The 60,570-nt window shown below is 40.4% G+C and overlaps 1 protein-coding gene across 1 annotated transcript; it reads left to right on the top strand.

The window, feature by feature from the left end:
* Window positions 1-6,798: 6,798 nt before the first annotated feature.
* On the top strand, window positions 6,799-57,637 carry SREBF2 (sterol regulatory element binding transcription factor 2). Its single transcript, XM_063426360.1, has 19 exons — window positions 6,799-7,029; window positions 28,107-28,493; window positions 29,292-29,497; window positions 30,408-30,554; window positions 35,450-35,671; window positions 41,887-42,001; window positions 42,320-42,501; window positions 43,303-43,495; window positions 44,832-45,016; window positions 45,574-45,835; window positions 46,931-47,100; window positions 47,687-47,858; window positions 52,313-52,421; window positions 52,508-52,620; window positions 52,704-52,827; window positions 53,134-53,299; window positions 53,920-54,105; window positions 54,189-54,300; window positions 55,012-57,637. Exons 1-19 carry the CDS (start codon window positions 6,948-6,950, stop codon window positions 55,230-55,232), a joined length of 3,354 nt encoding a protein of 1,117 aa, XP_063282430.1. The 5' UTR covers window positions 6,799-6,947; the 3' UTR covers window positions 55,233-57,637.
* The last annotated feature ends 2,933 nt before the right edge of the window (window positions 57,638-60,570 follow it).

Raw genomic sequence — 60,570 nt, 5'->3', positions numbered from 1 at the left:
GCCTTGTTATGTATGACTGTGTGCAGGGCCAGCCTCAGGGGTGTGCGAGCTGTGCGGCCTCACAGGGCACCATGGAGCAGGGAGCGCCGTGTGGCCGACACAGCTCACACATGGCCGGCCGGGATTTAATTTTAAAAATAAAAAAGGCGGTGGGGCGGAGCTAAAAGTGCCGGATAACTGTTGCAGGGGAAGCAGAAGGAGTCCTTGCTTCCCCAACAAACCGTCTCCAGGAGCTGCACTGCCTCCACAATGAACAGAGGTAACTATGTGTGATTGTCAGTGTGACTGTGTGTGTGTGTATGACTGTCTGCCTCTGTGTGTGTGTGTGAGACTGTCTGCCTGTGTGTGTATGACTGTCTGCCTGTGTGTGTGTGTATGACTGTCTGCCTGTGTGTGTGTCTGTGTGTGTGTGTGTCTGTGTTTGACTGTCTGCCTGTATGCCTTGTTTTGTTTCTCTGTGTAACTATATGTCTGTATATGTATGTCCCTGTATGCCTTGTTCTGTATGTCACCATATGCCTGCATCTTTATGTCTGTATGGCTGTATGTCTATGTTTGTATATCTCTGTATGACTGTGTCTTTATTTCTCAATATGACAGTGTCTGCATGTCTCTGTGTGTGTCTGTATGATGGTGTGTTTGTATGACAATGTGCCTGTATGGATAGATAGTATGACTGTGTTTGTTTGATTGTGTGCCTGGATAGACACACAAGGGGGTTGGAAGAGACATACAAAAGGGTGTAAGACACACTAGAGGGGAATACAATACACTAAAGTGGGTAATAAATTCAAAAGGGGGATTACAAAGCACCGTTGAAAATACATTGTGGGGAGGGTGAGCAGCATAACGCATCTTTGCCTGTGTACCGAAAAATCCTCATACAAGCCCTGGCTGGAAGAGCAGTAATAACTGGAGTCCTATCTGACTCCTTTCTTATAGCAAATATAACACTTTCTCTGGGTGACTTTATACCAGAGGGGATTTGGGGAAGGCAGGAAGGCAAATGTTTGCCACAGAGTCTTTGGACATCATCTTTTTCCAAAGAGGGAGGATTGGGGGACAGGGTAAATGAAATATCAGACAAAGGTTTCAATATAAAATCAAGAAATAGATATGGCTTCCCTATTGCTGCTTTTCTATGCAGCACATAGGAACTGAAAATTGCAATTTATCTTACATAGAATAGGTCTTGTATCAGGACCTACTTTTTGTAGTTCACCAAGTCTACACCCTCCATATACTTGCTGTAGTCTACAATGCACTTTGGTTTTATATCTGTGAACTGAAGGAGCCTGAGAGCTGTATGGGGGTGGGGAGGGGCTAAGTGTGTGTGTGTGTGTGTATTATTATGTACCTGTGTATGTGCCTGAGAGTGTCTGTGTCTCTGGCATTGTGTACCTGTATATGTGGTTAAGCATCTTTGAGTGTGAATGTGTGTCTCTGTCGGTGTTCATGTGTTTGCACATGGACACAAACACTGATCTTCCTGCCAGTGTGAGGGAAACCTGAGTCGAGCCGGAGTTCTCTGAGCCAAGGCCCTAGACATCCGCCTTGGTTGCCTAATGGATAATTCGGCTCTGATCAGAATGTGCCTCTAAAGGCAATGTCTATTTGTTTAATAAATTACTGAATCACACTCTTTTAGCAGATTTCTAAATGCAGAAATGTGAAGACACACAATTTCTATCAGTGCTTCCAAATACCCAACAGAGAATCAAACTTGATGATCTCAGCCAATCCAACGCTTTCCCATAGAAAAGCATTGGGTGGCTATTAGGATGTGCTACAAAACGCTGCTCCAATCAGCATCTCCTCATGAATCAATCCATCTCCGTGGGGATCGTTTAGCGCTGCACATTGAGATAAAAAGTATCTCTAGTGGCTGTCTGAGTTACTGCCACTAGACGTGTTCCTAGGCACCAATATAAACACTACCTTTTCTCTGAAAAGGCAGGATTTACATTAAAATTCAACATTAAGTAGTAGTGGTTCTGGTGACTATAGTATTCATTTAATGTATACTCCATAAGTGGGTCTGAGATTATTATGGAAGGTTCAGACTCAGAAGAGGAGGGAGTAAGAAAAAGAGTGGGGAGTAAGAAGAAGAAGAGTGGGGAGTAAGAAGAAGAAGGGGTAAGAAGAGGGGGGGTAAGAAAGAGGGGAGATAAGAAAAAGAGGGGAGTAAGAAGAAGGGGGGAGTAAGAAAAAGAGTGGGGAGTAAGAAGAAGAAGGGGGTAAGAAGAAGAGGGGGGTAAGAAGAAGAAGGGGGAGTAAGAAGAAGAGGTGGAAGTAAGAAGAAGAGGGGGAGTAATAAGAAGAAGGGGAAGTAAGAAGAAGAAGGGGGAGTAAGAAGAAGGGGGTAAGAAGAAGAAGAAGGGGGTGTAAAAAGAAGAAGGGGGATCAATAAGAAGAAGGGGGGAGTAAGAAGAAGGGGGGAGCAATAAGAAGAAGGGGGGGAGTAATAAGAAGAAGGGGGTAAGAAGAACAGGTGGGGGAGTAAGAAGAACAAGGGGGGAGTAAGAAGAACACAGTGAGAAGGGGGGTAAGAAGAACACAGGGGGGTGAGAACACAAAGAGGGAGGAGTGAGAAGAACACAGGGAGGGGGATGAGAAGAGCACAGGAAGTGTGGGTGAGTGTGAGAAGAGACCGCTAGGGGAGGGTGGGAAGAGGAGAGACCACTAAGGGGCAGGGGAGAGCTCTAAGGGACAGAAGGGACAGCTCTATAGGACAGGGGCAAGACAGGGAGCTCTTTCACACTACGCACACACACACACAATGCATCCCTACATACACAGAAACACACAATGCATCCCTATACATACACAGAAACACAACATGCTTCCCTTACACACAGAGAAACACACAATGCATCCATTACACACACACACAATGCAACCCTTAAACACAAAGACAATGCATCCTTTGCACACATACACAGAAACAGACAATGCAAATCCTTACACACACATGCAAACACACACACTGCTTTTCTTACATACACACAGAAACACAATGCATCTCTTACACTCAACGGGTCTACTGGTGACCCACAGGAGGAGGGGAGTGCACTGATTGCACTGCACTCTCCTCCTGCCCAGACCCGTCTTTACTGCAGTGCAAGTGCCCTCTGCCCCTAATTTACAGTGGCTCACACTCACAACAAGCAGTGCCTGGAGCCCTTTGCAGAGACTGGAACAAAGAGGTTCTGCGGCAGCTGGCCGTCCTGCAAGCATTACATTAAACAGCTGTTCCCCATGCAGCCACAGGTGGCGCTCTGCTGGGAGAATGTGATTACTCTTCACTTCCTCCCAGCCTACAGAGCAGCGCAGGGAGAGAGAGTGGATTACAATAAATCCTCTAAGCAAACCTTTATAAATTTGGGGGGGATCAGCTCTGTTTCCACAATTTATTGGTGTTTACTGATATCTGTATTAATATTGAGGGCTGTCTAAGTAGTAATGTCAGCAAGGCCAGCTGTTGGGGTGTGCACGCTGTGCGGTCATGCAGGGTGCCATGACAACAGAGGCACCCGGTGCATCTCTTACACTCAACGGGTCTACTGGTGACCCACAGGAGGAGGGGAGTGCACTGATTGCACTGCACTCTCCTCCTGCCCAGACCCGTCTTTACTGCAGTGCAAGTGCCCTCTGCCCCTAATTTACAGTGGCTCACACTCACAACAAGCAGTGCCTGGAGCCCTTTGCAGAGACTGGAACAAAGAGGTTCTGCGGCAGCTGGCCGTCCTGCAAGCATTACATTAAACAGCTGTTCCCCATGCAGCCACAGGTGGCGCTCTGCTGGGAGAATGTGATTACTCTTCACTTCCTCCCAGCCTACAGAGCAGCGCAGGGAGAGAGAGAGGATTACAATAAATCCTCTAAGCAAACCTTTATAAATTTGGGGGGGATCAGCTCTGTTTCCACAATTTATTGGTGTTTACTGATATCTGTATTAATATTGAGGGCTGTCTAAGTAGTAATGTCAGCAAGGCCAGCTGTTGGGGTGTGCACGCTGTGCGGTCATGCAGGGTGCCATGACAACAGAGGCACCCGGTGGCCAACACAGCTCACAAGTTGGGTACACCAGCATATTTAAACTAAACGATTCGCTGGTGGTCCACTGGTGCGCATCAGCAGTAGGTGCAGTCAGATTATATCCTCTCCCTCGTGGTTCCGGCGCTCAGTTAGTGAGTCAGAGCACAGGCTCAGAGATTCTCAGCCTGCGCTCTGACAACATTGAAAGTCAGAGCCGTGAAGGAGCGGGTATGGCAAAGAGCTACTGATTAGCATAACATCAATATCCGTTATAAAACCAGGAAAAGGTGGGCATGGATGGTGAACTGATTTGGTGGCGCAATGGGCCACTTGACTGGTTTTGCCCCCCCAGGCCTAAGGCTGCCAGCCCTCCCCTGCCTGTGGTAACTTGCACCAAGACATTAGAAGCAGATCCTTTATGTCCTGCAGGTTGTGAGGTAGGACCTCCATGCATTGGATTTGTTGTTCCAGGATATCTCACAGATGCTCAATCTTTTTTATTTTCAGTAGTATAATAGTGAGGGTGCACAATAAGGAAGAAAATGTAAGGATAAAAATAAAGCACACTGAGATAAGAGAGTAAATTATAAAAGTGACGAATAAATAAAAATGATATCCAAATTTATAACCAGAGTACAATAGTTCCTTAAAAACAGATATAAATGATGAAATATAAATCCCAATGCGTATGGTATAATGGAGTAAAATATAAAGATGTTCCCAGTATATTTAAAAAATTCAGTCCAATATAGAGCAGAAAGCTCTCTTTAAGCAGAAAGCCTTGAATAATTATCTGTTCACTTATAAAGATGACTCACAAAAAAGGAGAGGGTGAGAGAAATCTTTTTTTCCCGCATTAATGAATAAAAAACACATTTGTTAACGTCATAAAAAAGAAGGGAAATCTAATAAAAAAAAAAAAAAGTTAAAAATAAAGGATGAATAAAATGTACCCTCACAAATGTAGAACTGCAGAAGGCATAAGTTTTGGGATTCTATGCCTCTGATGAATGTGTTGGAGATAGCTGGGCACATACAGTTCCAGCCACTTGGTCTCCGTTTTTTTATAAACGTTTGGTAATCCAAAGTTGGGTGAGTTGGAAGCCCCTTCAATGTCTGTCTGCTCAGCTGTTCCTTGTGAGGGTTTTCCGAATGACTGTCAAATGCGTTTCGCCTTTGCCGGTGTGGGCTTTATCAATGGCTTTGCTGCAGAGTGTGGCAGCTTGCAACATCTTGCACTGCTCTGCCAACCTGCCTTCTTCCCATAGTGCATCCTGCTACCATCTCTTCCCCAATTAAACAACACATACACACCTGGTCATCCACTGTATCTAAATGAAAGCGTGATTCATCAGACCAAGCAACCTTCATCCATTGCCCCCTGGTCCAGTTCTGAAGCTCATGTCCCCATTGGAAGCGCTTTCAGAGGTGGACAGCAGTCATAATGGGCAGTCTGACAGGTCTGCGACTAAGCAGCCCCAACAACAGCAAACTGGGATGCACTGTGTGTTCTGACACCTTGCTATCATATCCAGCATGTTTTCGTTTTCCCACTTTTCCTACTTCCAACACATGAGATTCAAGAACTCACTGCTCATTTATTGCCTAATATTTCCCACTACCTGAAAGGTGCCGCTGTAACGGTATAATCAATGTTACTCACTACACCCGTCAGTGGTTCTAATGCTGTGGCTGATCAGTCTACATACCTTTTAAAAACGTACATTTAGTGACTATGTTTTTTTCTTGCACAGAAGCAGTAAAGAATATAGACATTATTGGTTTTCAATCAGGTGTATGGCTGAGTGATTCTGTTATATACCAAAGGTAGGGATGAGTTTTTCTCATTTAGTTTTGCATAAACTTCATTTAAAAAACATTTAAACCTTACGCAGGTCTAAAAATGTTGTAAAAAAATAAATAAATGACAAACCCCCCCTTCACTTCCCTGTCAACATACACTTTCAGGACTACAGGACTAAGATCTAATAATGATAGTCAGTGTATAGTGCGTACACAAATTGCTATTACAGGTCACATACATGCAGCGGGGTTTATTCAATAAACACTGAATTGCAGGCAATTGAAATATACATTTCTAAATTTAAGTACAAATATCGAAGTATTCGAAGTATTCTCTAACTACGCGGCAGTCACAGTTTGGCTATTTTAGTCTGAATGTTGCAGTTCAATTCACTTTAATTCAGAGTTTCATTAGATTAGATCAGCAGTCAGCTAATACATTTCACAGAATTGTACATTTTGTCAAAGCATTTGGACTTTATTTCCTAATAACCAGCCAGACTGGACTAGTGCAGCTATCAGCCATTTGCTGGTCTGCCACCTCTCATGTTCTATTACACATTATGGTCATGGAACTGTGAGGTAGCCTGGCAATGAAAGAGTCAAACGGTGATATTGGCACAGCTGTCAATCAGCAGGTAGTTGGGCGTGGTCAGGGATGTGCTACAGGGGCAGATCCTCGAATGCAAATATGCATCCCCTGATCAGTGACGTACGATCACCCCACAGCATGCCAAGCGCTCCCATTGGCTTGCTGAGTCTGGTCTCATGGACAACAAAACATATAGCACGCGCTTGTACAAGAGGAGTGGGCGTTGCCCCTACCCCACGCTGGGGCGTCACGAGGCGGGTTTCGTCAGACTGGGGGAACAGGGAGAGTTGCGTGGCAACCCTCGCTTTCGCTCCAGCGCGAGCCTATTGGCGCCTCTCATGGCTGAGGCCGTGGAACGCAAGTGGTTGACGTCACTGCAGGTTGGTGGGAGGTGCCGGCAAACATGGCGTCTTTTTCTCTGGTGACAGGAGTGAAGGTGTAGGGAGTGACAGGAGCTCGGAGCAGGCGTCAGCTCCCCCGGGGAGCCTGCGGACAGTACCGTGTCGGTTGGCGTATGGAGACGGCGCAGCTGAACATGGAAAACATGGAGACCTTGAATGAGCTGGGCGACGAGCTCACACTGAACGATATTGACGGTAAGCGAGCTGTGATGATACATAGCGATACGGGATCCGCGAGCTGTAATGATACATAGCGATCCGCGAGCTGTAATGATACATAGCGATCCGCGAGCTGTAATGATACATAGCGATCCGCGAGCTGTAATGATACATAGCGATCCGCGAGCTGTAATGATACATAGCGATCCGCGAGCTGTAATGATACATAGCGATCCGGGATCCGCTCGGTAAGCGAGCTGTAATGATACATAACTAAATTCCAATTATAGTTTAATTGAGGATTCCTGCCCCTCCCACCCATCTTCACTAAACATTTTGTATTTTATTAAACTGTGGGGTTTAGTGACTAACCCATGCACTGCCTGGCTGTGATATTTTATGTCACTTGAGTGTGTTGAATAAGTTGTCCCAGTGAGCAAGTATGTTCCCACTGATTGAAGTGGTTATAGTGCCTGGAGGTTGCGGGTGCCAGGCCCACCATCTCTGCAAAACAAATTGTTTAGCAGAGTTGTTCGGTCTGCAGCAGCCTGTTGCCGCCTGGCCCTGAATTTAGAATTGATCTGTGACAGAACTTTGCTCCACCATTTCATAGAATTGGGGAAGCTGCGCTTGATGACTATCATTGTCTCCTACATCTGCTGTGGCGTGAAGCAGAGCATGGCTGATTGCTCTCAACCACTGAGTCAAGCCAATCATGGCTTTGGTGGGGGAGGTCGCTCCTGCATCATATTTATTTATAAAATATTTTACCAGGAAAGATACATTGAGATTTCTCTCGTTTTCAAGTATGTCCTGGGGCCACAAACATCATGTATGTAATAGGGGAATACATCTAAAAAAAATAAAACTGGTCCAAACATATTGTGGTTTAGCTGTGTGACACTTTTGCATATAATACTCCAACTCTTTGGAGTTCAAAATAGTACATGTAACAAATTATTTGTTGCCGCCAAATGTGGATATTAAAACCCCTTTCAGCTGATGGAATGGATGAACTGTAACTTCCTTTCACAAGTTGACCAGCCAGGAGCCAGTATAGGAAAAGAAGGCACACACATACGGTGCAGATTAAAGTATTTAAATGTATTCAGTTACATGGGAGATTGTAAAACTGCATATCTGAAATTATAGACAATTACCACGGTATATCCAACGCGTTTCATCCATAGAGTTCTTCAGGGATATTTCAAACTGTAACTACAAACAATAACCCCCCCCCCCCCCCCCATTTTGTCTCTTTTAAATCCCCTCTAATGTGCTCCTTAAACATTCTATTGGTTCCTCCAATCTCCAGGTGCCTCCAGTGCGGTTTTCTCCCTCATCATGTGACAGACGCAGTGGCATTTTCCTCTGTCCTAGTTCACGTGATCAGAACTTCGCCATTTTGCGTTCCATATTCTCTTCTTTGTGTTCATGTGAGCTGTAGTGACTATGGTGCTTGGAGTGTTTGTTTGAAATAGGTTTAGTCTGCTCAGTTTCCAATGCTAGCATCTTTAATTTAGGCTTGGTTATTTAGCATTATTAATTCTGTGCAAAAATAAAAACCCTAAAACAGAAGATTGCAACTCATGTTTGCTTCCCTTTCTATTGTATGCCCCCCTCAAGTCCTTGTGTATTTGGAAATTTACTTATTTTCAGTGACTTTACATATTGCTGGGAGTAGTACATTTTTTAAAACTTATTTATTTTGGCTTTTTAAATATATATATATTTTTTTATTCTTATTCCTTTTACTGACAGATGCAATTGTGGGAGTATCCCGTAAATAATTAGCTGTACATTTTTAGGAAAAAAGTACCATTCTATTATGCTGGTCACTAAACATTGTTTTGTAACGTGACCAGATTACTTATCTTATTTAAATAATACACTTTCATTTACTTGTTGTGGTAATGTAATCTCTGTATTTTTTTAATTTTTTTTTATTGCCTTGTAATGCATCTAAAACACTTCCTAAATGTACCAGTAATTTCTAATCCTACTACAAATCGAACCTTAATAAATATGATTAAACAGGATATTTTCTCCATATTGATTATAGTCTCAGCTTGGTTATTGTGGACAACATTTTGCTATCCAGTTTTGTTTTTCTGTTCTCGTCATTAGAGTTTTGTAAATAATGCTTTAGAGAATTGACTACTTATTCTTAACTAAAGTTCTTTCTAACATTAATGGCAGAAATGGCCAGTATTGTTTTAGGAAATGTACAGTGGAATTGCATGTTAGAAACTCGTGTAATTCTCATGCGGAATCTCCAGTTGAAGCCCATTTTGCCTTGTTTGGCTGCCAGTATTTGTAGGGAGAAGATGGTGGTGCTATGAAGAGCACTGCTTTCTATGGCTTTAGTATGCATCAAATCTTAAATTAGCTCTTGTTGTCCTTTTGTTGCTGTGTGTTTTAGCTTAAAAATGTAAACCCACAAGTAACATTTGAGTGAACTTCCTTTTTCCTCTTTATTTTACTGTTTACACTTCTATTTCCTTAATTATTATAATTTTCATTAGTGTCATCACCACAGCATTAAAGAATGGTGAACTGTTTTCTTTCCATCTTTGCTATGAAGTTGATTCCACCGTTACTGAAATATTTGCAAAACACCAAATGACTCTTAACATCCTCACATAGTTGTATAAGTGATCTCTCGCACTGGTAGAAATCTTCCTAGCAATGTTCTGTTATTAAAATTACTAACGTGTTGTGCTATGTTTAGTAGAATATTCATGTGTTTATTATGTTTCTAAAGAAAATTATTCAGATTCCATTATCAGACATCTGTATGGGAGTTAAAATCGCTTGCTGCCGCTTGTGGCTTATTTAAAATACTTCATTCTTCAGAAGTGCATAGGATTTCTGGAATCAGCACCTCACAGTTCCTCCTATAATGAAAGACAAGATCTGATGCTCTAAAATGTTTGTAGAGCTGTTCTTTCAGTGACTACCATAGGTGTCCAGGCAATGTTTCAGTTTGACAACAACCTGAAAGGGAGGAAATATTGACAGGTCGTGGTGGTGCCTGAATACCTTGTCCATAATTTTAAATATAATGTATCTCCTCTTTTATTTCAATTAACTGAGCCTTTTATATTGACATTGCAGTTGGACAATAAGGCAAGTATGCCCTGTATGTTAGATTCTTAGTTTTCTGCCCCTTCTCACATTGACAAATCTTAATTTTAATTTTTTTCTCAACACTGATAATGTTATGCAATTCCCCTGTACGTCAGTGAGATAGAAAGATAAAGGATTAAGTAATCTCCCTAAACTCATTGCACTTAAATTGCGAATGTTCTGTGATTGATGTGAAAAGCTTTAGAATTAAGGTAGCCAACAATGGGGTGGGTGTGGAGGTGGGGCTGGGAGGGTTACAAAATATTATGTAATATTTTTGTTTTATATTGCCCCATTCTATACCACCTTTTTATTTTATTTTTTGTAAATCTTTCTTTTATTATGGCATATGGGGTACAGAAGAGAAAGAGGAGGCATTGTGGGATAACATGAGTTAATAATATCAAGATAGTGTGCAATGCACCTCAAAGAAAGATTGCCATGATTTTTGTTTTTTGTGAAACAAACATGTAAACAGATTGGTACAAGCTTGGTTGAGAAGCAAGAGTAATAAAGTTCGGCTTCATATACAAGTCTGGTGGTCATAGTTAAACAAGATATTTTGTTTTATATAGACAAAGGAACAACATAGTAATACAGGCTTGGTAGTATTTGTGGGTCTTAGGAACACACAGAGGATTATTAAGGCTCAACTGAGCTGGTATAGTGGGCAGAGTTGTCCATGCTAAAACATTCTGTGTGAGAGTGACCCTGATTGCAATTACTGGGCAGTTTTGGTTCTCAGGATTGGGTACACTAAATACTGTCGTGTTCAGGCATAGCCTTTTTACAATGCACAATTTTTGTTTTAAGTGACTCCTGAAAGATACAATGCACATTCAGTAAAGATATAGATCAAAGATAAGAGCTGCTAAGATTTAAACAGTTAAAGAATCAATTCCTGTAAGTTATCTAGGATTGTCTGTTGTTTCAGCCACCGGGGCAACGGTACTCTGGACTGCACTAGTGGTTACTCATAGGGCTGGCCGGTTCTACTATTATAGGTATGAGCAAGTGAATAAACAATAATAACGTTGTGCAGACAATGCGAAAACATAAACTTGTAACAGCATCGCATCTTGCTTTTAGAGTACTAAGCTAGTATGCTATGTCAGGTGCTAGTGAGATGTGCACCGGGATCACGGTCTGGTTCAAGATGTTATAAGTAAAAAATGTTGTTTTATGACCATGTAAGACATTAACAAAGCTCTGTAGGCTAACGTCGGCCTGCGGGCACCTGGAAGTGGTATATGTAGGTCCAATATGGGTATATGTAACGTTTGAAAATGGGAAAGTGGGTCAATGCAGGTTATGACTGGTCTGTGGGAGCCTAATAATGTTGCACACACTCCAGATAAGCCCATATTAGTGGGATGGCGGGGGCATGGTTGTTTCACGCCATTCTGACTTGGTGCGATATGACAGCGGTAATGTGAAGCATGGCTGGCAATGTAAGTCCAAAAGGTTGGTCAGTCGAGAGGTTTAGCCTGGGGGCCAGATTGCTTTGCGGGGTCATGTAAAGTGGCGGGGTGACTGCTGTTATGATTGACGCCCCACGTGGGCACGGGCTTTTTCGCTATGCCCTCCTAGTCGGAGCAAGTGAGGTATGGGCCTTTCGCTGAGCATTATGGGCATATAAGTAAAGCTATATATACATGTAGTTCAGAGAGTTTAATGGGCGTGAGTTTAGAACTTAATTATGTACTAAGAAATAATTAACGTCTAGTGTAGTCAGCTAGATGGCACCAGATAGTTGCCTTAAGTGCGATGCGTGGAGCCCCAGCAAGTAGGTGTAAAAGCCGATGACCTAATAACTACACAATATGACCACTGCTAGTACTGTACCGGCAGTGCATGGTTCTATTAGTCGTCCCCAGTAAGAAATGCAATTGAATAAGGCCTTAAGTGCTACAGTGGGCGCATGCATCAATTAAAAGGCGTTGTCCAGCACAGAACACCCACAGAACACCTTTCAAATTATATAAATTTTAACATGTAGCACAAAAAAAAAAAAAAAAAGTAAAATATGTACGTGTCCTTTGTGTCGAAGGAAAAATAATAAGTTCAAGGGCTCTTGTGGGCCTCGAGAGTTCTCTTCCGTGTGGCAATAGCATAATCCCCTTGAGACTAGGCAATCTCACGCAAGACTGTGTAGTGGACCCATGGCCCGGTCTGGCGGGTTTCCCTGCGCTTCTATGTCGTGACTGCTGAGCATGCATCCGGCGTGGAGTTTCGAGGGATGAATGGTGCAATTCTGTCCGGGTCCCATGTGTGGGTGCGGTTGGGGGAGCTGTTGTTGTTGTCCCCGGTAGTCTCTTCATTCGGAGGCAGCAGGTCGTGAGGTAGATCCAGGAGCCGGAGGAGGGTCGGGGCTTCACTGATGTCTTGAATGCTGTGAGTGGTTGTTCCTCGTTGGACCGTCAATGTCCTGGGTGCCCGCCAGCGGTAATCGATTTTGTGGGTGCGTAGGATGGAGGTAAGTGGCCGTAACGACCTACGCCAGGCCAGGGTGCCATTGGACAGGTCTGGGTAAAGTGTGAGGTCCATATTGTCCAGGCAGAGGGGGGCCTTGCCCCGGAGGGCTGATAAAATCGCTGCCTTATGACCGCTGTCGCGTAGTATCAGGATGACATCTCTCGTCGCATTAGTTGGGGCATTTGCCGGTTTTGGGACTCTGAAGGCCCGCTCCGGGGCGATTGTTTGCTGCTGACCACGAGGTAAGATTGCCTGTATCATGCGCTGCATCAGAGAAGGCAGTTCGGCCTCTGCAACTTCCTCCCGGACCCCTCTGACTTTAATATTAGCGGCCCACCTGGCGTCTTCGAGTGCCGCAAGGCGATGTTCGAATTGCCTGTCTTGCTGTTCCAGGGTATGTACTGCGTGTTGCAGTGCGGCAGCCTCTTGGGCCTGAGATTGTGAGGAGCTCTCTAGTTTGGAGATGCGGCCTGTCAGGCCTGACAGATCGGTGCGGAGCGCTGTAATGTCCTCATGGAAGCTCTGCTTCAGGTCCGCCAGTAACGTCTTCATGACCGCCAGCGTGAGCGGTTCTGTGTCTTTCTCCTTGTCGCCTCGCTGAGCCCTTTGAGATGGGTTAGGAGGCTGTAATAGACCTCTCACTTCCTCGTCGGACAAGTCGTCAGAGAAGTCTGAGCACCCGCCGTGCTGGGCCGCCATGATGGAGTCTGAGGCTCCGCGTGTCTGCCTCCATAAGTCTCCAATAGTAAGTCCCGATGTGGGCTTGTGAGTCATCACTTTTTTCCCCTTTCTTCCCATTAATGTTTAGGATGGGTGCTTGTCGGTTGGGATGTGAGGGGAGGGAATATTTCACGCTTTTTCTCGTGTTGGACTCGGAGCCCTCTTGATGTGTGTCTGTTCGCTGCTGCAGTCAACCGGAAGTCACCACCTTTTATTTTAACCCCTTAAGGACACAGTTTCAGAAGCCAGACTTACCCTTAACAATAGAAGCAATTTGTAATTTTTTGCTATCTTGTGTTCAAACGCAACTTGAATCTCTCTCATTTAGTGTACCAACACACATACTGTGGTGTGTTGTTTTTTTATATATTTTTTATTTTTTTCTCTCCTCCTCCAGTTTTGGCAATAAGGTGTGTGTATAATTTGTCCAGCTTAGGAAAAGTATTTACAAATTTAATTTGTGCCTTAATTTACAGAGTACAAGTAACTTGTACCGATTCTGCTGCCCAGACGGAGGGGTAAACCTTTTTTCCCACCTACTGCTTATCTGCTTTTACTGGACTTGTACAGTGGTCAAGACAATATTTGAACCACTTTATATGCAAGATTTATTTTTATTTTTTTTGTATAGAGTTTGAAAGGAGGTGGAAAGTTGAACTCTGACGGTTTCCAAGTTGGCATTTTTTTTTTGCCTAAAAATTGCAATTCTTTAAAAAAAAATAAAAAATATATATATGTATATTTTGTGGTAATTTTGAACTGGGTTTCGTTGAGACACTAGTTATAATACCAATGGACTATCTATCTAGGTATCTGATGCTTTCTATTTACTGTGAGATATGTTCCCCTGCTCAGAGTTCTTTTATTCTAGGCATGACCATTTTTAATGTTTCCCACTCAAAAACTTTAAAATTTAACATCCTAAAAGTTCATGCTTGACAGAAAGGAAAAGCAGTCTGATTTGGGCAGTGCTACCGAGTACAGAATTTACTTTATAACCTGCAAGTGTTCCTGTTTTAGAGGAACTGTGTCTATTTTGGGCCCTAATCCTCCGTCCCTCTTTTTTCAAGGAGCTTCAAATTGTTGGTGTGTCTGAGTGTATACCAGAGCTCCACAGCAATAATACTCACAGTAATGTGTCTTTAAAGTACACTAAATGCATTTAGACATAAGTCTGTGTAAATAAGATACATTGTTCTTAACTAAATTTTAGTTGTGTAAATTCTTAGATGTACGGTAGTTCCCGACTTTACGAACTAATTGGTTCCGAAGCCTAGTTCATAAAGTGAGAACTAATTTCCCATAGACACAATGTAATAAACACGGGTTCCGTTCCTGACCGTCACATTTTACCATTGAAAACCCAAATTATTAAGTACAAATACAACATGAAAGCATAACAAATGTATGTTGTAGGAATTTTAAAGGCATGCATACCATATTGAAATCTTCTTTAAATTATTATCAATCCTCATAATATTCAATGAAGAGACATGCTGCACTTGTTGAATGGGGATCTTAAGCCCTCCTACTTATTCATTTTCTTCATTATCAGCTTCCCCCTCTCCTTTAGCACTTTTTCTGTTACTCCTTTTTATTTTTACAGCTCTCCAACTTTCTTCCTTCTCCCTTTTTTCAGGGATTTCAGCCCTCCTCCTGCTCCTTACTATTGCTGCCTGCCAAAACATGGCACAATGGCAAACACACATACACAGAGAAGCTGTCAGACACACACAGACAAACCAAGTCAAATCTATATTCCATAGCACACAGTGCAATAATATTACAGGATCTGTGATGTATGCCCATGAAAGCACAAAAAGAATACAGTACAATCTAAATTTGGTTTTTAGACTTCCCTTTATCGTCAGGAACAGTGTTCCTGATCCTCATCTCTCTTCTTGTCTACTCCTGACCACAAAATCTTTTTCTCTTCTTTTTTGTGCTCCAAAGCACTCTCCTCTGTCCTGATCCATGGACCACTGACACAAAATGGTAGTGAAACAAAATTACTGCATATCTAAAAAAGAGTTTATAAAGTGTATATTCATGCCTCTGGCCACACCCCACTCACTCCTCTAAAATTGAACTGTCCATCTTTCTCCATTTGAAATGTTGGAATATATGATAGTCAAGGAATGACTCTTCATGGGTATTAATGCGGCTGAAGGAGAAATATTTTTTTTTTATTAATTTGGAGGTGAACCAGACATTATTTAAGAGAACACTCCAAACACCTGAAGCACTTTAGTTTGCCGACGGGCTTTATTTGTGAAGAATGTGGTCATTTTATAAAAAGTGCAAATTTCAATAGAAATGGACAGTTATTCATAATTGAACCTTCTTACAACCCCCTGGCTGTCAACCAGAGAACCTGCCCTTTTACTCCCTGGTTTATTTAGCTCAGTGGAGCTAAACCCATGGGCAGGCAATTGCCCAGAGTACCTGCCTTGCAAAGACTTCTTTGAGCTGCATTGGGAAGTCTGTAGTTGCACAGCCACAGAAATTCTGGGATGTCTTAGAAGGGGAAGGCGTGCAAAGTAAAATTTCAACAGTCAGTTATGAGTATTTTATAAAAACTATCTTTATGAAAAACTTATTTTGCAGGGGGGTGGGGTGGTGACAGGGCAACTTTAATAAGTAGAACCACTCACCTGGCCTAAAGCCCTGACTAGGTTCTATGTAACACCCTTTTTAAGGTGCCCCAACACACCAACAAACTTAATAGGTGTAGCAAAAAATATTGATGTAAAATAACAAACCCTTTAACCCCTTAAGACCGCAGGACGTTCTATGCCGTCCTTATTTTGGTGGCTCTAAACGCCGCAGGACGGCATAGAACGTCCTGCAATCTTTTGTACCCACGCCGGCGATCGCGGTATGGGGGACTTACCTGGGAGCCCAGGGAGTCCCCCTTTGTCCTCTTCGGCCCCCAGGGCCATGTGATCGCGAGGACCCCGCGATCACATGGACGGCATAGCCGTCCATGTCAATGCCAGCAGGGGGAATGCCTGTAATGACAGGTTCTCCCCCTGCTGCCTGGAAATATAATAAAATAAGTTAAAACAGTGTAAAAATAAGACTTGTATATACTTAGATCATATATATATATTTATTATATATATGATCTAAGTGTGTGTGTGTGTGTGTGTATATATACACGTGTATTTTAATATTAATATATATATATATCTATATATCTATATCTCTCAAAATACACGTACAATGATATGGATTAAATATATATATATAATTTTCATATATATATATATATATATATATATATATATAACAAAAAATAAATATATAAATGTTACAAAATAAAATTAAAAAATAATAAAAAATAAATAGATAAAAAAATATATAAACATGCGTCATTTCGTTCTAACTGTATTTTAAAATGAATATATATTGATATCAAAATACATGTAGAACGAAATAAAAAATAAATAAATATATATATATATATATATATATATATTTCTACGTATATATTTATGTAATCATTTTACATAATTAGGTCATTTTATTAATTACAATTTGCAGGACCTGCCTGACAACCCAGGCGGAAAGTTCAGGAAATGTAATTTTCTAGCACTATATTTAACCCTGTAACTTTCCAAGACACCATAAAACCTGTACATGGGGGGGGGGGGGGTACTGTTTTACTCGGAAGACTTCGCTGAACCCAAATATTAGTGTTTCAAAACCGTAAAATATATTACAACAACGATATCGTCAGTGACAGTGAAATTGTTTGCATTTTTTTCTGTCATATGGTGGCAGTAACCCCTGGGTTTTGCTCCTCCCTGTGGACAAGACTTTAACAAGCTATTTTAAAAGGATCCTCCCCCTTTAGGTATAAATACTGAGCCCGCAAAACCTACCCCAGTCTTCTTTCTTGTCCCGATAGGGATGGACAGGACTTTCGTTTGTCTGGTGAGGCACACGGGTTGTTGTCTGGGGGATCCGGTCCGAGAGCTGCCCGGGTGGTAAGCTGAGTGGCCCATGCTCCGTTGTCTTGCCGTTACGGAGTGAACAGAGGCTGTTGAATTTATGCCGAGAAGGTTTCCGGCAAATTGCTTCCGGGAGGCGGAGCTCGCTCTGAGCAAGCACAGCGGTGGAACGCACGCCCTGGTGGTGTTTGCGTTCCACCTAAGCTTCCGGGTGCGCAAAGACGCATGCGCAAATGGAAGCTTAAAGATATACACACCAAAAAAATAAAATAAAAAAAAAAAACCGCGAAATTTGAATTTAAAAGCTGTGCTGGTACCCACTGACAGCATGGATGCAGGTCAGAAGTGGTACGCCGTGTCACCTGCCCCCCCACACGGCTCAGAGGTATTTTGAGGTAAGATTGATAAAGAGATCTTTACTTTGAAATACTTTCTGAAGAAGAGTCTATATTCTAAAGAGCCTCCACTTATTTTTTTACAGATATGTCTAGTCCACCTGAGATGGATAAGGAAAAGCTAACCCCCACGCCTAGAAAGGCTACGGTGAAGTCCAAACATATTGTTTGCAGCGAATGTGCAACTCCTCTCCCAGACGGGTCTAGGAAGAAAATATGCAGTCAGTGTACTGCAAACTCTTTGGAAAGAGAAAAGCAAAAAGATATGCAAAAAGATATCCTGGTTCCAGGAGAATTTGTCACAGACCTTGGACACGATTAAAGAATCTAAAAGGGTAGAAGCCCCCATTCAACAAAAGATTAATAAAAGAAAGAGAATTTCTTCATCTGAATCATCTTCGGGAGAATGTTCTTCTTCTTTGGAATCCGTAGATTCAACTTCCTCTTCAAGTGAACCAGTGGGGTTTCCCTCTGAGGCAATCCGTAAATTTATTAAAGAAGTAAATCTGACAATTCTACCTCAGGGATCAGAAAATCCAAAGAAAGGCTTTTCTGTGCAACAGAGCCTACTTGAATTTGTATTTAGGGAATGGAAAAACCCGGAAAAACGTGCCTTTATTTCCAGACACTTCAAGGATGTCTTCAGGCTGGCTAGCGACGTTATGTGGGAAGATCTCCCAAAGGTTGATGTTCAGGTGGCACAGATTGCCAAGAGAACCACTATCCCTATAGGAGAAACTGCAGCATTAAAGAATCCTATGGATAAAAGAGCCGAAACCTCGTGTAGGCGGGCTTATCAAACAGCTGGTTTCCAATGCAAAGCCTTACTGGCAGGAGCAGCAGTGGCCAGAGCAAATGAAGTGTGGCTAAATTTAGTACAGGAAAATTTATCGTCTGGTCATATTGATGATCTAAGTCACATGTTTCAGAACATGCATTTGGCGAATAAATTCCTTTTGGATAATGTCGACTGAGGTGCTGAAATTGGCCTCCAGGATCATGGGTTTGTCTTCTGTGGCAAGACGTGCCCTATGGTTGAGGTCTTGGTCGGCGGATACAGCGTCTAAGGCAGTCCTTTGTGAACTTCCTTTGGAAAAATCAAAATTATTCGGTGCTCCCTTAGAGGAAATCATAAGACAGATGTCTGAAACCAAGAAGCTTCCGCAAGATAGAAAATCCTCCTGGAGACCGGGGTACAGAAACTACCAATCTAAGGGTAGGAGATCCTTTCAAGAGAGACCACATTTTTTTCAAAGAAAGGATAAAAGCCGGAAATTTGAAAGTAATGAGGTCAAAAGATCCTTCAGAGGGGGCGTGGCCGGCAACACAAGAGAGCGGACGCGTGTCTTAGGAGCTCCGGACCCGAACAGACAGAAACCTTAAAAAATTCCCTGTCCGGAACCCAAACAGCACACACAGGCCAGAACCCCCACCAGAGACAAATATGGGGCGCAAAAACAAACGTTTTCGCCCTCCAGAGGCTCAAAAACAGCCTGATATCAGGCTATCATTCGAGAGGCCAGCGGCTGCGGCCCAAACCAAGATGGCGCCCGCAGCAAACTGTGCGGAAGATGACTCGGAGGCATCCCAAGAAGAAAGGGAGCAGCTCACATCCCCAGAGTCGGAAGACCGCACTTCAGAAGTGGAGTCTGAGGATGATTCTGCTCCAGTCACTAAGGGAGACATGAAGGACCTAATACAAGAGATACGCAGGGTCTGGAAGGCAGACCTCAAAGAGGCTCAAACTGAAATAGGGGAACTCAGGCACAAAATCGTGGAAGTACAACAGAAAGACTGCACCCGTGAAAAGCAAATAACAACCACTCAGAGACAAGTGGAGGACCTGGCACAGCAAGTCAGAGACCTCTCACGATCAGTGACCACCTTAGAGACGAGACACAGAAGGAGGAACATACGGGTAAGAGGGGTGCCAGAAGGTGTTGGGGAGGAGGCCCTGCTCCCATATATACGTGGGGTAGTAGCTTCACTCCTCGCCAGAAACGACACCAAGGACCTGATAACCACAGCCTTCAGGATCCGAAAAGCCGCGACCGCCCCCTCCCAAGCACCAAGAGATGTTATAGCCACCACCAGGGACATCGCGGTGAGAACCGCCATCATGTCTAGGTCTAGAATCCTTGGAACGGTCACCTATGAAGGCGGAGCAGTGTCCATATATGGAGACTTACCATTTGGAGTGTTGGCAGCAAAAAGACACCTAGCCCCCACTGCAAGGCAACTGAGAGACGCCATGATCCGGTACCGTTGGGGAGACGATGGATCACTGATAGTACCACGGGGACCCGAGACTTTCATACTAACCCCAGCAGATGATCCAAGAGTCTTCTTGCAGCAGCTGAACCTCGGAGCTGCCAACTCGAAAGAGTCGGGACCTACCCGTATGCCAAAGGACACAGGGACACGAACTACTCCACATCCATGACAGAGACGACCTGGACAGATAGGCCCTGTACACACTTGGTCTCTCTGACGCTAAAGAGAGACCTCACTTACACAGGTTAGATAGCTGCCTAGCCACCTGATCATAGGCGACGGCAACACCTAATCCCTAACAGCACTAATATGCAAGAATAGGACACACAGACACACTAGTGACACACAAGATGGCAATCTAACTGACACATTCAGGCCACCATGTGACTACAAACCCCCGACAGCAAGCAACGACCGCAGTCCCCCCACAGAGACTGATAAGTACAAAACTTACTAATATTGTATTTGCTATGCTATAATAAGAACCATTGTAAGATGTCTGTTGACAACATACCAGTTATCATACTAAGAACCAGTTGTATAATGTGGAAATATTTCTAATAAAATATAAATTTAAAAAAAAAAAAAAAAAAAAAAAAAAAAAGATCCTTCAGAGACAAAGGGAGACGTTTTTGACGCCAGAGGTGTGGGAGGACGGCTCCAATATTTTTTTCCGGTGTGGGAACAGACCACAGAGGATCCCTGGGTTCTAAGGATTATCCGAAAGGGACACAGGATTATTTTTCTGGAAAAACCAAGGTCAAGGTTTCTACTATCGACTTACCAGTCTGCAAAAAAATCTCGAGCTCTAGATTATCAGTCCAGGCTGCTTCTACACAAAGGGGTTATAGAAAGAGTTCCAAAAGAACAGGAATTTCGGGGAGACTATTTCTGGTTCCAAAACCGGACAACTCGTTTCGGCCCATTCTGGATTTGAAGAAGATAAATCAGTTTATCCCCTATCACAGATTCCGTATGGAATCAATCGCATCAATTTTTCCTCTATTACAAAAAGGCGACGTTATGGTAAAGAGAGACTTAAAGGATGCGTATCTTCATGTTCCGATAGCCAGCGCTTCAAGGAAATATTTAAGATTTGCAATAAGAAGAAGAAGTCACATCCTTCATTTCCAGTTCAGGGCCCTGCCTTTTGGTCTGTCGTCCGCTCCAAGAATCTTTACAAAGATCCTGTCTCCTCTAACTGCTCATTTGAGGGAAAGGGGTATTTCAATTATCCCATATTTAGACGACTGGCTTTTAGTGGCACATACCGAGAATCAACTACACGAGGATCTGCAGGTCACTATAAGGTTTCTTCAGGACCATGGCTGGATCTTGAATCTAAAGAAATCAGTTTGCATTCCAACAAAAGTTATAGAGTTTCTCGGCTTCGAGATCAATTCAGACTCCATGTCAATATTCCTTCCCAAACGAAAGAGAAAAAAGATCCGAAAAACGATTTCCAACCTCCAAAGGATGAAAACTTGTTCCTTCAGAGAGGCCATGAGTGTGTTAGGTCTTCTTACGGCCACCTTCCCGGCGGTCAAATGGGCAAGATCAAAGGTCAGACCCTTACAGTGGAACATCCTGACTTCCTGGTCAAAGAAGGAGGAAGATCTGGACGAAATATTCCTGCTGTCCCCTCAGGTGAAGACGCAACTAGATTGGTGGAAAACCTCAGAGTGCCTTTTAAAAGGTTTATCCTTTCTACCACAGGTCTGGCTAATAGTCACCACAGACGCTTCAAACTCAGGTTGGGGAGCCCACTTAGGCTCCACCATGTTCCAAGGAAAATGGTCTTCCAGGGAAGCAAAGGAATCTACAAATTTCAAAGAATTATTGGCGGTTCTGTATGCTCTTCATCACCTCAGACCTTGGCTACTTCAAAGAGCGGTCAAGATACAGTCAGACAATCGCACGGTAGTCTCTTATATCAATCGACAGGGAGGAACCAGAGCAAGAAGGCTTTACAGTCTTTGCACAGAAGTTATGGAATGGGCGCAGAGAAATCTAGAAGACATCGCAGCGGTTTACATAAGAGGCAGCGACAATGTAATAGCCGACGATTTGAGCAGAGGGAAGTGGGACCAAAAGGAATGGTCTCTAAACCCAGACGTATTCAGTATCTTGACTGGAAAATTTGGTGTCCCAGAAGTAGATTTGATGGCAAGAGAATCAAACAAGAAGGTTTCCCACTTCGCCTCCCTATTCAGAACGGATCAACCCAATTGGATAGACGCTCTATCGATGGGGTGGGATTTTCCGCTGGCTTACATCTTCCCACCTCTGCCCCTGATCCCAAAGGTCCTCCTCAAGATACGTACGGACAAGGCGAGGATATTGGCGATAATCCCTTATTGGCCAAACAGAGTCTGGTTTGCGGCCCTAAAGAAGATGACTATCGACTATTGGGAGCTTCCCATTTCAGTTCATCTCATTGTGAACAGGAACCTACCCTTGAAAGTACTGGAAATGTTCAGGTTGACTGCTTGGCTACTGCAAGGCTGATCCTTCGAAACAAGGGCTTGCAAGATGAGAGAATAACAGTCTTACTCCACGCAACTAGACGATAGACTTCTAGGATATACTTCAGAATTTGGTCCAAATTTCTTCACTGGGGTAGGGATCACCGGGTCTCGATATTACAACCGTCTATAGATAACATTCTTCAGTTTTTGCAAGACGGCTTTGACGCAGGCCTAGGAGTCTCAACTCTCAAGGTTCAAATCTCAGCCTTGAATTTTTTTCTTATTAAGGATTTGGCAGCCAATGTTTTCGTCAGAAGATTTTTTAGGTCCATCAGCCTCAAGAGACCTCCTAAACGATCGGTGTTTCCGACGTGGGACTTGTCCCTAGTCCTTCAGGCCCTTAGTACTAACCCGTTTGAACCTTTGGAGGAAGTTCCTTTGAAAATTTTATCTCTCAAGGTATTGTTTTTGGTAGCCATCACGTCAGCCAAAAGAGTGGGAGAACTTCACGCCCTATCCTCCTCAGATGAATTCACCATTTTTCATGAGGACAAAGTGGTTCTTTACCCGAGACCATCTTTTCTTCCAAAGGTTTTATCTTCAAAAAATGTTAATCAACCTATTATTTTACCTTCCTTTTTTAGTGCTCCCTCATCCCTTCAAGAGCACAGATGGCAAAAGTTGGACGTCAGAAGAGCGTTATGTATATATTTAAACAGAACAAAGGAATTCAGAGTTTCGGATCACCTGTTTGTTAATTTTCAGGGTCACCTAAAGGGCAAGGTGGCTTCCCGTGGGACCTTGTCTCGTTGGCTTATTCAGGCTATCGATTTGGCATATTCTTCCTCGGGTCTTCAGTCTCCTGCTACAATCAAGGCCCATTCTACTCGAGCCATGGCTACCTCATGGGCAGAAAGAGCACTTGCATCTCCAGAAGTCATTTGCAAGGCGGCATGCTGGTCGTCCTTCAACACATTTATCAAGCACTACCGGCTAGACATATTCTCTGCCTCTGAAGCTGCTTTTGGGCGTAAGGTGTTACAAGCCGTCGTGGCATAGGTCCCGCCCAGAGGGATTCTTGCTATATCCCAGAGGTTACTGCCACCATATGACAGAAAAAACAGAAATTTTTACTTACCGTAAATTCTTTTTTTCTTAATATGGTGGCAGTATTATTACCCTCCCTCTTTATTAAAGAAATTTTTGCATTGGATGTTTGCTTGGTCTGGTTTCTTTACTTGTTACGTACTGGGGTAGGTTTTGCGGGCTCAGTATTTATACCTAAAAGGGGAGGATCCTTTTAAAATAGCTTGTTAAAGTCTTGTCCACAGGGAGGAGCAAAACCCAGAGGTTACTGCCACCATATTAAGAAAAAAAGAATTTACGGTAAGTAAAAATTTCTGTTTTCACACACAAATGGCACTTACACTGACGATATAATTGTTGTGATACGTTTTACTGTTTTGAAACACTAATATGTGTTCAGCGAAGTCTCCTGAGTATAACAGTACCCCTCATGTACAGGTTTTATGGTGTTTTCAAAAGTTACAGAGTCAAATATAAGGTTTGCGTTTCAGTTTTTTCACATTAAAATTCACCAGGTTGCCTTTGAGACCGTATGGTAGCCCAGGAATGAAAATTATCCCCATGATGGCATACCATTTGCAATAGTAGACAACCCAGGGTATTGCAAATAGGGTATGTTCAGTTTTTTTTTTTAGTAGCCACTTAGTCACAAACACTGGCCAAAATTTGCGTTCAAATTAGTTTTTTGCATTTTCAAATATTAACACTAACTTTGGCCAGTGTTTGTGACCAAGTGGCTACTTAAAAAGACTGGGCATACCCCATTTGCAATACCTTGGTTTGTCTACTTTTGCAAATAGTATGCCATCATGGGGGTAATTCTTATTCCTGGGCTACCATATGGTCTCAAAGGCAACGTAACCAATCTGGCGAATTTCAATGTGAAAAAACTGGAATATGTAACATGCTATATTTGACCCTGTAACTTCCCAAAACACCATAAAACCTGTACATAGGGGGTACTGTTTTACACGTGAGACATCGCTGAATACAAATTTGTGTATTGTATTGCAGTAAAAGCAAACAGTATTTTGACATTCACAGTTAAAATGTCACGTAGAACTAAAACAATTAAAAAAATTCTTATTTTCTCCCTTTTTTTTTTTTATACTTTTTTTCATAAATTATGTTCCATACCTAAAGATTTGATGTTAAACGAAAGCCCTGTTTCCCCTGAATAAAATGATATATAATAAGTGTGGGTGCATTTAATATGAAAGACGTGAATTACGGTTGGACAGACATATAGCGCAAATGCCAGGTTTTGTTTACGTGTTTTTTTGGATCACAACTTGTACATTTGGCTGCGGTCTTAAGGGGTTAAAAAGGTCAGGAAAGCTAAATACATATCTGGTGACGTAAAGTGATGGTTATAAGTACAGTGTTTATTGTAAATATTTTTATAACCTCTATTCATCTGTTGGAGACTACTCTTAAACCTATAACCCTAGAAGGGGGCACCTTGAAGTGTGTTGCATAGGACCTGCCCACAGTTTTTGACCATGTTAGTGGTTCCACTTATTAGGATTTCAGACACAATTTATGTTGTCACTTTTTTTTTTCTATTTTATGTAGATACACATTTTGTCACTGTGTAAAAGAAAATTTAAGGGGGACAGTATTTTTATTTCTATTTCTATTTGATCCACTGTTTATAGGGTGGGTTACTCCTGACTTTAAATGTAATAAAAAAAAAAAATACGGAAACTTTCTTTTTTTTTTTTTTTTTTTTGAAGGCTTTACTTATAAATTTCGTGAGAAGTCCGTAAATACAAATCTTTGCCAATCGATAGCTTGTACTGATTGCCAGATTTTGAGAATTTCAGTGATTGACTGTTTATAGGTCAAATATAAGTGCATCGTCAAGCTTAGCATTTGTAAGCGTTATTATTAAGGGAACGTAAATATACTGCAAAATGTAAAGAGCACAAAATTATAGAATAGCTATCTAGATGCATTTTTAATTTTTTTTTTTTTTTTTTTTTTTTAAGCCTTTGAAATTTTGCAATTTGCTTTTGAACTCCTTAAAGGGAAACTATAGCTTACCCCTTTGTCAAGCCCCCCCCCCCCCTGTGGTGCAGGAGGGGTTAATAAATTCTATCACTTGCCTGGGTCCAGTGCTGATGTCCCTCGGTGCTGACTCTGCTCCGGCCACGCTTCTCCCCTGCCGATGTCTGCCGGCTGGGGAGACCTAATATGCATGCTTGGCACTGGCCACGCTCGCATTAGGATCTTCCCATAGGAAAACCTTATTTAATGCTTTCCTATGTGGCTTTTGGTGACGCTGGAAGTTCTCATGTATATCGTTTAGATCAGTGTTTCCCAACCCAGTCCTCAAGGCACACCTACCAGTCCAGGATTTAAGGATTACCCAGTTTTGTCTAAGGTGTTTTTAGAAAAAAAAGAAAAAACACCTTAGACAAAACTGGGTAATCCTTAAATCCTGGACTGGTAGGTGTGCCTTGAGGACTGGGTTGGGAAACACTGGTTTAGATGACCACTAGAGGAGGAGTTAATCCTAGTGGGTAATTATTGCAGTTTATAAAATATGCAATAATTACATGCTTAGGGTTAAGGGTGATGGGAGTTTTCACCCAGACCACGTCAATGAGCTGAAGTGGTCTGGGTGCCTACAGTGTCCCCTTTAACTAAACTTTTATTTTCCCTTGTCCAGTAAAATCTAATCATCTCGGCCGCCATCAAGTATTAGCCCTTGTTAAGTAAATCACCAAAGTGGCTCTGATCACTGTTTTCCCCGTAAATTCCCCCCTTACTCCCATAACTGAAATAAATGTGTGTGTATAAATCTCATATTGCTAACAGAGAGGAGTATTAAAAAAAAAAAAAAAAAACTACTGTTCTTGCAAACCATCTTGTCATTTATGCCCTTTGAAAGAATATATATATATATATATATATATATATATATATATATATATATATATATATATATATATAACATTTTTTTCTTTCTTTATTCTTAATCAAAATAGTATAGAGGCATTGTTCAGTAAAAAGTTAGAACAGTGCACAATACAAGACACGGAGCAACATGCTGACATAATAGCCAATCACTAGTAGGGATTAGGTATTTTATACTTAAGATAAGGGTTATAACGTGTAGTTTTGCTAAAACAAAGACTAAGCTTTCTACCTCTAAGGTGTGATTGTCATTGAAAGTGGAGTTACGTGTGGAAGTATAGGCTATGCGCCTCTTGAAAAATTGATAGCATATGTATAAACTGTAGAAGCTGTGCAAGAGGCAGCAGGCACAAATAAATGAACTCCAGCTGGATCCAATTTAGTCAACTGTGGGAATGGGGCTGGTAGCAATGATCCCTCAGAGGCAGTGGATAGCCCAATCTTCTGTAGGTATTGCTGAGGCCTCTAGTACTTTCAAAGTCCCAGACTCACGGGGGATCAGAAGACCTCTTGTTGCACCCCACGTATAAGGTATCTTGTGTTTTGTCATTTCCACAATGAGCGGTCTCAGGGAACTGTGCTAGTCCAGTGTTGCTCTGGATAAATCTGGAAAGAATACTAACTTATGTTCGTCAAAGCTGAATGGTCATTTTAGTGTGGGTTGCGGTCATGAATATCTGCTTGTCCGGTCCGTTTTGGAAGTAGATTATCAAATCTCTCTGCATTCCGCAGCCATCTAAGACCATTCATTTGGTGGAAAATAACTGTGCAGCAGCCTTATCAAGCAAGGTATTTTGGCTATGGCTATAGTGTCGGGAAGGCCACGGCTTGGTTGCATCTCAGCGCAGTAAGCTCCTGCATTATTCCAGTGTGACGCAACTGAGGCGACCTCCATGTCGTGCAGGCTTACCGACACTCCGCTTATTTCTTTCTTGAGCAGAGATGTCACCCACGATGTTGCAGCGTAGGTCGTCCAAAAGAGTCCTCAAGGTACCCTTTGGCAGCTTGCACTTGCTTTCATGTCCTTAGGTTGTGTCTCCAGTTCCCCTATATCAGCCAGAGGTTTTTTTTTTTTTCAATGGACCACCGGTACGGCCCATCCGACAGTGGCGCCATGACAGGCCTCAATGAACAATATCGGCGGCTTATCAGTCTTATATTTCTTATTTTTATGCCCCATGGTATAGGGAAGCGATCTCATGCCAAGTGAGAAGTTTCTTGTTCAAATAGGGGGAAAAAATAAATTATATCCCTGGTTAGCACAGAGCTCCTACAGGACGCATCTAGTCCATAAGGCAGCTAGAAAGAATATTGTTGAACTGCCTCACTACTGATATTTGTCCTGGGATTTCTGAATGCTGAAATCACTATTGGAAAAGCGGAAAAAATAAATATATATTATTCATTCACTTGTGGCAATGACACAGGCACCCAACACACCGGTCCCCCCAAAAAAGTGTGCTGATGAAAAACTTCAAGCACCATGACCACTTCAAATCACTGATTTGGTCAAAGTGCTGGCAGTAACCCTTTCTTAAAAATGTTTTAACAAAACAAAACAAAAAACAAACTTGCTGTAAAGTGCATAGTTATTTTCAATTGTTCTACCTGTTTATTATAATGAAACTTTTTTTTTTTTTAAAACTTTAACATTTGAAAGTTCTTATGGATTTCTCATTTTATTTTAGAAATGCTTCAGTTTGTCAATAACCAAGTTGGAGAGTTTCCTGAACTTTTTGAGGAACAGTTGTGTCCGACCTTCCCAGGTGGTGGTAGTGGTGTAGCAATGGACACTTCTGTCACCAAATCTTACAATCCAGTACAGCAGCAGCCCTACCAAATCTCAATACCTCAGACACAGGCAATAACCATCAAAGCACCTATACAGTCTGCACCCTCACAATCCACACCCCAGAGGACTGCTCCAGTTCTTCGTCCACTCCTTCAGTCACCACCACAACCTCAGTTACAGCAGCAGACAGTGATGCTGACCCCTACTTTCAGCACAACCACCCAGACGCGTTTTATACAGCAGCCACTAATCTACCAAAATGCTGGTACAACAAGCTTTCAGGGTAAGCATCTTTACTTTTTCATTGCCTTTCTAATGGCTTTATATGACTGTTACAGTTGCAGCAGAACAACAAATATGAATTTAATCTGATGAAGTCTTTATAATCATTGCCATGTATGTAAGGTTAAACATACATGAAAATGGTGCCTGTATAAGGCTCTACACTGCTTCATTCATGTTCTTTCAATTATTAAAGGGACACTATAGTCACCAGAACAGCTACAGCTTAATGTAGTTGTTCTGGTGAGTATAATCATTGCCTTCAGGCTTTTTTTTTTCATGTAAACACTGGCTTTTCAGATAAAAGGCAGTGTTTATATTGCCTCTAGGGACACCTCAAAGTGGCCACTCTTTAGATGGCCACTGGAGGTGCTTCCTGGCTCAGTGCTGCCGAAAAAGCAGCACGGACGTTCAGCGTCCCCATGCTCTGCATGGAGAACCCTGAATTTTCCTAGTAGAGATGCCTTGGTTCAATGCATTTCTATGAGGAGGTTCTGATTGGCAAAAATGGCATTTGGCCCTGCCCCATGCCGATTTTAGTCCAATGCTTTCCCTATAGGAATATTTAAAAAAAAAAAAAAAAAAAAAAAAAAAAGTCTACAGATTAATTGTCAAATAACTAGCTGCTCGGAAACCGTGTGGAAATCTGTCTGTAATCATAGCATCTTTTGATAACTTTAGTGCTTCCTAAATATCCAGCTGTAGTGTTATTATGCTTGTGCTGTTTTTGTGTAAGTCTGAATGTTTATGCATTAGCCACACAAAGCAAGTGCCTGTCTTATGATATCTGTGTTTGCAGTTTTTCAGCCGCAGGTTCAGAGTTTGATGACAACACAGCAGGTTCAACCAGTCACCATCCAGCAGCAGGTGCAGACAGTCCACGCTCAGAGGGTGCTCACCCAATCTGCCAATGGCACTATCCAGACACTGACTCAAGCTCCACAGAGTACAATCCAGACACTTACCCCAGCTACTGTTCAAACCATGACGCCACAAGTTCAGCAGGTATATATGGAGATCATGTGGCTCAAATAAAGAAATCTGCATATACACAGACTTTAATTAAAAAAGGGTACCACCTATCCTGCATTTAAAGAGCAGATGAATTTCTATATTTTAATAATTAGTTTCTGTCATGGTAATCCATTAGCTCCTGACTGTCTAGTATCACACAAAGTATATGGAACACTGTATGCAAACATTCATGCCAACATCTGGCATATAGCAATGTGGATGATAAAAGCAATTGTGCATTTCCTCGAAAGCTCTTGTCTATTTACCATACTGGTGTAATGTCACATAAGTGACAGAATCTGTGGGGGTATCCAGTGAGACTGTGTAAATACTCTTTAATATCCTTATCTATATTTGTTTTATTAGTGCCCATTGTCTACAAGATATTAACTGGGGAGCTAATCTGTTAAGTGTTGAAACATGTGAAAAATGTGTTAATTTTTCAAGTAGAAGGTGACGTCGCCAGCACTGCCTGTGTAAAAAAAGGTGATTTACTTGCTTTGCAGACATCGCCAGTTTGCCCGTGAAGCTCTACCTATTTGGCTGAGATGATCAATAATATTGATCTCAGCCAATCTGTTTCTTTGTTATAGGAAAGCAATGGGGAGCTAGTGTACATGCACAGTCGAATACTGCACTGTGCCAATCTGCCAATCTCTCTTTGACCATCTGGTTAAATAGCAAAGTTTCTCTCCTTTACAAAAGCACCTCTAGTGGCTGTCAATTTGGGGAAGGAATGCATGCCACCCAGACAATTTCATTGAGATTAAGTGAGCTGGGTGCCTAAAGTCTTCCTTTAATAGAATATTCCTACTCCTCTTTAGCATATTTTTTCCATTGATACAGAAATTGTTTGCTAATTAATTTTTAATTTTTTTTTTTTTTTTCTCCCCTCATCCAGGTTCTGGTGCAGCCACAAATTATTAAAACTGAATCCTTGGTCTTGACTGCTTTGAAAGCAGATGGGAGTCCAATGATGACTACCGTCCAAAACCCTGCAATCACAACTCTTTCTGCTCCATTGCAAACCACAACTCTGCAAGTTCCTGTGAGTTTTTTTTTTTTTTTGTTTTTTTCTCCACTCTGTTTCTGTAAAATTGTAACCCAAGACAAGTATCTGGTTGGGAAAATGAAATATCAGATATTTACAGATATTTTGTTTGTGTTTTCCTATTAAATGTAAAACAATGCTTTTGTCAATATTTATTACTATAACCGTTCCAACACAGCTTTTATTGGAAAAACAGTTGTGCTGGAAGTTGGTAGCAGGTTCTGATCCTGGTATGATCAGTATGAATTTATCTCTGTTGAAGGGCTGCTAAAGCACAAAAAACAATGGCATCATCCGTCACAAGTACTTTTTGAATTTTTTTTCCCCCCTTTCCTCTTTTTTATTTTTTTTATATATATATATATATATATATATATATATATATCATTTTTTTTCAAATTAGAGGGAGGAATGATGTATTCTGATTCAAGAGCTTCACTGAGCATTTCAAGGTTGCTGGGAATTTTGGCCTTGAAACGTTCCTTGTTTTACATTGCATGATGGCTATTCATATGAATGGAAGGTTGGCAGGGGTGAAAATCAGATAAGCGCTGCTCAGAAATTACTCTCTAGAAAAACATTAATGATTTATAAAATTACCTTGAAGTCTTGTATATAGTTCAAGGTGTGACATGTTAACCATTTGGAATATGGATCCTGCTTAGTTTGTAAATATATAGTTTAGTCCATTTAATGTTCAAATGGTGAACTACATACTGGCTTGTGACAAATGTCATATTTTGATCTGTATGTAAATACATTCAGTACATTTAGAAAGTGTAATTTTATTTATTTTAAAAAATGTATTGTATTGTAATTTTTTCTCGAATGGTTTTATTATATCCAAAGAACAAAAGCAGGGAGTTTCCTTGCATAATTCTTCCAGGACAGCCATTGGTCTATTTAAAAAACAAAAAAAACAAAAACGAAGGCCCTAAACCCCTCCTTCTATAGATAGAAACCCAGAACCAAAGCATAGAACCCCAGTTTTGTCTGTCCCTGTAGGGAACAGGCATTGTGTTGCATTTGTCCCCTAATTTTTTTTTTTTTTTCCTTACTTGCACTAGGTGAGTCTGCAGGGGTGCACACTTGGACGGCTGCAGTACAGATGAAATGCTTGCTTGGCAGCCTGCAGAACTTGATAGATGCTGCAGAATCTCTTTGAAATGCATGCCGGCATTACAGCTATGCGTGTTCCATGGATCTCATTATAACTTCCATGCTTCTCATTATAACTTCCCTCATTTCTGCTAGAAATGGAGGAGATGCTGGCGAAGGCCATGAGGATATTCGAAGTGGAATACACATTGGGAGATGCTTGCATGTTCTTGGTGCCAAAATTTAAATGGCACCTGAGGTGCAAGAATCACCTATGAAACTTTTGTGATCCAAAACTGTTGCTAAAACAAAACATCTTTGTTGCTCTAGGTGTAATGTTTCTTTTGCCAGATGGATATAAAAAGAAAAAATAATACCTGTATGAAAGCTGCAGTGACAGCCCAACATAACGAACTGTCTTAATTCGTTAAAGGAGCACTATAGTCTTCATATAAAAGCAAGAAAGACAGGTCCCCTAGCCTTGCTTTTTATATGAACTTCCCCTTATTAAAACTCCTTTTCAAGTCCTTTTTATGATATAAACTTACCTCAGTTCCAGCGCCGAGATCCCCGTCAGGCTGTGCCCCTTTTTTCGTCAAAATGACGAAGTAGCAGGGCTCAATCAGACGCTTCTCTTAGAGGTATTCATAAACTCTGAAGTCCCTCTGGTGGCAGTCTGAGTGATTGCAACTGGAGGTGTTACTAGCTTTTCTAAGATAATAGTGTTTACATGAGAGAGGCTGCAGGGAGCTATAGTTCTCACCTGAACAACCTCATTAACCCCTTAAGGACACATGACATGTCTGACACGTCATAATTCCCTTTTATTCCAGAAGTTTGGTCCTTAAGGGGTTAAGCTGAAGTTGTTCAGGTGACTATAGTGTCCCTTTAGTTCAAGCAAAATTTAACAAGACATTTCTGGAAATAAAAACTGCAAAATATCCCTACTGTTCCTGATCCGGCTTATTTTTCTGGAAAAACTAAAAAAGAAAAGATTCAGATCTCCAGATAATTCTGATTTAGAAGTTTGTGACACCAGCTCATCTTCATGTTCAGATTCCTCTGACGATTTACTGTTTGTGATATAGATCTCATTGGTAAATTGATAAAATAAGGATATCGGGTTATGGAAAAGGATGAAGGAATTGCCTACCATAAGGGGAAAAAATCAAAGGCTTTCTCATTCCACACTATATTTAAAGAATTAATGTCCAGATAGTGGAAAAATCCATAGAGAAAGAAACATTAAAGCGGCACTGTCATACCGAACTTACCCTTCCCTAATCGATTCCTCTTCTCTCACTTTCTCGATTTGTTCTTTTTTTTTTTTTTTTTTTCCCTATCCGACTACTTTGTCTTATGTATTTTTTTTGTTTTTCCCTACGCTTGACCAGCTCAAGTGGGTCAGAGAAACTTTCCCACAATACTCACCCTTTCCTCCGTGATCTTGCGATGCCTGCTTTCACTATTCCCAAACGTCCTGCCATTTAGACAGAACGCTGGAAAAACTGCTGAATTTCATCCTAACAGAATGAGAACAGTTTGTTCATTCATATTAGGACAACATTTGGTCCTTTTTAGGTCCTCCCCACTATGAGCGGATGCAGATTGGCGGAGTACAGTGTCTTGCTGCAAATGTGCAATAGCCTCCCGAAAGAAAGACCAGAGCAGTAATGGGGAAAAAAGGTAAATTTAAATACCTTTAACTCCATTCTGAGTGGGCTGGTCACCTAAATACAGTGCCTTGCAAAAGTATTCACCCCCATTGACCTTTTACATATTTTGTTAATCTGAATTTTATGTGATGGATCAGAACACAATAATATAAGTTGGTTAAATGAGAAAAATCTATATACATAAAATATTTTTTTTAGAAATAGAAAAAAGAAAATTGGCATGTGCGTATGTATTCACCCCCTTTGTTATGAAGCCCATACAAAGCTCTGGTGCAACAAATTACCTTCAGAAGTCACATGATTAGGGAAATGATGTCCACCTGTGTGCAATCTAAGTGTCACATGATCTATCATTACATATACACACTTTTTTGTTTTTAAAGGCCTCAGAGGCTGCAACACCTAAGCAAGAGGCACCACTAACAAAACACTGCCATGAAGACCAAACAAGTAAGGGACGATGTTGTTGAGAAGTACAAGTCAGGGTTGGGTTTAAAAAAATTAAAAAAATATCCAAATCTTTGATCCCCAGGAGCACCATCAAATCTATCATACCCAAATGGAAAGAACATGGCACAACAGCAAACCTGCCAAGAGACGGCCGCCAACCAAAACTCATGGACCGGGCAAGGAGGGCATTAATCAGAGAGGCAGCACAGAGACCTAAAGTAACCCTGGAGGAGCAGGAGTTCCACAGCAGAGACTGGAGTATCTGTACATAGGACGACAATAAGCCGTATGCTCCATAGAGTTGGGCTTTATGGCAGAGTGGCCAGAAGAAAGCCAAAAAACAAAATGACACATTTTGAGTTTGAGAAAAGGCATGTGGGAGACTCCCAAAATGTATGGAGGAAGGTGCTCTGGTCTGTTGAGACAAAAATTTTACTTTTCGGCCATCAAAGAAAACGCTATGTCTGGCGCAAACCCATCACATAACCTAAAGAACACCATCCCCACAGTGAAACGTGGTGGCAGCAGCATCATGCTGTGGGGATGTTTTTCAGCAGCCGGGACTTGGAATCTGGTCAGAGTTGAGGGAAAGATGGATGGTGCTAAATACAGGGATATTCTTGAGCAAAACCTGTATCACTCTGTGTGTGATTTGAGGCTAGGACGGAGGTTCACCTTCCAGCAGGACAATGACCCCAAACACACTGCTAAAGCAACACTTGAGTGGTTTATGGGGAAACCTGTAAATGTGTTGGAATGGCCTAGTCAAAGCCCAGACCTCAATCCAATAGAAAATCTGTGGTCAGACTTAAAGATTGCTGTTCACAAGCGCAAACCATCCAACTTGAAGGAGCTGGTTTTGCAAGGAGGAATGGGCACAAATCCCAGTGGTAAGATGTGGCAAGCTCATAGCAACTTGGAGCTGTGATTGCCGCAAAAGGTGGCTCTACGAACTATTGACTATATGGGGGTGAATAGTTATGCACATTGACCTTTTCTGTTTTTTTTGTCCTAATGGATTTTTTTTTTTTTTTTTTTTTAATTGTGAAGCAAACAACAAAGTTGTGTGCATGTTCTGTAAATTAAATGATGCAAATACTTTTGCAAGGCACTGTATGTAGTACAACACTATAGTGTTAGAAATACAAACGTAGTGTTCTTTTAATAGTGGTTAGGACACAAGTGTTACGAAAAGTTTGTATTCCTGATGCTATAGTGTTGGGAAAACACCTTTGTATTTCTAACACTATAGTTGCCTCTGCCCCCTCTATACCTCCTCCCTTGGTTCCACATCCCGGTCAAAAAAGGGTAAAAAACCTTTTCTGTACTCACCGGATTAGGGTAGTAGGCCCTCCTTATAGTAAAAGCTGGGGGAGTGAATATCTTTTTTTTTTTTTCTTTTTTCTTTTTTTATTATTATAAATGAGAGGCTCTGTCTTTTCAAACCAATGTAATAGTTTGCCTGTCTGTCTTTTCCATAGAAAGAAACTCGGTAAGTAGTATTTTTCTAACACCTAAAAGGTATATTAGCATGGCCATGAATTAAGACCTAGCCCAGCAAAAAAATGCAGTTGCACTTTCCTGATCCACGTTTCAAGGCAGCTTTTTAATCCCTTTGACATAATATTTGTGCATGGTTGCTAAATATTTAACATATTTTTATTTTAGACTTTGATGGGTGGCAACGGAACTATATTGACTACCATGCCTGTTATGATGGGGCAGGAGAAAATGCCCATCAAACAGGTGCCAAGCAACCTGAAACAACAAGAAGTTCCTAAGGAAGGCGAACGAAGAACAACACACAACATTATTGAAAAGCGGTACCGGTCATCCATTAATGATAAAATCATTGAGTTGAAGGACTTGGTTATGGGCACTGATGCCAAAGTAAGTAATTCAGGTATTCCCTTGTTGTTGGTTGCTCATATAGCAACAATACCAACTGGTTTTAAACACAAATAATTTCATACGAACACCAGCTGACTTTGTATAAGAATTTTAATTGCTTTTATTTTTATTTATTAGACTGCATCTACTCTGATCTCCATGGCCCACTCTACAGTCTCTGTAGAGTATGTTTAGTTGATAAGTAGCTTTACCCCAAGTGCTGGCATAGCAGTGCGAATTAAAAAGGCTACCTTATGTCTTTAGAGACAACTATGGGAGTTCTTTCTAAAACACTTCAATAGGAAACGCCTAACAAAGCGGCTTCACCCATTAACTCCATTAGGGCATGCTATGCCGTCCTGCAGGAGGTGGACTCAAATGCTGTTGGGACATAGCATGCTTTAATTATTTAGCAATACCTGCGGTCCGCCTCAATCTTCATTCTGCTGTTCGCCATCTGGGTAACTGCTTGGGAACTCAGATGAATAGTACCTTGATACTATTAATATTTTTAGAGTGTTAAAAACCCTGATTTAATTTTTTTGTTTTTAAAAACACCTTCCTTGCTTCCTATTCAATAGTTCTATTAAAAAAACACATTTAGTGCTGGTCGCTGCTGTTCTGCGATCAATCATTTTATTTACATTTTCGGGTTTGGTTTTCTGTGGGTGGAAGTGGGAATTGATTGATCGGTGGATGTGGGTAGTGTGTATTAGGCAGGTAGGCAAATTTTATTAAATTATTCCCTTAGTGACATGGCTTGCGTTAAGCTCCCTAAAATGGCATGCTATTATACTGCAGAGGTGGCGTATGCCATTCTGACAGGCTCTGCTAGTGGCACTCTTGAAGACTGTGACACTATGACATCCTGATATTAAGCCCTTGAGTTCTCCAGTGATGGTGCCCCACCACTATCTACAAGGAAGAACTCTGGACGCTCTGCAGTACCAAAGGCTTGACTGCTTGTCTGCTCCAGAAATACCCCCAATTCACGGCTACATCGTGCATAACAGTGGTAGATGTTTGTGAGCCAATGAACAATTTTATCCTCGTTATGTTGATCAAATCAACTTGTTTGGATGCCAGTATCTTTCTGGGAATCCGTGATCCCATTACAGTGGAAATAACATGTCACCCAACTGATGTTGCAGAAATCTAATATTTGGGTTAGTAACCCTAGTAATAAGTATTGTGAAAAAAGCCAAATACCAGGTACTTCTGGCACAAGCACTCCATCCTGGCTATTCCTTTTCCCAGTGGGGGTTATAAAGTGGGATCACTACAAGCAAATGCACGATTCCTTCATTTTAGTGATAATCCACTGTCCCCCCTAGAAACAACCTATTTGATGGGCTCTACAGAATTTGGCCCCTTATCCAACTTCTGTCTGACTATTTTCCCTCAAATTTTATCCCAGGCAAAAACCCTTTCAATGATTAATCCCTTATGAAATGTAAAAGTTTTTTTTTTTTTTTTTCCGAAACAATATAACCGTTCCAAGCAGTCCCGATATGGCAACAAATTCTATAAATTGTATGAATCCACCACTTGCTAAGCATGGGCATTTATGATTTATCAAGGCAAGGATAGCCATCTTGGCCCACCAGGATGCCCTGATTCCGTGGCCCAAATGGCAAGATTGTGTTGGATCTGAGCTCTCCCTTGTTAAACAAGGGTTATCATCTATGGTTCAATCTCTATTATAGTCATATTATAGTCTATTATAGTCATACTATAGTCATAGTTTATTTATTTTGTTTCATAACCCTAGCATGTGGCACCGTGGGTAAAACAGGTTTCCTCCAAACCCTGACAAGTGGTGGGTGCAGTAGAGGCTCCTCTTCAGCTCTACGCCAGAATGAGGTGCTGGCCCTTTTGTTCACAGATCAGATGTATAAATGTAGTCTACAATTCACTACGAAAAGTACAGTGCCAGTGTGTATATAATGGGAAGAACCGAGCAGTTGTAAAAACCAAAGTGCATTGTAGACTACAACAAGTATATGGTGGTTGTTGTGTTTTCTATAAGAAAGCAGTCCAGAAGGACTCCAGTTATTACTGCCCTTCCTGACAATCTGTACCTGCCTTCTGCATAACAGACTGTTTCAGAGTCAATCCATACAGAGATGGGATTTTGTCAAGTTTGATTCTTCTGGATTTCTGACCTCTGCTTATCCTGATTTACTGTTTGTTGGCTTCCTTTACTGACTTGTTATACTCTCATCACTTCTGGATTCCCCTGACCTTGCCCCATCACTTTGGAGTTGTTTGGTGTGACCACTCTGTAATGGCTTTAACGTACTAATACTACATTTAGATTACTTGTTAAAATGGTGCACCATCATAGGGGTCATTTAATTTTTTGTGTCATGTTGTCTCAAAGGGGACATAGGCGCAGAAAATCACTTTATTTCTATTTTTTTTTTTTAATTCTTTTTTTTTTTTTTCATTGTGCATGAGGTAACATAACTTTTGACAATGCCACAACGGCATATAAAAACTGTTTGTCACAAATATGGCATGAAAGTAACGGCACATTTTTAAATGTATTATTATCAGGCTAGGCAAACACGTCCATTTATGGTTCTCAGCAATTTAAGTTATTTATGAATTTTTCTCGTTTTAAAACATAATAGGTAGGAATTAGAGCGTGGTCTTCGCTTGGCTGAGCAGGTGAGGCAATATCCTGACGACAGTGCCTCATTTACCTTTATATCGAATTTAGTCTAGTCGCTGGTTTACCTAATCAGTCTAGGGCATATGAAAGTGTGTAACATGGCTAGATTATGTATGTATGTATGTATGTACCCTGCTACACTGACTAGGCACAGGAAGAATTGTGTATGACTGTGAGGTAATACTCTCTAAGCTAAAAGGCAATGAAGAGGGTTAATGACTTGCTAGGAATTGGAGATTTAAATGCAAACATGGAAAATGCAGGAACATAAATCATAACTAGTGAGCTGGCTTGTTACCACTTTAGGACATATATGCTGCGCAATGTTGGGGGTATCTACTTGTGCAGGCATAGCCAAACCAACATGTACTCCCCGCTAGTGTCTAGAGTTCGTTGAGTGTCTGCTTGAGTGGGTTATGGGATGCACAGCAGGAGCGGTGAGAGTCTCTCTGGGTGTCAGTCCGGGTGCGGTGGTTGTTCACGTGCTTGGCTGTCGTACTCGGGCCTTTTCGTCAGCCGACTCCTTTACGTGGCTTTGTGGAGGTTGATGCTAGGGGAATGTTTCTGTTTTATAGATGAATTTCCTTGAGTATATTCGTACTGCTCTATTATTAACCATATATAGCCCATTTGTTTTTCCAATTTGGCTTAATTATCATAATGTTGCATGTTAGTTCCATGCCCATTCAGTTAACTTGTAAATCAGTATCTCGTATTATAAAACTCATACCACTTAGACCAGATTTTTATATTTCATAATATTCCATTGTTAAAATAAACCACTTTTTCCATTGCCCCTTGGTGGTTAATTTGGGTTATAATTTCAGTTGAAGTAGGAATTTCTCACTCCTCCCATACCTTGAAATACAGATCTTCGTTGCCATTAAAATATGGATTATCAGAATTTTTTCAGAATTCAATAAGCAAGTAAGATCCATATAAAATAGGAACTTTTCGGGATTCAATTCCAATATTTTTAGATTGTAACATAAACTCTTTAAAACGCATCTGGTGGGATTGCCCTAAACTGAATGTGATTTAAAGTTACAAGATCTTTATTAGATCTCCAACATTGGTTGGAGTATTGATCTTTAAATTTACATAATCTGGTGGGGACCAAATACCATCTATAAAAGATTTTATAAAAAATTTCTAATTTCTACAGTGCACTGATTTTCTAAGATGGCCACTGGATTCTGTCCATAGTTGGTAAGAAAAGGAATTACCAAGGTAGTCTTCCCACTTTATAATACACTTAACTATTCTTAAATTTGTAATTTTTTCATTATCAGACCATATTTCAGTTGCATATTAAAAAAAAAAATATATATATATTTTTTTTTGCGAAAATCTACAAAAGTATAATCTCTAAATGGAGCCTGCATTTGTGATTGTGTGTAACGGATCACCTGGCACCCCGACTGGGTACCTCCGTTAAAGGATGCTCCTAGCGCTTCCTGAGGCCTCCAAGCACTCTGGCAGACACCACAATCACCGAACCGATTCAGCATTTGAATCTTCTCAAGGATTTGAATGCTGTAGACCGTTGAATAGGAACCATACGAATAGGCTTACACTCCTAGCAGTCAACTGGAACAGCATGCAATCAATCCTTCCCCCAATAATGAGACGACACTTCACTTTGAGGGTAAAACAGGAACTCTAGACTGGCTCATCCAGCCTGGCTTTTATTACAATAATACACATACAGTCCACACCCGGGGGCGGCATAAAATACCCAATCACATACATGGTTCAGCCCACACATCCCCCTCCCCTCAGATAACATTAAACCCAATTATCCGGTACACCTTTTCAGCCAAGTTCTGGATGTACCCCAAAAACAGGGGGTACACCTTTAAATCCAGCATCGCTGGATAGCCCTTATTCAGGGGGACAACATATTAAAGTCATTCGGATGCACGGTTCGGGAGATATAGGGTTCCAAAGATTTGACCACCGCATGGGTAAAGTATCCGAAAACAGTTCCATGCATTTTGGCCCTGCGGTCGGTCACAAACAAGGGAATGAAAACAGACGAATTGCCTGTGTTATAGAGCCTGGAGAGGGTTTGAATGAATTCCCTTGTTTGTGGGGTTCTTTCTACCGAACGGCGGGTCATTCGGTAGTTTCTATACGAATTTCTGGAAGTATGGAGGTCTCAGCGGTGTTTGCCTAGTCAAGTGTCCGATTTTTAGTTCCAGACACTTGACGGCAAAACACCGCTGTTCGGTAGTTTAAGATGGCCGCCGCCACGTGTTCGGCTCCCGAATGGCGGCCACCCAGAGGACACAGACCACACTGCACTGATTGCCAATTACCCGTTTGCAACATTGTTGCAAACGGTAATTGGAGGCACACTCATTCCTGGGTGGTCTGGTTGTTCGGTAGTTTCACTCAATATACTGAATGGAGTGATTCTACCGAACAATCAGATGAATGCTGCATACAAATCACCCAGGATAAACTTAACACATATATAAATACATATATAATATTATAGGCAGTACACTAGAATATGCTTCACAGTCTTAAAGGGACAGTAGTCCCAAAAGTCCCAATGTGTCCATAGATGCTGTTAAAAGGGCCAGTAGCAGCAATATACAGTACAACAAGCCCAAATATAAATCTTTAAATGTACCAGTTTTCCAGGGGCCATAGTCAGCGGGTAAGAGGCAGGCAGCCAGACCCCTCCAATGTCCAGTGGCGAGGTGGGTTCCGCCACATAGTGGTTATACCGAACATCTCCGAATATACAATTTGGATACTCTGTGTTGCCTACTTTTGAAAATGGTAAACCATGATGGGGGTAACTCTCATTCCTGGGCTGCCATATGTCCTCAAAGGCAATATATGCCTATCAAATCTATCTGGCAAATTTTTCAATGTATAAACCTAAATGGACAAGCCCTGTAACTTTCTTAAACCCCGTAAAACCTGTATATGTTGTACTCTGGGGACATCGCAGCAAACAAATGTTTTTATTGCAGTAGAAGCTCACAGTATTATGACATCCATGTTAAATAGCATTGTATTATTTTATCACACTTTTATCTTTATATTTTTATTTTATTCATATTAAGTCAGGTTTCATATGTAGATATTTGATGTTAAATGAAAACCCTATTTCTCCTGAACTAAATGATATATGTGGGTGCACTTAATATGAAAGGTAAATTATGGTTGAGCAAACCTAGCTCAAATCCTAGGTTTTGTTTTGGTCACATATTGCAAAACACAATTGACCCATCCTTAAGGGGTTGAAGTATTTGTTGTTTCAATGAAAGGGTGTGACAGAGGGTTTGTCACAATAAGTACATCTATTTAGGTATTTCGGAAGAATTAAAAGCAAACTTGCATTTTCTCTATTCTTAATTCTCATCATCGAAGGTATTTTTTTTTTACTTATACATGCCTCTTCATAAAAGTACATGTTTAAAATTATTAATGTAAATGCAGTCATCAAACAAATGTTTTTAATTTTTTTTTTTTTATATATATATATATTTTTTTTTCTTTGTGTATCTACATTTATCAGATGCACAAGTCAGGGGTCCTGAAGAAAGCAATTGATTACATAAAATACCTACAGCAAATGAATCAGAAACTGCGACAGGAAAACATGGCTCTGAAGTTGGCTAACCAGAAAAATAGTGAGTTATTTTTTTGACACCTTGGGCAATGTATCCAATACATTATACAGTAATAGGAGTGGGACTGGTTTTGTTTTATAGTTTGGTTTGTTTGGGTCCCCCCCTTATTTACTTGCTTCTCAGTCCTCGCTATGCTAATCCTTTTATCATGAAGCTCTGCTTCGTTTGCTGAGATCATCAGTGTTGATGATTTATTGATTGTTTTTTATTTAAATGTATTTAAATTAATAAGTAGCCTACTCTGGATGTCTCTAAATGTTACCATCAACTTTGGGTGAAAATGTCTATACATCTAATGTATCGTTTATATTCTTATAGAGTACTTGAAAGGAATTGATTTAAGCAGTTTAGTGGATACCAGTTTGGAGATGAAGATGGATGAATTCAACCAAAACCTTCTGATTATGTCACCACCACCGTCAGACTCTGGTTCTCCTGCTGTTTTCTCTCCATATTCTGTGGACTCAGAACCAGGAAGCCCTCTGCTGGATGATGAGAAGGTATTTGGTTTCTCCTAGATTTTGTTTCCATTACCTGTTAGACAGGTTGTAACTGAAGCTTGATTTGTATCATGGTAAATATTTTGAATTATTTTTGTACTTCAAAAGTTTAAAAAGTGAGTCATGTATCAGCAAAAGACACCCTTTTCTGACTGGAGCATACATATTTGTATAAATTGTGCATTGTTTGTAAAGAAGGGTGTTTAATTTTTTTTTATATGAATGGTGATCTACTGATTGGCTTTCAGCATCAGCTGACAGCTCTAGCCAATTAGTGGCAGCACTTTGCGCTTCTTAAACTCAATTTAAGAAGCTTGGTGCCATCTGAGGGAACTGCAGATCTGGTGCTGGAGGCATAGTTTGGGATATAATGAATCATAGTGGTAATTCTATTGCTTAAAGAGGCATTGTTAAAATACTTTCTCCACGATGATTCAAGATGCTCTTCCTAGAAAGGTGACACACAGCAACTATAATGCACGTGCTGTCGTGCTGTCGTGCAGCGACAGATCTAAATTGTGATCATGCAGACTTCTTTGCTGAAAACTAAGTGACTGAGTAGATTGTTTATATAGATTTGTTAAATTATTGCAACACAGGGAAATTAGTCTCTTACTACAATGTAAACATTTCCACTGTCTATAGTCAATTTTATTTAGATCTGCTGATAATGACAATTTATTTAAAAATAATAATTGAAAAATATGTTTTGATAGACTTTATCCAACAAAATGGTACCCATCAGCTCACTTTAGGTTTTGATAGTGTAAAATATAATGATGAAGTTTTTGTGTTTTAAAGGTTAAAGATGAGCCAGACTCCCCCACCGGATTAGGCATGATGGACCGCTCACGGATGCTTCTCTGCGCCATGACCCTACTTTGTTTATCTTTCAACCCTCTGACATCTCTGTTGCCATCTGAAAATGGGCAGCAGTCTGATAGAACAATGCAGCATGGTACAGGGAGAACCATGTTGGGGATCGAGATGTCTGGTAATAATCATCAAATTCTTTTTTTTTTTTTTAAATTCTTTATTTATTATAAGGTTACAATATAACATACATCAGTAACATTTTCAACATAAACCATTAGGAGCACGCTGAGGCAGGCATAAAAACATGTAGGTTGCAAACGAGTATAATATTAACAGAGCATAACCTATTGCACTAGGTAAGTCAGATTGTGTTACCGCCCCGACGTGCCACCCATGTTCACGGTGCTCCACCTTAAATTTTTTTTAAGTGTAAAACGAGAAAAGAGAAAAGAAATAGACTCAGTTGGTCCGAACGCCTGATACGAGATAACCAGGATGACGTAATGACGGCATCTGTTGAGTTTTGTGGTATTCAAGTACATTTCCCCACTCCCACCTTAAGTGAAAGGCATCCGCAGTAAAGGGTGCGTTTTAACCATTTTAATCTCCGGCAGTAATAGAATCATCAAATTCTTGACTGTTTGAACAAATTTAGTCAAACCATTAAAGGGCCACTCTTGCATAGTTACACAGCTGAAAAAAGACTTGCGTCTGTAAAGTTCAGCCTTCCTTACATTTGTTTTTTGCTGTTGATCCAAAAGAAGGCAAAACCCATCATACTATATCATAATGTAGTTTTGGTGCAGAAAACAAATGTAAGCATTGCCACTAGCGACTTTCCATTAACCACTAAAGACACTTTTTTTCATGTAAACTTTTAATAATTAAAACTTTCAAGTTCTGGGTTGATGACCACTTTGAATGTTTTTCATAGAAAAGAATAAGATTCTGTGCATTGGCAGAGTATGGCGATTGCAACACATGCCCAATAGGTCCCTAATGCTTCTCTGTGAAGCACTGAATTGGACCAGAGATCATCCAACAGGATGATATCAAAAGCAAAAGAGCATTTGCATACTTGGAAGGGGTGGGATACTCTGCAGTATGTATGGTTAAGGTTTTACTTTTAATCACGAATCACAGTGGTTCACAGGTTTACAGAAATAGAAAGTAGATCACATGCAATTCTACTGTTTTTTTTTTTCTTACAGTTAATACACTTCAGTTTTATGCAAAGTACCAAGACCTTACTAAATAAATTTCACACTGAAACAACTGTAGTTGTTGCTGAAACACACAATGGCAATGAGAAGATTGAAACAAATTGTATATTTGATTAAATTTCCTAGGAATAATACATCTTTCAGGTTAATCAACGTCTTTTTTTTAAAGCTTTTAAAAGGACACCTGAGGCTGGAGCACACTTTTATTTATATATTATATATATATATATATTTCTCACTCTCCCCCTCACTCTCCATTTGAGTTGCATTTTTATTTTATTTATTATGTAGGATTTTCTGGCAGTTGGCTTGATTGGCTCATTCCAACCTTAATCCTTTGGCTTGCTAATGGTGTGATAGTCCTCAGTGTCTTCATGAAGCTTCTGATCCATGGAGAGCCTGTCACACGCACTCATTCCCGCTCGTCAATGAAGTTCTGGAGACACAGAAAACAGGCAGATCTGGATCTTACTAGAGTAAGCACACACGTCTTGTATTGGGTCTTAAAAGGAGAACTTTGTATACAAGTAGCTCAAAATCAAGCAATTGTTTTTCTAGTTTTAAGGCTTAGATGAAATTCAAAGTAAATTTAATGGTAGAATAGGCTTGATTATGTCAAAAAAACTGCACACCATTTCCCTTTTGGAATTCACATTTTTTCTGAATGCTTTAGGAGTCTTATGAATAAAACATTTTACCAAAAAATGCCTGATTTACTCATTCCTCTTTTTATGGGAGAACTGTGCGTTTCCTATAAACCCTTCCCAGCAAGTCTTACTGGGATGTGTAAAAGTGAGAAGTTTAATTCACACTAGAAGCATATGCGTTTTTTGTTCTTGGAGTAATAATTAGAAGACTAACATGAAAGCAATATCCCTACCTGCAGTGATGAAAGCTTTAGATTTTTTGTATAACTGTCACTTTTATGGTATTTTCACATATACAGCACTCTTCAGATATATTTTAATTTTTTTTTTTTCTTGATGAAAACCAAGTTGCTTTCATATTGAGTTTATTTTGCTTTCTCTTTCAGGGAGACTTTGGAGCAGCAGCTGTTAACCTGCAGACATGCCTGTGTGTCTTGGGGCGCTCACTTCCTGCTTCACGCTTTGATCTTGCATGTAGCCTCTCTTGGAACATAATTCGCTGCAGTTTGCAGAAGATAAGCCTTGTGCGCTGGTTATTGAAGCGCACCCCTGGCTATTGCAAGAAAGCAGAGTTTCAGGATGAAGCCATGACGAGCGCACGGGATGCTGCTCTTGTGTACCACAAATTGCATCAGCTCTATCTGACCGGTACGATGCACACCTGGACACGCTTGGTTAATATTAAAGTACATGGCAAAATGACTGTCAATTGACCAGATTTTAAATTGATTAAAAAAACATTAGCAGTTTAGTTCATATTCTGAAATCTTTCAGTCACAAAATGCTGCTTGCAGTAGTAGCTATTTAGTAAGCCAAACCTAGAATATATGTTTGGTAGGCACTAAGCAGTAGTATACAGGATATTTAAATCCTATCCTATAAATTAACAGAGGACCACCAAACTGTATGTGGTTGCATTGGTCCCCTGTTAGGAGATGGGAGTAGGGATATGGATACTAAATATCACCAGAGCTTTTTATGGGCTTTATATGTTAAATACATACGCCCATGCCAATTTTTCTGTTTTCTATTTCTAACAAATAGTTTTATGTATGTAATTTTTCTCATTTCAATTCACCAACTTTTTTTTTATGTTCTGATTCATCACATAAAATTCAGATTAAGAAACATTGAACTTAAGGCTGTAATGTAACAAAATAGGTAAAAAGTCAAGGGGGGGTGAATACTTTTGCAAGCCACTGTATGGGAAAGCATTGTGATTGGCTCAGAACAAGACTTCTGATGTCAGCCAAGCTCGCAGTTTAGGGGCTGAGCTAGTAGCAGCAGACTGGATTAAAGGTAAGAAAGGCTTTTTGAATATTCTAAATCTGTTACAATATAGATAGATGTATTTTATTGTTTCCCTCTTATCTCCCCGTGCAGTCTTCATGTTATTAGCTGAAACCGCCAAAACTTGTATCTCATGTAAATTTGGTACCTTGTTGTAATGCTACATACTTCAAACAAAAATAGTAAACACATGCTCTATAAACAGTGTTTTACAATATGAAATACTGTTGCAGGGTTATTCTTTAATCTTCATATTTCTGCAAATTGCAAAAAACAAAAATAGCTGATCTATGATTAAAGTTGAAAAAGGGTTTCCAGATCAGCTATTTGTACATCACTTTTGCCATTGGGAATTAATTTGTGGAAATTTGGAATTTATTGAATAAACCTATTGGAGTTCCTGCCCTTTTGTGTGCCTAATTATTAATTGAGATGGCTCTCTTGGTCTCATAGGAAAGCTTCCCTCTAATTGGAGCTGTTCTGGACTTAACCTTGCCCTATGTGCTGTGAATTTGGCTGAATGCGCAGGTGACAAGATCCCGGCAAGTTTGTTGGCTGAAATCCACCTAACTACAGCCGTGCAAATGAAAACAAGCTTCCCAGGAAGATTCTCTTTCCTTTCTGTAAGTGTTTATTGATGAAGTATTTACTGGAAATCAAAGTATGCCCTTTTTTTAATGAATACAAATCTTTATGTATTTTTCTATTTCCCCCTCCTCCCCTCCCACAAATTACTTAAGGTAAAAAGGTATATGAAATATATTTCATGGGGTTGGGGGGAGGAACAGAACCATTTGGAATCAGAAAAAAGTGAAAGAGTAGGTTGCAAAGAAGTATGAAAGGGGGAAAAACAAAAGGGATTTAAAAAAAAATAAAAATTTTTTTTTGCCAAATATCCGCTTACATTTGTAATTGGGGAAAAACTGTCACTTTAGAACTATTTAAGCCTGCCTCACTATGATAACATTAGGCTGCAGCCACCCTCTATGCATCAATGTTGCCATTAGATGATAAAGAAAAACAGAATATGTACTAACAGTCTTAACGTTGATACATAGGTACAAATTTTACCATGTTTGTGCATTCTACTGCCACCATACTCTGAAATTAAGTTTGTCTTACACCATTGGTGCATGTCTTGAGTTTATTGGGAGCCAATGAGCAGTGCATTTTTATTTTTTGTTTCTCACATTTTTTTTTTTCTTACAGGCTTACTTCCTTGGATGCGCAATAGACACAAGCATTTCCTCTGACAAAGATTCTCTCCCAGAGTCTTTACGCTGGCTGTCACATCCACTTGGGAAGCACTTTTTCATTGATTGTAACTGGACCGTAAAAAGTGCATCAAGGGAGTCTCTGTACAGCTCTTCTAGGAGTCTAGGTAAGCAGAAACCTGCCGCAGTCCTTTTGTCATAACTAAAAAAATTGCCATTTTGTCATGCTTTCCATTATTGTTCTCATCTATAAAGGGCTAAATTCTTCCTAGCAGTAAAGTTAGTGGCCCAGCTCAAATTGACACAATATTACACAAGTTAAAGCGTATTAACAAGTAAAAAAATTAATGCTGGTCTTTAAACATTAAACACAATAATGTCAGGGACACAAACCTGTTTTCCCTAATGTTAAAATAACTATTTGGGTGTCAGGTCTCCCCCTCTGTGCAGTAAAAAGGTGTTTAAACTGCCTTTTCTCCCATGCCACACCGGTCTTGCCATCGCTGAGATCATCAAACTTGATGATCTCAGTCAATTTCAAATTTGACTTTTATTGTTTTTCAAATAAAAAGGGGGGGAAGATGGGATACAGAAAGAAAGAAGGGTGGGGAGAGGGAGGGGAGACAACAAATCATAAAATTACATGTCCTTATTTTTAAGCATGTACCGACATAACAAGGTGTTTCAGGGTAAAATAGCAACAAATCAAGGTTATGCAAGGTGGTTCTTTGGTTCAAGATTACAAAATATCTCCACCCAAAAAAAATTGAGTAAAGAGCACAGTGGTTTGTCAAGGTGTAGCAAGTAGCACTGATTGCTCTTCCTTCAGATAGATCCGTAGGCCCTCACTGGTTCCCTTGTTAATTAGTAAGTTGTATAACAGAAATATAACAATAATAATACTAATACTAGGTTTAAAGTAAGATCGAGTTGAACTAAGCCAGACTTTTAGAGCATGAGTGGCGTAGTCTTGTGTGGCGTGGTGTGTCGGGTCTTGTGGGACATAACATGGCAAAGAACTATTTTGTGCCTGCGTGCGTCTGGGTGGTGAGTACATGACTGTCTCATATTGTGCCTGTCAGTAGGATAGGTTGTGCTTCTTAGCGGTGGAGGCCGCCACAAGTTGGCTTGAGTGTGTCAAGTTTGTAAAACTTAGATATTGCGTATTGTTATTTTCGTATCATGGGGGTCTTCTCTGATCTTTTGTCTTTTTGTTCGGTATCTTTGTTCAGAAGTGTAAGCCAAGGTAGCCATATACTTTCTATTCGTTTTGCTGAGATGTGGGAGACTGCTGAGAGCAGTTCGTATCTATAGTACTGGTAAATTTTGTCAGCCAGTTCTTTATGTGACGGGCAATATGTTGTCTTCCAATGCCCAGCTAGAAGGTTCCTGGTTGCTAGAATGATAATAGTGATTACTTTCTTTGCTGCAGTATTCCATGTAGTTGGAAGCAGCAGTAGAAGGCTTTCCCGTGGGGTAAGATGTTGCGTTTTGGGCAGAATGGTTGTTATGAGCTTTTGAGTTCTATTCCACAGAGGTCTAATCTTTTCACAGTCCCACCACAGATGCATCATAGTTCCTAAATGCGACCCGCATCTCCAACACGTGGGGGTTGTTTTAGGGAATATCTGCTGTAGGCGCTGTGGGGTGAGGTACCATCTGTAGACCATTTTTCTGTGCGCTTCTACATGTGAGAAGCATGAGGTGTTACCCTTGAGTGCATTGAGTGCATTGAGTGCTTGCAGCCATTCTTCGTCTGAGAGACCAGACAATCCATCCTTTACCCATTGGGACACATATGTGAAGGACTTGGGAGGTAAAATGTGTAAAAGAGTTTTGTAGCATAGGGATAGTGATTTGGGTTTAGTGGGGGTCGAGCGACATCTCTCAATTAATGACGTAGCAATATTTGCCTTTGGTTCCGATGTTTGAGTTTGGAGGGTTAGTTTATCTTGGACAATACTTTTCAATTGGAGGTATGGGAATATGAAGGAACTCGGTAGGTTATATTTTTCTTGTAACTCCGGGAAAGCAAGGATCCCAGTTCGAGAACACACATCTCCAACATAATGAATGCCGTGTGTTGCCCATGCCTTTAGTGAGAGCCATGGGGATAATTCTTCTATTGCCACTAAAGGGGCATGTACACTATATTTCCCTTTTTCGACCTTGGTGGTGAGGAATTTGTCCCAAATTTTCATTGTTAAAGACGTGGTAGGGTACCATGGTGACCCTTTTTTACTATATATCTTCGGTGTCCACAGAACTGTCGTCAAGGATGACGTAGTAATTCTGTCTCTCTCCATGTCTACCCACTGGAAAACTTGTGGAGATGCGTGGAGGCGTATTGCTGATTCGAGAACGGCAGCTTCATAATATGTGCTTATCTTTGGTAGGCCTAAGCCCCCTTCTGACTGGGGGTTTTGAAGTAAGGAAAGGGGCAATCTAGGTTTTTTGTTATTCCATATAAACCTGTTCAATGTAACTTGGAGTGTCTTAAAGAAACTAGTCGGGACTTGCAGAGGGAGCATTCGAAATATGTACAGAATTTTCGGTAACAGCACCATTTTAATAGTGTGAAGTCTGCCTAGCCACGACAGCTTGACCTGTCTCCATTTCTGAAAGCTAGAGATGCAGGCGTGTTGTAGAGGGCTATAGTTTAAGGACACCATTGTCTGTTTGTGGAGGGCTAGTTTTACCCCTAGGTATGTAATATGTTTCTGCCGCCAGTCAAAACGGAATGTGGTGTGTAAATGTTGTATACGTGTTGTAGGTATGTACAACGGTAAGGCTTGTGTTTTAGCAGTGTTTAGTTTGTAGTATGAGATGCGTCCAAATTCGTGTAGCAAGGACATAAGTTTAGGTAAGGATGCCTCCGGATTGCTCAGGGTTAACAGAATGTCATCTGCAAACATAGTCATACGGTATTTATTATCTTTGATTCGGATGCCAGTGATGGTTGGGTCTTGTCTAATCTTAGTGGCTAGAGGCTCTAGTGCTAGAATGTAAAGGAGGGGGGATAAGGGGCACCCTTGACGAGTTCCATTTGTCAGGATAAAGGGTGCGGAGAGGAAGCCTGATTGGGACACTTGAGCAGATGGGCCATTGTACAGTGCCATGATCCCTTGGATTAGCTTCGGTGGAAAATTGTATTTAGCCAACACCGAAGACATATATCCCCAGTGCAATCTATCAAATGCCTTTTCGGCATCTAAGGCCAGCAAAAGGCTTTCTATGTTTTCATCCTCTATGTGGGATAGTATGTTCAACAGTTTTCTAGTGTTATCCGACCCCTGTCTGCCTTTTATAAATCCAGATTGGTCATTGTGTATCAATCTCGGGAGTATTAGTGCCAACCTGTTCGCTATTAATTTGGCATATATTTTCGTGTCACAATTTAAAAGAGAGATGGGTCGAAAATTGGCACAATGGGTGGGGGGTTTCCCTGGTTTCGGCAATGTGGAAATGTGCGCCCTCAGCATCTCCGCGGGCATAGAGCCCATTTGGAAGCACCGATTGAAGAGGTTGGTCATGTGTGGTGCTAAAATGTGTTTGAATGTATGGTAGTATAGATTAGTAAAGCCATCCGGCCCGGGAGATTTTTGTTTTGGTAGGTGGTTGATTATGTCTAGTATTTCTTGAGTTTGGAACGGTTGAGTCAACACATGGCAGTCTTCTGTCGAGAGTGTGGGGAGATGGATATCTCGTAGATAATTATCTATATCGGTCTGGTTGGGGGAGTGTGTGTCGCTATTGCGGGCTAAATTATAGAGATCGCTGATCTCAGTCAATTTAATGATTTCCATTGGAAAGCATTTGGGAGGCTAGTGTGCATCCGCAGCAAAATGCTGCGCCGTGCTGCACTAATTGGCATCTCCTAATAGAACGTCCAGCGCCTCTGGACAATAAGCATTTCTTGGCCCTCTGACTGCCACTTTCTCTGAAAAGGCAGTGTTGCATCGAAAATACTGCAGGGACACCCTATAGACCACATAACCACTACCTTATGCTGTAGTGATTCTGGTGACTATATTGTCCCTTTTAAGTTTCTTAGAGGATAAAGAAAAACTGGCCTTAAGGTAAAAGGGATCCTTTTGGGCACCATAGCAACTTTAAAATTAAGTTGTGATGCCAGGGGTTCCCTGGTGCTCTATTGCTCCGCATATGCTTCTCCCCGGACGTCGTCAACCGGCAGGGGAGACCTAATGCTTTCCTAGGGGGATTCCGGTGATGCTTGAGGACGTCCACTGTCGTTTAGACGAGCAAAAGTCGCATTCGAGCTCGGAAGTCCCTGTAATGACTGTCTGTCTGGTAGACCGCAACTAGAGGAGGAGGTAACCCTAGCAGGTAACTTAGTGCAGTTTATAAAAACTGCAATAATTACATGCTCAGTGTTAAGAGTGATGGGACATTGCACCCAGACCACTTCAATGAGCCGAAGTGATCTGGGTGTCTACAGTGTCCCTTTAAGTAAATTGCAGACAATTCAATGCAACAAAATATGTATACTTATCAATAGCATGTACTTTGTTTTATGTTGCCACAATATTTGTTCATATAGGAGGGACAGGTATGTGGCTCGTGTGTTTTTATTTTTCTATTTTTAAACCCTTTGGTGCAGCGGACCCTGTTGCTCAAATCCATCGATCATTTTGTGAATTCTTATTGGAGAAAGCATTATACTCCTTGGCAAAACCAGAGATTGGCAAAGCGATGCCTGATGAAAATAGGTAAGCAACTTTACTTTTGATCTCTTCAGCTCTTCATATTTTAAGTACTTCTTTTCAAATTCTTTTGCCACCATTTTGTTTTGCAGTGAATTTTCCAGGACTCAAGAGAATTTGAAGCTTCTCTGTGTGTTTGCAGACTCCATAAGCAGCATCACCTCTCTCCCTCTCGGCAGGACTTCTCCTGTGTTGTCATCTGCAGGTAAGAAAACTTTCCTATACTTTGCTGACATACTGTCATTAAGAGCTTTGGTTTCACCTTGTAATTCTGCTCTCTTGACACAGATCCTATATGCCGATGGTGGTACCATGTCGCATCTATGGTAATTGGCTGGCTCCAAGGGGATGATGCTGCAGTGAAATCAAATTTTGTGGATGTTGAAAGGATTCCCAAACTCTTGAACTCAGAGTATGTTACACATTTTACACTCTCTTCCATAACAAATAGCATTTGTCAGTAGGACAAGCTTTAATTTCTTGTGCATTCTCCAAGTTAATGTAGCAAACTTCTTTTAACTGAGCTATCTGAATTAGTAGTGCTAGATGGTCGTGATCTGTAGAATATTAGGGGAATTTCTTCCTTATTCATTAAGTTGGGATCAGTTACCTGTAGGCCAAAATATCCTAGTGCCGGCCCAATCTGTCTACTAGCAAATGGCTTTAAAAACTTCATTAATTTAGTGTTTTCTTTCTTAATTTTTTTTCTTAAATTTAGTAATCCTCTAGTGAAAGCAGTGATGCACGTGTGCAGAGCTATGCAAGTGTCTGTACTGGGTAAATCTGATGGGCTTCAGAGCTCTTTCTGCCATTGTGAGAAAGCTAGTGCTTTCTTGTGGAATAGTCTGAACCTGAGCACCACTTCGAACAGTGACCTGAACAAGGTAATTAGAGTTGAATGGCATGCCTATACTAGTTTGTCAGATCGTTCTTGCTGTAGTTCACAATTTTACTGTATTGCGTTTGCATCTTTAATCTCTACTCATTTTTGTTTTTATATGTGGTTGCTTTTTCCCCTCGTTATTTGTGTATTGTACTCCTTTATACAGTGCGCTGGCAGTTTCTCCCCACATACTGGCTGAAATTATGGAGGTTTCATGAGACTCTTGCGGTCACCATTGTGCATTGTTGTTGCATTGCATGCCTCTTTAAACTTTGTGCAATGTTTCTTCAGTGCAGTATGGAGGCTCCAGCTATCATCGTATATCTGAGCTAAAATTTTGGCATTGATGTCAATAGCACCTTGCCAGAAATGGTAGGTTTTATCATCTGCATGTAGAAAAGAAAGATGGCTTGAAACTAAATGTATATGGGTGTCTACATTGTTGGTGAAGTGCATTTTAAAGAGAGAATTGAATATATGAAAGCTAACGTTTTATCTAATATCTTTAAAAAGTCAAGTTTTGTTGTATCTCATTTCATTTTAATTTTTTGGATTAGTGGTCAGTTTCCTGGCATGATACTTTGCGAGCAATGTGTAACCTTTTCACATTTATGCTTCTAGGTAGTGCAGCTCTTAGTGTGTGACCTACTGCTCTCCATGCGCACTTCGTTATGGCAGAAACAGTCCTGCTCTGGCCCAACACCTGTGGAAGCCAATCACGCACCAACCTCTGTATTAACAGGGTTTCAGCGTGACCTAAGTAGCCTTCGTAGGCTGGCTTTCATCTTTAAACCTGCCCACTGCAAGGTTTGTCTCCAAAGCTTTTGGTGGGGTTGTGGGAGAGTTGTAATATTGCCATGTATAATCCATTTTATGTTTTATTTGTGAAGCTGTTCCTGCATGAAGCCACAGTACGACTCATGGCTGGAGCAAGTCCAACTCGCACTCATCAGCTACTCCAGCACAGCTTACAGAAACGCACAGTGCAAAGCAACAAGGAAGGTTGGTACAAAACTTTAATAATGGATTAAATTAAATTTTGGGCTCTAGTTGTAAAGTACTTTTTCATGTGACCACTAAACAGTAAAGCCTTATTTTATGGAACATGTATCTATATTTTTTAATGTTCTAAGCATGAAAACCACTACTGTGCCCTGTATGATATATTGATAGGCAAACTGTTTCATGGTTTGACTTCTTACCTGGCGTATGCCAGACACTGCTTCCCTGTCTTCTCTCAGCTGGAAGTGATGGCTAGAAACTCCAGTTAGAAGCTCCCTTTAGCTTTCCTGAGAGAATTGCCTGGCTTTTTATTTGAGCTCTTTTTTTGGCTGAAAAGAGGCAAGGAACAGCACCAGAGTACCCCAGGTAAGAAGTCCAACCATTAATAAATGGTTAGCTACTTACGTTGTGCGCCAGGGGACTTCTGGCACAAGAACCATTACAGCAAACAGTCCAAGCACCAGAATCCCCACAGTTCCTTTAAATGTAAATTGCACATTCAAAGTGATCTATACATGTCAAATTTTTAACTTTTTTTTTTTTTTTTAATTGAGGAAACTGGTTGCATGATTTGATGTTCTTTTTGAATTTTGTAATTTAGTGTTGGTAATATGGAATGTATTACTCTTTTAATATTTGTGGTATTCCATAAATGGAATATGAATGAAAAATGCGTTTGAAGCAAACTAAATATTTCTTGTTTACCAATAGGTGAGTTGGTTTCATTACCTGGGCAAAGGGAGAGGGCCACAGCTATACTGCTGGCCTGTCGCCACCTGCCCCTATCCTTCTTATCTTCCCCGGGACAGAGGGTGGTCATGCTTGCGGAAGCTGCAAGAACTCTGGAGAAGGTGGGCGATCGTCGCTCTTACCATGACTGCCAACAAATGATGGTTAAGCTTAGTGGTGGTACTGCCATGGCAGCCTCCTGAAATGGACTTCTAAACCTGATCAAATTATTTCTCAACACACAATGCTCCTCTTACTGGAGCAATACAGGGTCAATTTGTACAAGACAACAAAATGGGCCAGTCTCTTCACGTTTTCTGCACTTCCTACTTGATAAGCTTTCATTGATTCCATTCACAATAAAGGATGGTTGTGTTGGATGAAGGGAGGAAATTAAAGAGGGGGCGCAGTACATGGCATTGCAACATTCCTAAACATGTGCACCTGAACTTTTTTTTTTTTTTTAAATCTGTTGTATGTCAATATGTCTGTCATAGGTCTTTCACTCAGGGTATATATGTGGGGGTTTGTGGGGTATTCTTTTTCTGACATTGCTGACTTTATTCCTGGGAATATTATTTAAAGCAAAATAATTATAGTTGGCATTTCAGTTAGCTTAAAGATTCTTCTGTCCCTGGTATTTTTCCTCTAGCAGCGAATGATGCCAAAAAACAAGCTAATGTTAACAAGGCTGGTATTTAGCATTCAAGTAATCTTTCCCCATTGTCCTCTGGAATATGGACAGTATATGCTTAATGAGCAAGCCTACTAAAATATGTTAAATTAGGCACGTCAACAGCTTTTATGCAATTTAATGTAGGCATTTACTTGGCTACACTGGTATAGTCCTTTTTTATTATATATTTTTTTTATTCTAAGAAGCTGCACAAAGTAAGAATTGCAGCAGCTTTCTGTTCCAAACATGATATTGACTGTTATAAGCTGCAAATGTATAATTCTTGTGACGGAGCTCACGTACTCTGAGTACCTCCATCCAGTCTTTCTTGCCGCTTTCAAGGACCCTGTAATGCTTTAGGGCCAAGTCTCTGAAGCTTGACTGGGGTCTCTCAGGAGCACTCTCCTTCCAGACTGTGATTGTCCCATCTGCCTTTTTCTCTTCAGCTCCTTTCCCAGGCAGGTATCCACATCTCTGCCTGTATTGTGACCAGCTACTGCCTTTACACAGGCACTTGTTTCTCTCAAGCCTAGCTCTTCTTGACTTGTCCCAGGATGCAGGTATCAAGCAGCCAACTAACGGGTCCAAAGACTGTTACTGGGCTCCCTGAATAAATCAACCAGGACACACTGTTCCAAAAGGAACAAACACAGTCAACTTAATTTTTTACTCTGGACTAGCCCATATTCTCATTACATCAAATTTATGGTGCCAAACTCCATTTGATATAAATATCCAAATCATATGGGGAAACATACACACATAGTAACTTGATAACATATTTATAAAGAGGTAAGAAAGAAAGAAAAGAACAAGAAGTATCTCCCATACCTGCAGAAACCATAATATTCAAGTCTTGCTATTCCAGTTCTACATATAGTTGTTGTAGGATCCTTACAACCAACAGATGCTGCTGTACATGTTCCATAGCCAAATCCACCTAGTTGCTTGAAAGAAACAGCAGGACAGGAGAGCACACATAACATGTAACAATAAACACATTACACACATCCTGCACCTAGAATGGGGACAGGGTGACTAAAACGTAAGAATAGTCCAGGTGGCTACATTAAGTGTCCATCTTAACCTCCTGGTGATAGTGACTACTGTCACATACTGTTAACATGTGTGCTGATTTAGCATGAGTGTAAAACACTCGCATGTAAATACAATATTACAGTAAGTACATCTATTCACATTAATGGGTTGTACACATGATTAATTATGCAGTGCTTCTCACATTCCTTTTGCATGGGGGAAGTATTATTTGCTGAAATCTTGCCGCTGGTTACTGCAGCGTACAGTAGCCTGCAGAAGAAACATTTGGTGTATAAGAAGTTATTTTCGAATAGCACTTTTAAGATAATATTTAAAAAAAAAAAAAAAAAAAATGATTGTCATGTCTTAGGGTCACTTTAAGCAAGAAAAAAAAAAGTTGCCTTTCAGAAATCAGTATGTTGAGTTAAAATGCGGCAATTGAGATTTTAGAGTTTAGTAACTTATATTGACTGCTTTCATCTTTGCGGTCTTTCTTTTACTCATGAAAAACAGAACCTTCTGGATCGTATTTGATAATTTATTAATTTTTTTTTTTTTATGAGCCGGTTCACTCTTGTACATTTTTTTTTTTACTGCAGTATGAATAAAATGTGTACCCTTTGATATAGAAAATGTAATTCTCAAGTCCTGCTTGATTTTGATACGTTTTAAGTCTTTTTAGTAGCAAACCATAACATCAAAACCTGTTAAAGAATTTAAAGAAAAAAATTACTGTTATAGTCCACTAAATGCAGCTTTTGGAAATGATTTTTATTTAAGAGAGTGCTTGTGGTTATGATGGTGTGCCTGGCCGAGTGATTGCGGATTAAATAAAACCATGCATGAACTTTTAACTACTTCGTTTTCTTTGTTTCATGCTGTGTGATCGACTGCTAACTAAACATGTCATGTTTAAATTAGTGAAAATGATGGTCAGTCAGCACTTTCGATATACAATGCAACATTCAGCATATAACTTGTTAACCAGCAAAGATAAACTAAACAAAATCGGTGTTTTTTTTTGTTTCAGTCTAGACTTTATGCCCTTTTCATGTATGCCATAAGACCTCCAGTCACAAGATAACCCCAAAATATGTGTGCAGGTTTCCAGTTGACTTTATTTTTTTTTTCTGAACAGTCTGTAAAGTATGTTTTCTTGGTCCGAAAGTCATGGAAATACAGTGGAATGGGCAAAAATGACATTCCGGTCACATGACCTGTATATACATATACAATATGTAAAGAATATACATATTAATATAAAATATGTGTTGGTGAGCTGAAAGGATCTGGGTTTTCATTACATAATCATATGTTTAAACAAATAGTTTTAATATATATATATTTTTTTTTTTACTTTTTTACATTTACACACAATGTAATTTGCCAAAAATGCAGCAATCAACAAAGTACTACCATTTACATATAATTAGTAAACCAAATGAAATTTAGTTGTGCAAGTTTACAACGCATATACACTTTTTATGTAATTACAATGCTCTAATACAAAGTACTGCTGTTTTACAATACCATAATGTTGTGTATTTTTTTTCCGTCTTCAATGAAACTGCAATAAATACCTTTCAGCGTGAACTCCACCGAGAGTGGCTGCCACTAGAGGGACTTCTGGGCTGTTAGGCAACTTTTGGTTGCATAACTGACACTGGGCGTCCTCATGATCTGCATGGGGAAGTCCAGCGACACCGAAAACCCCATAGGAAAGCATTCTATAATGCTTTCCTATGGGGAAATCCTAATGCGAGTATGGCCATTGCTGCGCATGTGCATTAGGTTCCCTCTGCAGGTTGATATCCGGAGGGGAGGAGTAGAGGCAGAGCCAAAACAGCGCCAAGGGGCATCACCGCTGGACCTGGGTAGGTGACCTAGTTAAGTGAAACCCCTTCTGCACCATAAGGAGGGGAAGGCACGCGAGGGAGGAACAATCTACAGTGTTAGGAAAACAAATTCCTGGCACTATAGTTTTCTCTTTAACTAATAGTGTATCCTGGTGTGTGGGATATTGTAGGAGCTTTCCCTGTAGGTTTCCCTGTGCTCTCATAACAAAATATCTATATATCCACTATAGGGGATATAGCTGCAATGTAGAACAAAAACACACGTACAGTTAGAAAAGCATCACGGCATGAATATACAGTTGCTCTTACATATTACAATTTTACTTACAAGAGGTGCATCCCCTGATATTTGGGGACTAATGCCCACAGCTCATTCAACTTGGTTCCACTCCAGCTATGGACTCCGAGGTAGGTATATTTAAATAAATGATACAATAAAAATAATCAATCCAAGTTTCTCTCTTGGTGGGCTTCCTCAAGGACCATCATACATATCTTATAAGAATGTAATACAATATCAATGACCGCTTCCTTCTCACAGCTGTTGATAGTTAAACTGTTTTCTGTAGCGCTGGAAATGCAACTTGGTGTGCGTTCCATCTGGAGACGTACGGTCACATGACCGCGTGCACACCCAAGCATTCCTTCGTTCTAATAAACCAGATCTATAACCTCATCTGCGTTCCATTAGTTCGGAGCTGTCCAGTCACCTGATTATATGCGTGTCCGTGTGTGTTCCACTATTGATAAATTAAGTAATTACGATGTGCATTCAACCCTACAAAATGGAAATCCATATTAGTAGCAACTTAAAGGGGTAATGCTTCATGTGTAATCTACAGCATATAACACATCAGCATAATGTACCAGAAATGCTTGTTCATATAATCTATACATATTTACAGTTGGAACACCTTTTACCAATGACGCCATTATCCACACAACCCTAATATGATTACTTAGGGTTACTACTTCTGTGTGTGCTGATTAGAAATTCCCTAATCTGAATGTAAAGTCCTATGTCATTGCCTTCAGACTAGTGTATAATATCACAACATGAGATGTTAAAGTGCAAGATTGATAACCTATATAATTGTAATGTTCATTAACTAATGTGTGCAACATGTACTGAACTGTTTCCTAATAGAACCCTCTAAATATAACCCTATAAAAATATGTATTTTATTTTTAATTTTTTCTTTCTATAGATTTTTAAGGTTTTACAGTAGTGTGAATACAAACATTGGCCTATTTTTATAATATTGGAAAGCCTTGTATATTTTTGTAAAACTCCTCATCACTTCACTACATTTTTATGCTGTCAATCTCTCTCTTCTACTGAAGTGTCTTACTTTATTTTTTTTTATATTTATTGATCTATTTAAGTATTTTTCAGTTGGGCATTAATATATCTTATTTCTAAATTAGCCTTTTACACAACAGTTTCTTACAGACCCTCGACTCCAAACATGAGTAAACCTATTTCCTCTTTGTCTAATATTGAGTATTTTGTTTCTGCAATAATCAATACACACACAGAGAATCTTATTGCAGATAAATGCATTATTGTCAAGAGATTTCAAAAGTGCTTGTTTTGCTCTCTTTATTCCCCTAGAATAAAGACAAAAGCTTACCATTTTATTCTGACTTACTAATAACTTTGTTTATGTGCATTAGGAGTTAAATAACTAGGTTATTATTAAAGGACAACTGTTACATCAAAATATTTTGTATGTAATCATTATTTCATCAAGTTTTGAAAGGATATTTTTGTAAAAAAAAATTTTTATATGAAGTATATGTAAAAAAAAAAAAAAAAAAATCCCATATCCCCTACCTTTAGTATATAATATCCTTTAGTAGTATACATGCCCCTTCGGTCAGATAGTGTTTAAATCCGTCTGAATCTTTGGTCTAACATGCTTCACTCGGTGTACAATGCAAAAAGGGAAATTTGCAGATGCCTGAAAA

This window comes from Pelobates fuscus, chromosome 7 (genome assembly GCF_036172605.1).
Source record: "Pelobates fuscus isolate aPelFus1 chromosome 7, aPelFus1.pri, whole genome shotgun sequence".
Lineage (NCBI taxonomy): Eukaryota > Metazoa > Chordata > Amphibia > Anura > Pelobatidae > Pelobates > Pelobates fuscus.
Note: the sequence above shows the minus strand (reverse complement) of the source record. Positions and strands in the feature narration are given on the sequence as shown.

Bases quoted from the DNA above. Each gene is read 5' to 3' on its own strand.
- SREBF2 (XM_063426360.1), top strand. From the start codon at position 6,948: ATGGAGACGGCGCAGCTGAACATGGAAAACATGGAGACCTTGAATGAG. The intron at 42,502-43,302 runs GTATTTGGTTTC...TGTGTTTTAAAG, and splicing joins CTCTGCTGGATGATGAGAAG to GTTAAAGATGAGCCAGACTC. The intron at 47,101-47,686 runs GTAAGTGTTTAT...TTTTTCTTACAG, and splicing joins GAAGATTCTCTTTCCTTTCT to GCTTACTTCCTTGGATGCGC.